The sequence below is a fragment of the Vicia villosa genome, linkage group LG6 (assembly GCF_029867415.1).
Source record: "Vicia villosa cultivar HV-30 ecotype Madison, WI linkage group LG6, Vvil1.0, whole genome shotgun sequence".
Taxonomy (NCBI): Eukaryota; Viridiplantae; Streptophyta; class Magnoliopsida; order Fabales; family Fabaceae; genus Vicia; species Vicia villosa.
The window spans coordinates 97,423,349-97,495,437 of NC_081185.1; the positions used below are offsets into that span (position 1 = coordinate 97,423,349).

Genomic DNA, 72,089 nt, shown 5'->3' on the forward strand with positions numbered 1-72,089 from the left:
CGAATCGTTGTTGTTTGTTATTTTTCTTCTGTCCAGACCTTATTTCGGAAGTACATTTCCGAATTCTTTCAAGGGGGGTGAATTCGGAGATGAACTTCCAAATACACCAATTTTCTGGAAAACAACTTTATTTCGGATGTACATTTCCGAAATCTTTGTTTTTCATTATAAAAAAACATGTTTTCGGAAGTACATTTCCGAAAACACCTTTTTTTTTCAATAAAAGCACGTTTTCGGAAATGCATTTCCGAAATAGGGGGTATTTTGGTAAATTCACCAGAGGTGACCAAGTAAGTTAGGAGGTGGGTAAAGAAACTCTCTAAATATATGCATTGTTATCATCAAAACTTAAAGATTGAATGCAGAACCAATTCTTGTTCTAACATATCAATGTATCATTATTTTTCTTTGTCGATTAATGAATGTGAGAACAGTCTCACGAATATCGCATTTCCTTCAGTTTTTAGAGCTCCGAGAACCCCAAAAAGTAGCATATAACAATAACTTTATTTGTTCTTATAATCCATTTTTGAAGATGTGTATCTGGGTGAGATCATCGAAATTGTGGTTGGGCATCTCCTTAACATGAATTTGTATCTCTCTCACGCTTCCATGGAGTATTAGTCGTTTATTGGGAGAATACAACAATTATTGTTTTTATCTTCCATGAACTTGTTATGAGGAAGGAACCTTTCTAAAAACTTTTCCTTCAGTGTGTTATTGTTTGTCATCATTTGCGTTGGTTGATCAATGTACCATTATTTTGCTTTGTCGATCAATTAATGTGAGAACAGTTTCATGAATATCGCATTTCCTTCAGTTCTTAGAGCTCTGAGAGTACTACACAACTAGTAAAATTTATGAGATGTGTATAGAAATCTTGATAATCTAATCCTGCTAAAGGATTAACATAAATATTTTGTAATAAACTTGTTTTGATCTCGGTTTGGTGGGTATTCTTTTGCGATATAACTATGTGAGCTAGTCGTCTGTGACAGCATGCCACCACCATTGTTGTTGTTTCCATTATTATTATAGTTATTGTTTTTTATGGCATTTTAATCGTTGTTGTTGTTGTTATTACCAATGTTTGCCATGATTTTTGGTTTTAAAACAAAAGACTCTTTTAGACCATGTTTCTTGGATAGCAATTTTTTTTTAGTCATGTTGTTATTTTTTCGTGCGACTCATTCTATTTTAGGGTCAAACAAAAGTTGCTTTTCAAGAACCTTACCTCGTATAAACAAATATCAACATACTAGCATATATTTGTTAGTAAGTTAATGACTATAAGCAAAATATTCTTAGATATAAATAAATATAACTTGTTATAAACAAAATACTAAAAATGATAAAACTATCGCAATGTCTTTAAAAAATAACACCAATCTCTGATAGGGATGTCAATTGTACCCATACCCAATGGGTACTCGCAAAAAATACCTACAACGAATATGATAAAAACTCACGAAAATGGGTATGAGCACAGACACACATAATTACTCATTAAAATAAGCGGATATGACTGCATGTATGAGTACCTTAATACCCACCCCGCCCCATATTTTCATAATGTATACTTATATATTTTAATTTAGGGTTAATAGGCATTTACACCCCTGTAATGTTAGCGAATTTTGCTTTTCCCCCCTCCGTTGCCAAAGGTAGGTTTTGGCAACGATTTTTTTGAAAAAACCGTTGCCAAAACCTGCCTTTGACAACGGAGGGGGGAAAAGCAAAATTCGCTAACATTACAGGGGTGTAAATGCCTATTAACCCTTTAATTTATATCATCATATAAAAAATGCATGTCTATCTCTTTAAAAAAATACATCACGATTTTAATTTATATTTAAACTATTACACATTTTAATATAAGTGTTAATTTATTTCATACTTAAATAGTGAAATCTTTGAAATATTTTTGTTAATTTTGTTATATATTTTAAAATGATATGATATTTTTTAATTAATAGACTTATTTTTACTAGAATTTCGAATAACAGGTACGAGTAAGGGTACTTAGGTACGCATATGGTATGAGTATATAGGTTGGTGCCTATGCGGGCATAGGCTCAGATACATGGATTTTTTCAAACTGCAGGTATGAGAACGAGTACTATAGTACCCTACCGAAACCCTACACATTGCCATCCATAGTCTCTGACAGCAATGCCATTTTGTTATAGGAACAAAAGTAAGTATATTGTGATCATCTCCATGGGGAATGGTTGTATTTTACCGATTGTTTTATAATTTATATGGTTTTAAGATTGATTTATCAACTACTTAATTAATTAAGAATATAAAAAATAAATTACGAGAAAGTAAAATGAACTTTGATGTTTAACAGTTGAAAAAACTCGTTGGGGCTAGATTTTATCGACCTATTCTCATGTAATATTCTTGATCAATAATATGCAATTCTCATAAGTTATTAATATTATTGTCTGATGCTCTCATTGCAACTTATGTATGAGTCAACGACATGAGATCAACCGTATTACCTAATAGACAATCTCTCAGCCTATTACCAAATATGATAACATTAAGCTTCAACAAATCATACAACTACTAAACCTAAATCTATGTCTAGACTTTAGCAATTCCAATAGATGAAAATATTATATATAATAATGACTAGTACCTTTCATATATCAAGTCATACCGTGAAAACATGTTTTAGGTAACTAATCCAAAACAAGCATTAAGAACAATAATTCATTAATATTAAAGCTTAGGAAGAGTTATATAGATCGCTATGATCAGGATCAATACAAGATCATTAATAAAACTAGATCTAACCCCAACAAAAGATAAATTAACTACCGATTTAAGTGCTCTTCAAGGACTCAATGTGTTCTAGTCAAATGGGCTGATGTCTCACTCTCATGATGCTAATTGAGTTTGAATATTTATAAACATTGGGTTGATGTCTCATGTTACTAACTATGTTCGAATCTTTATAAGTATACCGATTGATAATCTCTCAATCACAAGATTTATGAGTGAAGTGATTTAAGACTTATCGATTCAAAACAACTATGTACTTCTAGAAGCCTGGAGGCGACTTAAGAAAAAAGCGCTTCGCCTCTCCTCGCGCTTGGGGGGCTATGTACTTCTAGAAAAATAACCCGGACCGAGCCAAGAAGGATAACCCGCGTCAAGGTGAACCCGCCACGACCCTTGTTAAAACGGGGACCTCAACTAGGTCGCCTAGCCAAGACGCCTAAAAGGGTCTTTACGAGGCCGTCCCCATCTGAGTCGAATTCCAGTATGCCAATACTTTATTATAACATATAAACGCCCTTGAAGACCGTTATTCACTTATTTAACAGTCATAAATTGATTACATGAGCAAGATGAAACAAGATAATAAACTACAATCATGTCATTAAATGCATGAAGAAATTCCTTAATTAACGAGTAGTATATCATATAACACCTCCCTTTCTAGGAGGAAGACAAGCAATCCACAAACGAGAAACATCCAACTTCTCTGCAACCAGCATCGGAGTGGTTATCAATATTGTTTTGTAGGAACAAATTACGATTAGTTTTTTATGTTAAATATTTTAAAAAATAATGGTAAATAATATATATATATATATATATATATATATATATATATATAATTTTAATAAAAGTTATAATTATTTTATTTTTATATAGAAGAATAAAAAGGTATGTTAAGAATTTAAAAGATTCATGTTAAAAAAATAAAAAAGTTTGGAGTAGTGGAACAATTAAAATAAAACTAATATGATAAATTTGCTAGTGATTTATTTTCTTAAATTTAGGTTAGACTTTTTACATCGAAGTAGCAATTTTGTACAAATGACCCAATATACGAAGAAAGAAGCCTAAACTGTTTCCACTTTACACTGAGCTCACTCTTCCTTCTTCGGTAGGGTTTATCTCTTTCTCTCTTAATTTCACATTTTATTGAAAAATATAATATAATAAATCGGTATTAAAAGGTTGCACTCGTTTTCACTTTTTCACATTATTCCCAAAACAGAAAAAAATGGATACCTATGTTTTGCAACTAGCCATGGCGGCTCTCTTCGGAGCTTCCACCGTTGCCATCTCCGCTTATTTTTTGCACCGTAAGACACTCCTACAGCTTCTCGAGTTTGCTCGCGACGGTGATGATCGTGATGAAGATGCCGACCTTGTCGCCGCTGCCGATGATTTGCCTAACCGTATCCCTGGCGGCGGACGTGGAAGGAGGAAGCTGAATGGATATATCCGGCAAGGCTCTTCGTCGCTGCCGGATGTCAAGATGATGTCTGAAGGCGAGGAGAGGAGAAATGGACAGGTTTCGGTCCAAGGGATTCCGGCTGGATTGCCGCAGCTGCATGCGGTTCATCAAGGTATGGATGAGCTAATTTATGTATTATTGGAATTGAAGTTGATGTTGTGGACTGTTATTGATTGTTGTGCTGTTGTGTAATCTGCAATGTGTGTGATTTGTGTGATTGATCATTGATTAGAGATAATGTGAACTGGTAGAGTAGTTTGTGGAGCTGATTTTGATTGCTGCGGTGTTAGGTTTTTCTCTATTTCCTTGTTCATTTGGAAAATTGATGTTGATTTAGATTTAGAAGGATAGGAAAAATATGAATATTTTGCTTTTGTGATATAATTTGGCTTTGTATGTGTTGTTGATTTTGGTTCTTATTGAATGAAAGTTTGCATGATAGAGGGTGAAATCAGGTACATTGATGTGATCATATGAGTTATTGTGTTTGTTTGATATGTGCTATGAAACACTTAAACAAATATGAATACCAGACATGTCACTAGTTATAATTTAAGAAAATGAAAGTGTTTGAATGTTTGTGTTGGTACTGTGTAAGATACATGTAAATATGTAAGATACATGTAGATAAAGGCTTGCCTGGTTAAAAGAATTAGAGAATGTTTGCTACTTGTCGGTGATTCTTCACAATAATCAAATAACAAATTGAAAGAATCGAAATCTCTTTTCATCTTCATCTTTACTGCCAAGAAAATAAATTTATATTGCTAAGAGTTTCAGCGGGTGGGGTGAATGAATTGAAATGAGTGGTTGAGAAATATGTCCCGTGCATGGAACCTGAAGTAACTGCAGTAGTAGAAATTGTTACATTTATTTGGTACAGATGGAATTATTACTTCTTTGGTAGAACTAAACTAAATAAAATGGATTGAAATGATTTCAAGCATGTGAAAATTTAATTATATGGCAAAAGATGCTCTGCCATGTGTAAATAGTCAACATACATGTATTATTTAGAGTGATTTAATACCTTTTTGTTGGCAAAGCTTTATGCTAAGCGCATAAGCTTGAGGAGGTTAATTTCCTTGCATTGTTTTGAATTAACCTTCAAAAGGCTTAGCTAAGCCCTGTTCTAGCATCAATACATGCCACTGGAGGAAGGGGCAGTGAGCAACTTACATTTTCACTTTCCATCGTGCTTTATTTCTTTTTGTATAGCCTCCCATTGATACACTGCTCACATTAGTACGTGAACTGCCTTATTTGATCTCAGCTTGTTTTACTGATTAAGAAAAATATATACACTCATAGGTACCCCAAAGAGAAAAATCACTCCCAAGTCTCCTGTAGCAAGTGCTAGTGCCTTCGACAATGTTGAAGAATCAGACGATGATGATGTTGCTGACCATACTAAACTAGATACTACATATCTTCACACAAATGGAGATGTGGTAAGTTGTTGCTGGTATTAAGTTTAGCATTTATATGATATTCTGTAAATGAAAAATGTTTGCTCGTCAAATGATAAATTGCCATCTTATTCCTCCCTGAATCTTACACCTAAGATTGGAATCAACCTAGATTTTCCCGTTGCCTTTTGAGCTGCACTTTGATTATTTAGGATGATGTGTTCAGTACCCACTAAAGCAAAATGACAATGATTTCTGATAATGTTTGAAATTACCTATGTTCAGGGACCAGAAGTTAAAAACCAAAATCAGCCTTTACCTGATTCTGTAAATGCTAATGGAGAGCAGATGCCAGTTGCAGTTTCAAGTATGATCCATTCTCACAGTGTTTCTGGTGACCTGCATGGTGTGCAGCCTGACCCAATTGCAGCTGATATTCTAAGAAAAGAGCCAGAGCATGAAACTTTTGCTCGACTTATAATTACTCCTCTTGGTACTAAGTTTTGGTCTTTCTCTTGAATGCAATTATTTACTTTAAACGGGTTTTCTTGTAGCATGTGTAGAGCCCACTTCCTTAATCAACCTTTGCAGCTTATACTAGCACACTTGAAAGAATTTTATAATTTATATTTCATTTTTTTTATGGTTTAGAGGCTCCATTACCTGATGAAGTGGAAGCCTACATGGTGCTTCAAGAATGCCTTGAAATGAGAAAAAGATATGTCTTTACAGAAGCAGTTGCTCCATGGGAAAAAGAGGTTATATCTGATCCCGGCACTCCCAAACCTAACCCAGAGCCATTCTTTTACGCCCTTGAAGGAAAATCTGATGTGAGTATTTTACTTTCTTTTTCTAGCGAATACATGGTTATCTTAAAGTTATATACACTTTGTGAAGAAATGAATGTTGTTTCTGCTGTGATGCAGCACTACTTTGAAATGCAAGATGGGGTTGTTCACGTATATCCAAATATAGATTGTAAGTATATTGAGAATTTGTATTTGTTTTCTACAACTTTTATTTTATTGCACCATTCTAGCTGGGAGTCTTATGCAATTTTTCTTGTTATCTGCAGCAAAACAAGAACTTTATCCTGTTGCAGATGCAACAACCTTTTTCACTGACCTCCATCATATAAATCGAGTCGCAGCAGCGGGGAACATAAGAACTTTATGCTATCACCGGCTTAATCTTCTGGAACAAGTAATTGCAATTTTTCAGTTTCTGAGTATGACTAACAAAGTATAGGATATGCTTTTACTTTAATCACAGGCAAGGCAAGGTCAGCTGGTTTTTGACAATTTTTGTATGTACTCAGCAATTCATTCTTCATTTGATGCTAAATGCGGATAAGGAATTTCTTGCCCAAAAGAGTGCTCCTCATCGAGACTTCTACAATGTTAGGAAAGTTGATACTCATGTCCACCACTCAGCATGCATGAACCAGAAACATCTTTTAAGGTTTATAAAATCTAAGCTAAGGAAAGAACCTGATGAGGTAATAATTTGGATATGTTTATTGCGGTGTTATCACTTGCTTTGCTGTATATTTTTTGTGGAGTTAATATTCCAAATTCATTTTCAAGAAAAACAACTGTTTTGTCATTGTTTGCTCTACTGAGTAAATAAATACAATCAAACTGTAGGTTCGTGTATGCCATAAAATGGAAATTCAACATTAAATCACAGGTCATCCACTTGTATTGTTCATTACATCATACATGTTTTAATAATTATCAGATGAAATAATATAGTTCACTTTAATGTGCTTATGGAAATAGAATTATGTTAGTTTATTTGGTTTTGTATTATATAATGAGTCATATTTTGGGAAGATGATGTGCGGTGAATTTTATTGAAACATTGGAAAGTTCTTACTTCATTCAGGTCGTAATATTTCGAGATGGGACTTATCTGACCTTGAAAGAAGTTTTTGAGAGTCTGGATTTGACTGGGTTGGTAACAAACATTTCTATAAATTCTACTATAATTATAATTCATTATTAAGCTTGGTTGCTAATAAATTTCAACACTTTTTTCTCTCAAACAGATATGACCTCAATGTTGATCTTTTGGATGTTCATGCAGACAAGAGTACATTTCACCGCTTTGACAAATTCAATCTTAAGTACAATCCCTGTGGTCAAAGTAGGCTCAGGGAGATATTCCTGAAACAGGATAATCTCATACAAGGTATTCCCTCTGTTCATTATTACTTGTCACTTTTTTGGAAACTGTTTTTATTTGTCATTTCCAAATATCAAAGCAACATTAACTTTTGTTGTCAATAACACCCTTAAATAATTATTGCTGAGAGAAATATGTGAAATGAAATCATTAATAACTCATGGTATTATAGAAAAAAGACAAATAACTACTCCCTCAGTCTCATAAAAAGTGTCTCATTTGCATTTTTTCTCCGTCTCAAAATAATTGTCCTTTTTCAATACCAATGCAACATTTATTATTATTTTCCACTACTATCCATATTTATTAACTTTCACTTTATTCAACTATTCTATTAACTACAATTAATAGGGTATTCTATTAAAATCAACTAATCTAATCATTTTATTAAGAACCGCTCATTGCTCAAATAGGACATTTTTATGAGACAGATGGAGTATAAAGCAACAACTGAAAAAGAAAGGAAGGAGTAATATTTTAATGTATAATGGAATCTCTTTGCTTAGTTGTTTTTTCTTTGAAAGCTCAACTTCAAACAAGTTTATTTAAATCACATAAGTATTGTTGTTAACTTCACAAAAAAAATTCCAGATCCGAGACAAAGAGTCAAACACTTAAACATGATCATCTAGTCTAATAAATATCTACAATATATCTACAATGTAATGGATATAGTATTTCCAACCTTGTCTATATGTCATATTTGTTGTTAAAGACAGGGAGTTGGATAACTCGTACTTGTAGTGATTAATAATATTAGGTTCTGATGGAAAATAAAACTTTGTTTAAGGTGGATGTGCCTCAATTCAATATTCAGTGGGATTATGTCATAATGTCATTAATTTTTGAAAAAGAAGTACCATGAATTCATACAGTGGAAAATTTAAGGTTTGTAACTAATATACATGTATGGATTATTCTCTAAAGATGGTGAGAGTGGTTGAAAATTGTATTACATTATTGAATTATGAATGAACTAGCAAAATACCCGCGCGTCCGCACAGGTAAATTTATTTAATATGGTATAAATTTTATTTAGATATACATGTAAATTGGAAATTAGTTATTTAATTGTAAAATGAATTTTTAAAAGCAGTTTTAAGTTTACATTTTTCAAAAGCAACTATATTAATAAATTTGTGGAAGAAACAAAAAATAAAACATCCACAAATGAATATTAAAATTTCACATTAGTCATTTGTGAGTTCACTGTTACGATTTGTGTTAGTTATCTTCAATTTTTAGGCATCTTTTACCCACATATGTTCATACTATTGTGTTGTACCAATTAGGTCGTTTCCTTGCCGAGGTGACAAAGCAAGTATTTTCTGATCTTGAAGCCAGTAAATATCAGGTGATTGATACCTTGCTTTTTTTTTTTCTTATATTAAAATACTTGTAATGTAATACCTAATTTTTGTTTTGTCCTTATTACACTTCTTAGCCTAGAGATTAACAATCAACATGACTAGTTTGCTGCTATGCTATTTTATATAGGTTTATGTGTCAGTTTTGCTCTTTCCTTAAGCATGTCTTAAGGTTTTTTTAGGGCTCTATGTGATTTTATAAAAATCTTCTGTTCAACCTCTGTGCAACTGATTGAAAAAAATGTATAAAGAATAAGACGTTTTTCCTTTCTTTTTTTAAAAAATCTTAATAGAATGATATTTTTGTGATTTATTTGTAGTAATAAATGGTCCACCGAAACACTCTATTAGAAACCGTGTCCTTGTCTCTCATTCCATTTCATTGTTTGTTTTGAAACCTTGTTCATTCAATCGTCCTTTCTTGTTTAAAAACTCTCTTTCCCTCTCTCATTTCAATTGAATCGGTGCCTTTCTTTGTTAGAATGGCTAAAGCAAAGACTGCTTTTGTGTTTACGAATTGCTAAGAGAACTCTGACGGTCAAAGGTGTCTATTTGCCAGGCCGCAAATGGGTTTAAGTACCCTCCACAATCCAACTTTCCTAACTATATCTCGAGAGACACATTAAACTTAAATCGTTTTTGATTTTGATATTTGGTTATTGATTTTTGATATATTAGTTAGTTTATTGATTTTTTTGATTTTTTGATATATTAGTTAGTTAGTTTATTGATTAATTTATTTCTTTTGATGTTAGGTTATTAATTTTCTTAATTATTGATATATTAGTTAATTTACTAATAAACTAATATTAAAAAAAAAATTAAACTAATTAATATTTCAAAAATCAAGAAAATCAATAAATTAATATAAATTTTTTTAAAAATCAATAAACTAACTAATATATCAAAAATAAAAAAAATTAATAAACTAATATAAAAAAAAAATCAATACACTACTTTTGTTTCATGTGTCACCCGGAATATATTTTGGAAAGTGGAATTATGGATGGTTCGCGATTGCAACCAATTTTTGACATGTTTAACCCGTTATTTTTTATTAGTCGTAAACTCAAACGCAGCCTTTGTTTTAGCCATTTTAACAATGAAAAGGCGACGAATCAATTGAAATGAGAGAGCGTTTTTAAACAACAAATGACGATCGAATGAAAGACAGAGAACATGGTTCCTAAACAATACGATGGAATGAGAGAACGTTTTGATGGATCATCTATAGTTAAAAATAAATAGCAAAAATGAATATCAAATTCTATAAATTTCTATTAAAAAATAAAGTAAAGAATGTTTTGTTCTTTATACACTTTTTCCAATTACTTGTACCAAGGTTCAAATATGAAAGAAAGATTTTTATAAAAATTAAAAACATACTTAAGGAAAGAGCAAAATTGACACATAAACTTATACAAAATACGGTAAACTAGTTATTCACTTCTCATGTGGGCTCTAACTGTTTGCTAACTTTTCTGCCTGCCTATTTGATTCACAGATGGCTGAGTATAGAATATCAATATATGGTAGGAAACAAAGTGAGTGGGATCAACTTGCTAGTTGGATAGTGAATAATGAACTCTACAGCCAGAATGTGGTTTGGCTGATTCAGGTATTCTCCGGTTATTTGCTTGTCAGTGTCTCCTTAATATTCATATACATAAATCATTATTCTTCTGAAGCGATACTTTGAAAATGGTGAAGTATCGGTACCGGGTACGCACCGGTATTGAGTAGGTATTCCATTTTTTTTTCATTATTTAGTATCGAATGAAATTTGTGATTTCCTCAAACATCAATATAGTATATTTATGTATTTTGTCATCTCTGTTACTGTATTTTAACATTATTTTTGATTTTTAAAACTTTTATAGTGATGTTTTGTTGTGAACCTAACAACTTAGTTATCTACTCAAACATTTTATAGAAAACTCTTACTTTCATTAACGTACCCGTGCCTTATTTTAAAAAAAATGCTGTATCCCGTACCAGTACCTGCACCGGGTACCGTACCCGTGCCCATGATATTTCTTGTAGTACATTATTTTTACAATGTCGCAAATTTCAGCCTCGTAAGCTATTGTTTCGATGTTCCTGTTAGAAATGCTAAAGATCTAGTACTATTTGGGTACTTCCCATTTCTGGCTTAGTTTGTTTGTTGAGAATATTGTGCAAGTATAGGTTGTTGACGGTATTTCTTTTAAAATTTGTTTTGCAGCTTCCAAGGTTGTACAATGTGTACAAAGAAATGGGAATTGTGATGTCATTCCAGAACATCCTTGACAATATCTTTATTCCACTTTTTGAGGTTACCGTGGACCCAGATTCACATCCTCAGCTACATGTTTTCTTGAAACAGGTGTGACACATTTTCAACTACTTTTTATATTGTTGGAACTAGGAATCTTTTGCTACCTATAATGGACTGCTGATGGTAATATTGTATTCTATAACCTATACACTTATTAATCAAAGTAAAGCAGTTTAAATGACTGCAAATATGCACTGCACAAGTGGAATTTTCTGCTAATATTAAATTGGTTTCATACATAATTTTAGCAACCACATTTTATTTGTTTTGTATCTTCTTTCTGCAATATAATATCCATTATCTGGTATTAATGCTGTTTCTATATTTTCATTTTTAGGTGGTTGGGTTGGATTTGGTTGATGATGAAAGCAAGCCTGAAAGACGGCCAACCAAACACATGCCTACACCTGCTCAATGGACTAACAAATATAATCCAGCATTTTCATACTATGTCTACTACTGTTATGCCAATCTTTACACCTTAAACAAGGTGTGTAACTTTTTTCAAAGACAACTATATACTAGTAAGTTAATCACCAAAGAAACCAGCACTGGTTGCTGATAAGAGGAAATTCAAGATGGAATTCATGTTAGTATTAAGAGTGTCACTATATATTCTATTCATTGCTTGCTTCTTTCCTCAATAAACAATAGACTGCCTTAAATATGTATATCACAGTTTTTCTGCTTCTCACTCCATAACTAGAATCTGATTTTCATGACTTTATTTAATCCTAAAATATGACCTAATATAAATATTTCACAGCTTCGTGAGTCGAAGGGAATGACAACAATTAAGTTACGTCCACATTGTGGAGAGGTACTTACTGGTGTATACTATCTTTGTTTTGATATTTGTTAATTTGTTTTATGGGCAATTGATGTATCATACTCTATTCAGGCTGGCGATGTTGATCATCTTGCTGCAACCTTTCTTACTGCTCATAACATTGCACATGGAATTAATTTGAGAAAATCTCCCGTGCTTCAGTATTTGTATTATTTAGCTCAGGTATGGTCCATGTTTCAACAGATTGCAAAATACTGATATATGCATTGACTAATTGGTGGTGGGTATTTATTATCAGATTGGGCTGGCAATGTCTCCCCTTAGCAATAACTCCCTATTCTTAGATTACCATAAGAATCCTTTTCCGAAGTTCTTCTTGAGGGGTTTGAATGTATCACTTTCCACTGATGATCCGCTCCAAATTCACTTAACAAAGGAACCATTGGTTGAAGAATATAGCATAGCTGCTTCTGTAAGTACCAAGATCTCTCTCTCTCTGTAGCATAAAAACAGACAATATTGACAGCCGGGACATTTCTTCCTCTGTAGGTGTGGAAATTGAGCTCATGCGATTTATCAGAGATTGCTCGGAATTCAGTTTACCAGTCAGGTTTCTCACATGCCTTAAAGGTAAACTTATCTTGAAATATAAGCCTTCTGTATGAAAAATTTTCTACTCCTAAGGCGTAAATGTTTTTTACCACTGAAGATTCCCCCAAAAAGCCCCTGGGAAAGTGGGTTTGGTTATAGTGTTTATATTTTCAAGAATCTAATCTTTGGTGGAAGTAAGTTATCTACTGCTCATACAATGATCGTACTTCCGAGATTAAATGTGAAAATCTGTGTTATTCAGTATTTTCGAGATTTAGAAACATGCAACTTTAACACAAATTTTTTTCTCCACCCTGTTTATATTGAGAATCAAACGAGTTACCAAACACTAATAGCTTATAACTGTGAAGTACTTCCCACAATATAAAAAAATTTGTTATAATGATCAAACTAAAATTAGTAAGTCTGAATATGAACTGGGTAATTATTAGATCTAGGATCATGTTTATACTTCATTTAGAGTACGAAATAATCTGAACTAATATAATGCTATAAAAGCTGAACGTAATTTTTTTAATGTTGAAGTATTGTGGTCTGTCTTGCACTCAACTGATTAGTTTTTCTTGTGTTGTTGTTAGTCACACTGGATTGGCAGTGAGTATTACAAGAGAGGGCCAAATGGAAATGACATTCACAAAACAAATGTTCCTCACATCCGATTGGAATTCCGTGACACGGTATGGGATCAATGCATGGTTAAATTATCTTATGTAAATTGTATACTATTGCTAACATGAATTTGAATCCAATTATTTATACTATATTCTATTCATGTTGAGTTGAAATTTGCTATGTAAACAAATTGGAATTGTTGCTTGCTTCCAACTCACTTTTTAGCCTTTTAGTTATTTATTTATTTGTGATAGCTTCAAAGTTAACAATTGTTTCTGTTACTTAAAACATCAACAAGCACAATTAACCAGAATTACAAATTCACTGTAATTGTTTAGTTTACCCAAAAACCATATTTTCCTTACTTTGATTGCTATGCTTGCAGATTTGGAGAGGTGAAATGCGACTGGTTTATTTGGGCAGAGCCAACATTCCTGATGTAGTAGACAAATAATATAACATGACGGTGGCTTGTCCTCCATCCACACTCGAATAACCAAGCTGCTAACAGGTTATATCTCCTCGGCTTCTTTTCTTCCTTCACGAGTGTCTGCTTGTGTTTTGGTTTAGTGTTGCCATTTTTATTTTTCTTCCTTCCTTCGTAGATGATTGAATCTTTCCCCCTCGTAGATTGAAAATGAGTTTCCACACCCACTGAGCATTGACAATGGTGTCTGAGAACCCTATTCAATGGTTAGGTTTGGAACACATGTAATACTAAGGCTGTGGACGTTAAAAGATTTGTTCGAGGGTATTCATCATCACTGAGCTTCAGCAAGACTTGCAGAACTACAAATCATCACGGTCCACCCGGGAAAGTCCTTTCTCTTAGTATTAACGTGCTCGAGTGTTTTAAATTATTAGATTACCAATAACTGGATAGATGCATAAAGCAATGGATACTTGTTGCCCTTGAAACTATATAATTATAGTACTGCAATGAGAGAAATTAGCTTTCTCAAATTTTGATCCCTATGTTCTTAAGGGAGCTTTTTCATTGGAAGATGAAGAGTCTCCTCAGTTTTGCCATGCAATGTAATAATGATTGTGAGAGTTATGATGAAATTTTGCGATGATCTTACAATTGAATCGAGGAATGAGTGCAATTTATATTTTATTTTGATAAATTCTCAACCATCACTCCCAATGTTATAGGATAAACATTGGTATTAGTATATTTTGACATATTTGAGCAATAGGGAGGATTGATAAATTATCTTTTATTTTATTAGATACTCGATCTCATTTTGTGTCTCAACTGTGTTTTACACAATTCTCAAGAGAATGAGTAGTGTTTTCAAAAAAAATAAAATGAGTTCAATTTATTTAAGTAAATTATAAATGATAGTATGTGGAATAGTTTGATAAATTGGAATAAAATAAAAAGTTAAGCTTTTGGTTCTTCTAAATTGATGTGATAATGACAAAATTTAATTTCAATCAACATTTTTATATGTGGGGATAAAAAACAATAGTAATTAAAATAAATGATATTCAACAATAATGATCATTAAGCAGAAAATATATCAAAAGAAAATAAGGTAAGAAAAGACGAAAAATTTGTTTACTCAGTTTGATAAAAAGATTTACAACTAGGAAGAGTGCATATTACAAATGAGTTATAAGAAAATAACATGTCTTTAGAGTTCTCAATAACAAACTTTAAAGGCTCACAAGAACAAATCCTATTTTTTATTCAAGGTTTTAGAAGTGTTTTTCAATCCACTTAAATAACTCCAAAAGTTATAAAAAAATCATTGTCTTTCTAAAGTTTTCCTATTAATTTTCTAAACCCCTATTTATTCATTTTATTCTAAAGTTGTAATAATAGAGGAGATACATATTTATATATTTATAATTGTTAAAATCCAACAAATCCATATCAAAACCCAAAATAAAACCTATTAATTGTTAGAATAAAAATATTATAAATATCTTTAATATCTTTTATATTAATTTAGACTATTTCTAAATTAGTATAAAATATATATCTATATTCTAACATCAATGAACATATCTACAAATTTAACCGACCAAATTCGATATCCGCGAAGCGTCCGAACTAGATATTTTTTATACTCTCCGACTTCTTGATTTTTGACAATCTCAAAACATGTTTTCTTTCTCTTCATCAACAAAGATTTAAAGGCATACTTTAACAATTTCACCTTGACTTTAAATCGTGTTGATGTCAATTTAACATCAAACACCTTGCTGCTCTCTATCATGTTAAAACTCTAATCAATAATTTTGATCACATTGAAGGATAGAAAAACACTTAGAAAGGGGGGGTTTGAATAAGTGTAGTCTAAAAACTTGAACGATAAAAACAATATGCACAGTTATTTTTATCCTGGTTCGTTGTTAACTAAACTACTCCAGTCCACCCCCACGGAGTGATTTACCTCACCTGAGGATTTAATCCACTAATCGCAACAGATTACAATGGTTTTCCACTTAGTCCGCGACTAAGTCTTCTAGAGTATCCTGATCACAACCTGATCACTCCAGGAACAAATGCTTAGACACAAGCTAAGACTTTCTTAGAGTATCCTGACCACCACGTGATCACTCTAATTACAACTGCTTAGACACAAGCTAAGACTTCCTAGAGTATCCTGATCAACACTTGATCACTCTAGTTACTTACAAATTAATGTAATCAAATAAGAGTTTTACAATGCTTCTTAAAAGCTATAATCACAACAGTGATATTTCTCTTAACGTTTAAGCTTAATCTCACTAATATATTACAACAGCAATGTAGTAAGCTTTGATGAAGATGAAGTTTCTGAGCTTTGAATTGAACATCGTTTCAGCAAGTTAATATTCACAGAATTTGGTTCAGAGTCGTTAACATTGCTTCTCATCAGAACTTCATATTTATAGGCGTTTGAGAAGATGACCGTTGAACGCATTTAATGCTTTGCGTGTTCCGTACAGCTTTGCATTTAATGTTTCACGCTTTTGTCAACTACCTCGAGCCTTGTTCACGCTGTGTCTACTGACGTTGCCTTTAATAGCTTCCAACGTTCCTTTTGTCAGTCAGCGTAGCCTGCCACCTGTACTTTCTTCTGATCTGATGTTTGAATATAATATTTGAATATCATCAGAGTCAAACAGCTTGGTGCATAGCATCTTCTTGTCTTCTGACCTTGAAGTGCTTCTGAGCGTGATACCATGAGAACTTCAGTGCTTCTGCTTCTGACCTCAAGTTCTTCTGATGCTTTCATAGACCCATGTTCTGATTCTGCCTTGACCATCTTCTGATGTCTTGCCAGACCATGTTCTGATGTTGCATGCTGAACCTTCTGAGACAAAGCTTCTGAGCGCTGATTTGTGCATACTCTTTATATATTTCCTGAAATGGAAATTGCAATGTATTAGAGTACCACATTATCTCACACAAAATTCATATCCTTGTTATCATCAAAACTAAGAATATTGATCAGAATAAATCTTGTTCTAACAATCTCCCCCTTTTTGATGATGACAAAAACATATATAAATGATATGAATTTGCGATCAGAAAGAGCAGACGGCTAAAGACAAATTACACAGCTATAGCATAAGCATGTGAATATGTCTCCCCCTGAGATTAACAATCTCCTCCTGAGATGAATAATCTCCCCCTGAAATAAATACTCGAAGAACTTTAATAATAAAAGACTTCCCTGATTATTTCGGTAGAGACGATCACATAAGCTTCTTGCTTCTGATAATTCATAGCTTCTGACTTCTGCTTCCATTGGACAGCTTCAGAACTTGAATTTCTTTAGATCCCTAGAACACTCACAGCTTCTGATTCCTGCTTCCATTTAGGACAGCTTCAGAACTTGAATTTCTTTGATCTTCAGAACATTCACAGCTTCTGATTCATGCTTCCATTTAGGACAGCTTCAGAACTTGAGTTTTCTGGATCTTTAGAACATTCACAGCTTCTGATTTCTGCTTCCCTCGGATAGCTTCAGAGCTTTGAATTTCTTCTTACATCACTTCATGCTAGATTGTATCAGAACATTGTTGAATGTACCAGAGCATCATCAGAGCATCTCTACATCCTGAAATGTTACAGAACAAAACTAAACGACAAAAGTCAGCATGAATGAGTTAGAACATAAGATGTGTATCAGAACACAAAATATGTATCAGAGCCATATAAGCCATATAGAATAAATCAGATCCAATAGACAATGTATCAGAGCAAATAGACAATGATTTGGATCATATTCTATTATCAGAATTTCTGATCATTCTTGCTTCTGATTCTGAAGTTTCCTAGCACTCAGCTTGCTTCAAGAATCCAAGAGATATTTCTGATCATTCTTCCTTCTTGCTTCTGATTCTGAAGCTTCATAGCACTCAGCTTGCTTCAAGAATCCATGAGCTTGATTCTCTAATCCATGAGCTTGATTCTCTAAAGAGTTGCTTCATCATCTCATTGCTCATCTCGTTGCTTCTTATGTTGATCTTGAATCTTCGATTCCTGCAACAACACAACTTAGAAACATATGAAGCTTGCAGCTTCTGTTAGTAAAGCAACTGATTAAATCAAATCATTTATCACATATTTCTCCCCCTTTTTGTCATATCATCAAAAACATAAAAGATTCAGATAAAAACAAAAAGAGACACTCGGAGGAAAAAGGATGATTTCATTGAAGTTCAAATAGCAGGTACAGAAGTACACGCAGAGAAGGAAGACAAGATGCACAAAAAAAAAAAAACAGATGCAGCAAAAAACAAAAAAACAACATAGACTCAATCTAAGACGGCCCTAGCCTTGACAAGATCTTGACCAACATCTCTTGAACCCCATTGTTGTATCCTTCTTGCCTTTCCATGAAAGCTCTAAATTCATCCTGTTTCTTCTGAATATCTTCCAGAGTTCTTGCAAGACGAGAAGATTCATCAGAAGAAGCTTCACTGCTTCTAACCACAGGAATAGCATTGTGATCTGTAGCTTCCATAGATAGATCAGTTGCAGGGATTTCCTCAACAGGAACTGATTCAGCAACATGATCTTCTACATCTGCTTCTTGCATAGAAGCATCTCCATATTCTGCAGCAGGAATTTCCGAATCTCCATTCTCAAGTGCCTGAAGAATGGCAGCAAGATTCCTGGGAGCAGAAGGACCTTCAACTTCTGGTGGGTCAACAACTTCTGGAATGACCAAGCTTGGGTCTTTCTTAGAAGGGTTTTCCCTTAGAAAGTCAAAGAGGGTCTTGAAATCCCCGAGCAGAACTGGATAATCAGGAATCCAGATAACAATATCCCTGCAAGGATTAGCTTCCATTTCAGCAGCAAGCCTTGCTTGTTCCAATTCATCCAGAAATGGCTTCTCTTCCAAAAGATGTCTTCCTCTGAGACGAATAAATCAGAAGTCTTCATAGCTTCTCAGAATTCCACGAGGCCGTGGGGCAGCTTCTATACAGGCTTCCTGAAGTTCTAAAAACATAGCATCTGATTCTCTGCGTAAGATCCTCCAGAAGTTCCTCATAGCAACATCATTCAAGCCAGTACTTTCAGCAATTCTGAGAGTATCAAAGATACTTCTGAGATTCCTCTTTACTTTTTCAAAAATTTCACCAATAGGGTAGATGGGTTGGGATTTTAATTGGGTTTTTGAAAAGGCAGGGTTGGGAATGAAGTACGGTTGAGGTTCTCTATTCAACCTATAAGAAGATTCTGCTTCAGTATCAGAATCTAACACTACCACTTCAGCTTCAGGACGAGGCTTGGGAGTGTAGTTGCAATCACGGAGCAGCTGTTCATGTGATGCAGAGGTTGGAAAAATAGAGTCACTATGGTTATTTAGAGAGGTAGAAGGAATAGGTTCAAATGTGGCATGGGGAGGAGGTTGAGAGATGGAGATATTTGTGTGTGGTGGAAATAGAGTTTGAAGGGGTGGTATATCCAGAACAGGATTGATGGTGGGTGGAGACGAAGGAATGGTTACCGGAGAAGATGGAGGTGTAAGAACATGGACAGTTATAGGTGATTCTGATGTGGCTTTTTCTGGTTCAGGGGTAGGGGCAACTGCTATTGGTGTAACTTCTGAAAAATCAGCAGGAGCAAAATCAGGTTCAGAAATACATATACCTTTGGATGCTTTCTGAAGAGCTTTGACCACAGCCTCAGTCTTCTTCTGCTTCTTACTCTTCGGCTCTTCAACAATTTTTGTTTTGCCACTAGAGATCTCTTTCCTTCTGGCGCTCGCCAGATCTTCCTGTTGATTCACAGCCTCTTGAACAACATTTTCTTCATCAGACTCTTGAAGAATCATCTTTCTTTTTCTGGTTTTCTTCTTCTCAACAATTTCAACAATCTCAACATTGTTATTTGACTTCTTCTTCTTTTTCTCAGCTTCCTTCTTTTTCTTCTCAAAATCAACAGAAACAGCCTTGACAACCTTTGCAATGACTTCTTCTGGGACCACTTCTTTCTTGGTGGTAGCAGCAGGATGATCAAACTTTCTTTTGGTCCTTTCTTCCTTCTTGCGATTCACTGTAATTGGAGCACCTTTCTCTTGATCTTTAAGACTTTTATCCTCTTTTTGTGACTTCAGATACCTAGTTCTGACTTCTGGTACCTCACTATTGAAGAAGGTTTTAAATTCAGCGAGAACTGGTTCTCTTCTGATTCTTGTTCCAGCAAGAGGTTGAGGAGTCTTAATGATAGCCTTAATCACTTTCATCTTCTTTAAAGTGAAGGCATTCAGACAGGCCCCAGTTGTGACAGCAAGGTCTTTGATAATACCTTCAGACTCCAGATTTTCAACAATCTTGGAATGAACCAGAAGATTTGAGATAATTCTACCAAACAGAATGATGGTACAACTTTTCTCTCTGAAGGCATTTCTGGACTCCTTCACAGCCTTCCACATATGGTTGAAGATAATGTAGATAGCATCAACCTTCTTCTTAGTGGCAATGCAGTACAGAATGTATTTTTGTTCATTGTTGATGAAGTCAGAAGCATATGTTCCTTTCCTGTGATAGAAGCACCCAAGAAGAATTTTGGTCCAGATTTTGTAGAGATCTCTCAAATCCTTGACATTCTTTGTTTCATTTATGTCTGGGTAGAGAGTAGATAAAACATCTTCCCAATTTTCCCTTTTATCGATTTCAAACGCTCCTTCAGCGTTTTTCAGATCAAACATCACCCTTAAGATGTTCTCAGTCACTACCACAAACTTTCCATGGACGAAAGACAATATGGATTTTGGAGCGACAACTGCATGTACCCAGAATTCCTTGACAAGATCTGGGTAGACTGGTCCACAGAACTCAGCAAACAAAGAAGTCCATCCTTGAAAAATTATATCATCTTTGAGATGAAAATCGTGTTCTTCAATGTTATCAAAATCAACCATAAGTTCACATAGAACTTCTAATCTATCCTTAGGAATGGAGCATGCAACAACTGGAGTGAGTTCCTGATTCACTTCATCTTGAATATGGAGAAGAGTAGATGAATCAACGTTTTGAGATGAAGAAGCAGCCATTGAAACAGAATGAACAGCTAGGAAGAACAAAATTCTGGGTTTTCGGTTAGGGTTTTAGAAGCGACTAAGAAGATTTCAAAAGAAAGTATGCAAGAAGAAAGAGAGACTCGGAGCGAAAAAGATATATGAGATGATTTGAAAAAAATATATAGAGACAAATTTAAAAAAAATTCAATAAGATTAGAAAATGAACAGTTACAGAATCAAGAGAAATCAATTTTCATTTATTGATAAGTGACGTTAGGTGAGAGAACGTGGTAAATGAAATGATTTAACACAGTTACCTAGGTCGGCGTCTTTTCAACTGCACGCTTTGTATTAACCGTACAGACATGTGTTCACCATCAGATAATGGATGACAGCTGTAAAATTTTCAATAGACTTTACGCCTTTTGATTCTGATTACTGCTTCTGATTGTCATTCTTAAGAAATGATCTGGTTCTGATAGGATCATCTTTCTTGCCAAGAATCACATCTTCTGAATGAGCTGAGGCAAGTCTAGGTGATCTTCTGACTGTAGGTTCCTCAGAAATCCTAAGATTCTCTAAAGATGCAGCAACTTGATCTTCTGATCCATTGCTTCTGAGACTGCCAGCTTCTGCAGCTTTGCTTCTTGGTTCTTCAACTTCTGATATATCAATATCAAAATCTGCAAAATTCTCAAACTGCTTTGGTTTTTCAAGACCAAGCTTATCATCAAACCTGATATTGATTGATTCTTCAACAATCAATGTTTCAGTATTGTATACTTTGTAGCCTTTAGAGCGTTCAGAATATCCAAGAAGGAAACACTTTTGTGCTTTAGAATCAAACTTACCAAGATGATCTTTAGTATTCAGAATAAAACATACACATCCAAAAGGATGGAAATATGAAATGTTGGGCTTTCTGTTCTTCCACAATTCATAAGGAGTCTTATTTAGAATAGGTCTGATAGAGATTCTATTCTGAATATAACATGCAGTGTTAATTGCTTCTGCCCAGAAATGCTTAGCCATATTGGTTTCATTGATCATGGTTCTGGCCATTTCTTGTAGAGTCCTATTCTTTCGCTCTACAACTCCATTTTGCTGTGGAATTCTAGGACAAGAGAAATCATGGGCAATACCATTTTCTTTGAAGAACTCCTCAAAGAATCTGTTCTCAAATTCGCCACCATGATCACTTCTGACCTTTATGATTTTACACTCTTTCTCAGATTGAATCTGAGTGCAGAATTCAAGGAACACTGAATGAGACTCATCCTTGTGTTTCAAGAACTTTACCCAAGTCCAGCGGCTATAATCATCAACGATGACTAATCCATATTTCTTCCCTCTGACAGATGCTGTTTTGACTGGGCCAAACAGATCAATGTGCAAGAGTTCTAACAGCCTTGAGGTAGAAACAACATTCTTAAACTTGAATGCAGATCTGGAGAACTTGCCCTTCTGACATGCTTCACAAAGAGCATCTGATTTGTATTTCAGATTTGGGAGTCCTCTGACCAGATTTAGTTTGTTAATCTGAGAAATCTTTCTCAAACTAGCATGTCCTAATCTTCTGTGCCAGACCCATTGCTCTTCAGAAACAGACATAAGACAAGTCACCTTCTGCTTCTCAAGATCAGAAAGATCAATCTTATAAATGTTGTTCTTCCTCTTGCCTGTAAATAGGATTGAGCCATCCTTCTGACTTACAGCCTTGCAAGACTTTTGATTGAAGATTATATCATAACCATTGTCACTTAATTGACTTATGGACAGTAAGTTATGTGTTAATCCTTCTACAAGAAGTACATTAGTTATGGAAGGAGAGTTACCAAGACTTATGGTTCCAGAGCCAATGATTTTGCCCTTCTGATCTCCTCCAAACTTGACTTCTCCACCTGGTTTAAGCACCAGGTCTTGGAATGTAGACCTTCTTCCCGTCATGTGTCGCGAGCACCCAGAGTCCAGGTACCATGACATTTTGCTTTTTGTCCTCTTTTCCGCCAAGGATATCTGCAATAGGAATAATCTTTTCCTTAGGTACCCACAACTTCTTGGGTCCTTTCTTGTTAGTTCTCCTCAAGTTCTGATTGAACATGGGTTTAGCAAAATATTTAAAAGGAGGAACAACATGATATTTCTTATTCTGAGTTCCATGATATTTCTTAGGTTGTGTCACATGCTTCTTGGTGTGTGTTATGTGAAAACTTTGTGCATGTGATGTGTGCTTAATATCATGGGAGTGGCCAAATTTAAATTGGTTATACAGAGGCTTGTATGATATTTTCATATCATCCACAGATTCAAGCTTGTATGGGATTTCACCCTCATAACCAATGCCAACTCTTTTGTTTCCAGACACAACATATATCATAGAAGCTAGCTGACTTCTGCCAATACTTCTAGATAAGAACTTCCTGAAACTTAAATCATATTCTTTCAGAATCTGATTCAGACTAGGAGTGGATTTTTCTGAATCAGAAGGAGATCCAACATTATTGGATAATTTTAAAACTTTTTCTTTTAATTCAGAATTTTCCAACTCAAGCTTCTTAGTTTCAAATTCAAATTGCTTTTTCAGCTTTTTGTATTTGATACTAAGATGAGCTTTTAATTCAAGAAGCTCTGTTAGACTGGAAACTAACTCTTCTCTAGATAGTTCAGAAAATACCTCTTCAGAGTCTGATTCTGATGTAGATTCTGATCCATCATCTTCTATCGCCATCAGCGCAAAGTTTGCCTGCTCTCCTTCAGAGTCTGATCCTAATTCTGATTCAGAATCATCCTATGTTGCCATAAGACCTTTCTTCTTATGAAACTTCTTCTTGGGATTCTCCTTCTGAAGTTTTGGACACTCATTCTTGTAATGTCCAGGCTCATTGCACTCATAGCAGACAACCTTCTTCTTGTCAGATCTTCTGTCACCAGAAGATTCTCCACGTTCAAATCTCTTTGAACTTCTGAAGCTTCTGAACTTCCTTTGTTTGCTCTTCCAGAGTTGGTTTACCCTTCTGTAGATCATGGACAGTTCATCTTCTTCTTCAGATTCTGATTCTTCAGGATCTTCTTCTCTAGCCTGAAAAGCGTTAGTGCATTTTTTAACATTAGATTTTAATGCAATAGACTTACCTTTCTTCTGAGGCTCGTTTGCGTCCAGCTCAATTTCATGGCTTCTCAAGGCACTGATCAGCTCTTCCAAAGAAACTTCATTCAGATTCTTCGCAATCTTGAATGCAGTCACCATTGGGCCCCATCTTCTGGGCAAGCTTCTGATGATCTTCTTTACATGATCAGCCTTGGTGTAGCCTTTATCCAGAACTCTCAATCCAGCAGTCAGAGTTTGAAATCTTGAAAACATCTTCTCAATGTCTTCATCATCCTCCATCTTGAAGGCTTCATACTTCTGGATTAGTGCGAGAGCTTTGGTCTCCTTGACTTGAGCATTTCCTTCATGAGTCATCTTCAAGGACTCATATATGTCATGGGCCGTTTCCCTGTTAGATATCTTCTCGTACTCAGCATGAGAGATAGCATTCAGCAAAACAGTCCTGCATTTGTAATGATTCTTGAAATCTTTCTTTTGATCATCATTCATTTCGCTTCTCGTGAGCCTTACACCAGTAGCTTTAACAGGATGTTTGTAACCATCCAGCAGAAGATCCCATAGATCAGCATCTAGACCAAGAAAGTAACTTTCCAGTTTATCTTTCCAGTATTCAAAGTTTTCACCATCAAATACTGGTGGTCTAGTATAACCATTGTTACCATTGTATTGCTCAGCAGAGCCAGATGTAGATGCAGCTGGATTTGTTGGAATTTCACCAGCCATCTTTTACTGAAGCGTTTTTCTCTTCCTGAATCTTTTCTAAACACGGTTAAGTGCTTGCACCTTAGAACCGGCGCTCTGATACCAATTGAAGGATAGAAAAATACTTAGAAAGGGGGGGTTTGAATAAGTGTAGTCTAAAAACTTGAACGATAAAAACAATATGCACAGTTATTTTTATCCTGGTTCGTTGTTAACTAAACTACTCCAGTCCACCCCCACGGAGTGATTTACCTCACCTGAGGATTTAATCCACTAATCGCAACAGATTACAATGGTTTTCCACTTAGTCCGCGACTAAGTCTTCTAGAGTATCCTGATCACAACCTGATCACTCCAGGAACAAATGCTTAGACACAAGCTAAGACTTTCTTAGAGTATCCTGACCACCACGTGATCACTCTAATTACAACTGCTTAGACACAAGCTAAGACTTCCTAGAGTATCCTGATCAACACTTGATCACTCTAGTTACTTACAAATTAATGTAATCAAATAAGAGTTTTACAATGCTTCTTAAAAGCTATAATCACAACAGTGATATTTCTCTTAACGTTTAAGCTTAATCTCACTAATATATTACAACAGCAATGTAGTGAGCTTTGATGAAGATGAAGTTTCTGAGCTTTGAATTGAACAGCGTTTCAGCAAGTTAATATTCACAGAATTTGGTTCAGAGTCGTTAACATTGCTTCTCATCAGAACTTCATATTTATAGGCGTTTGAGAAGATGACCGTTGAACGCATTTAATGCTTTGCGTGTTCCGTACAGCTTTGCATTTAATGTTTCACGCTTTTGTCAACTACCTCGAGCCTTGTTCACGCTGTGTCTACTGACGTTGCCTTTAATAGCTTCCAACGTTCCTTTTGTTAGTCAGCGTAGCCTGCCACCTGTACTTTCTTCTGATCTGATGTTTGAATATAATATTTGAATATCATCAGAGTCAAACAGCTTGGTGCATAGCATCTTCTTGTCTTCTGACCTTGAAGTGCTTCTGAGCGTGATACCATGAGAACTTCAGTGCTTCTGCTTCTGACCTCAAGTTCTTCTGATGCTTTCATAGACCCATGTTCTGATTCTGCCTTGACCATCTTCTGATGTCTTGCCAGACCATGTTCTGATGTTGCATGCTGAACCTTCTGAGACAAAGCTTCTGAGCGCTGATTTGTGCATACTCTTTATATATTCCCTGAAATGGAAATTGCAATGTATTAGAGTACCACATTATCTCACACAAAATTCATATCCTTGTTATCATCAAAACTAAGAATATTGATCAGAACAAATCTTGTTCTAACACACATTCAAGGCACCATTAAATCTTGTTCTCGCGACTTGCATCGATTTGTTTCCAATTACCCTTTTCTGTCTGGGAAATGCAACAGGCTCACAAGTATGATTCTTCAACCATCGTCGACTCCACATGCCTTCGAACGCATCCCTAAAGGTCCCTGTTTTTGTATTTTACAACCTTTCAGCCACATTCAAAACACAACATCCAATGCTAGCATAAGCGTGCTTTTGATATGGTACAATCCATCTCCTTACCTTATCATGAGTCAAATGATAATCAGGGATCTCTGTAATTTTCTCACTACTAGTATTCATAGTAGGAAATTCCACCTCAAATTGAATTTTCTCTGTTATAGTTTCTAACAGGTTTATCTCTTGGATTTTACTGTTATTCCTCTAAAGAAATTCTCTACCAACCAAGTAAGTTGTTTTGACATCAGCCATTTCCCCAAAAAGTCAGTAACAACTCAGCGGTCAGATGCAATTTTATCCCTTATTTTCTGCAAAATTTCTTATACACTTTTGAAACAGCCTCAAGACTTTCATAATGCCTTGACCTCAAATCCCATAGCTCTTTCTTGTCATGAAAACCTCCACCAAATAATGATGAATGAATAACAAAATTAGAACATTCTAAAATATATAGACCATATATTTAGATCCTTTAGCAATAATTACTTCATCATATGAAATCTTCAACACCCCACATTCCATTCTAGTGCTATAGACTAGATAATAAAACATGCTTACGGACAACAAATTTCGCTTGAGTTCTGAAACATACCACACGTTGTGAATAAGAAACTCACGATCATCAAGCATTTTAAGTCTAACCGTACCAATACCATGAACCTTACAAGCTTTATTATCACCAAGGCGGACTACTTCACCTTCAAAGTCTCAAAGTATTATATTCTTGCACACATGTGATAAGAGAAACATGAGTTTATGAGTCAACAATATTCATTCTCCAAACTCAATACCACTAGTGCTTCAACATTCTCATGATGATCCTCATCTGAGCTAACCGCAACTCCACATGCCTTCGAACACATCCCTAAAGGTCCCTATTTTTGTATTTTACAAACTTTCAGCCACATTCAAAACACAACATCCAATGCTAGCATAAGCGTGCTTTTGATATGCTACAATCCCTCTCCTTACCTTATCATGAGTCAAATGATAATCAGAGATCTCTGTAATCGTTTTCTCACTACTAGTATTCATAGTAGGAAACTCCACCTCAAACTGAATTTTCTCTATTATAGTTTCTAACAGGTTTATCCCTTGGATTTTACTGTTCTTCCTCTAAAGAAATTCTCTACCAACCAAGTAAGCTGTTTTGACATCAGCCCTTCCCCAAAAAGTCAGTAACAACTCAGCGGTCAGATGCAATTTTATCCCTTATTTTCTGCAAAATTTCTTATACACTTTTGAAATAACCTCAAGACTTTCATAATGCCTTGACCTCAAATCCCATAGCTCTTTCTTGTCATGAAAACCTCCACCAAATAATGATGAATGAATAACAAAATTAGAACATTCTAAAATATATAGACCACATATTTAGATCCTTTAGCAATAATCGCTTCATCATATGAAATCTTCAACACCCCACATTCCATTCTAGTGCTATAGACTAGATAATAAAACATGCTTATGGACAATAAATTTCGCTTGAGTTCTGAAACATACCACACGTTGTGAATAAGAAACTCACGATCATCAAACATTTTAAGTCTAACCGTACCAATACCACGAACCTTACAAGCTTTATTATCACCAAGGAGGACTACTTCACCTTCAAAGTCTCAAAGTATTATATTCTTGGACATATGTGATAAGAGAAACATGAGTTTATGAGTCAACTATATTCATTCTCCAAACTCAATACCACTAGTGCTTTAGCATTCTCACGATGATCCTCATCTGAGCTAACCGCAACTCCACATGCCTTCGAATGCATCCCTAAAGGTCCCTATTTTTGTATTTTACAACCTTTCAGCCACATTCAAAACACAACATCCAATGCTAGCATAAGCGTGCTTTTGATATGCTACAATCCCTCTCCTTACCTTATCATGAGTCAAATGATAATCAGGGATCTCTGTAATTTTCTCACTACTAGTATTCATAGTAGGAAATTCCACCTCAAACTGAATTTTCTCTGTTATAGTTTCTAACAGGTTTATCTCTTGGATTTTACTGTTCTTCCTCTAAAGAAATTCTCTACCAACCAAGTAAGTTGTTTTGACATCAGCCCTTCCCCAAAAAGTCAGTAACAACTCAGCGGTCAGATGCAATTTTATCCCTTATTTTCTGCAAAATTTCTTATACACTTTTGAAACAGCCTCAAGACTTTCATAATGCCTTGACCTCAAATCCCATAGCTCTTTCTTGTCATGAAAACCTCCACCAAATAATGATGAACGAATAACAACATTAGAACATTCTAAAATATATAGACCACATATTTAGATCCTTTAGCAATAATCACTTTATCATATGAAATCTTCAACACCCCACATTCCATTCTAGTGCTATAGACTAGATAATAAAACATGCTTATGGACAACAAATTTCGCTTGAGTTCTGAAACATACCACACGTTGTGAATAAGAAACTCACGATCATCAAACATTTTAAGTCTAACCGTACCAATACCATGAACCTTACAAGCTTTATTATCACCAAGGCGGACTACTCCACCTTCAAAGTCTCAAAGTATTATATTCTTGGACACATGTGATAACAGAAACATGAGTTTATGACTCAACTATATTCATTCTCCAAACTCAATACCACTAGTGCTTCAACATTCTCATGATGATCCTCATCTGAGCTAACCGTAATTTGAACAAAATCATCATTTACCTTTCTCCTAGGACAATCTTTCTTGAAGTGACTGGTTTTTTGACAATTAAAACATTTTACCTTTAACTTGTTAAACTTCTTTGATTTGGACATCCCTCTACGCTCAGTTCCTACTCTTGAGACACTGAAACCTTCACGACTATCTCCAATCTTCAAAGCTTCCACTTTTGATTTTTTTTTGAATTTTACCGCCGTCTGGACTTCATCCAAAAGTTATAGTACCTTCATTACCATAAAGAAATGTATCTTTAAAGTGATCAAAAGATCTGTGTAATGAACTAAACATGAGTCAAGCATTGTCCTCATCATCAATATTCTCAAGATCATTAATAATCTTGTGAAATTCTGTAAGTTTCTCCACTATAAATTTGTTCTCCACCATTCAGAATAAATAGAGTTGTTGTTTTAGACATAACCTATGAGTCAAAGACTTAGTCATATATAATTATTCAAGTTTTGTCCATATCGAAGCAACAAACTGCTCTCTAGTGACTTCTTTTAGAACTTATCCCCGAGGCACAAGATAATGGCACTCTTGACCTTATCCACCATCTCAGTTTTCTCTATTTTACTATGGCGTGCAGACATCAATGCCTCGCCCTTCAAAGCTTCAATACAATTCTCTTGAGTTAACATTGCTTGCATATTCACTTTCCACAACCCAAAATCTTTGTCACCATAAAATTCTGCGATCTCCCATTTAGCCATGGTGCTCACTTGTAACAATATCCCCTTTCCCCGTGATGGGTGCCACTTGTTGTGATAATGACAAGGTTCAATTTCAATCAACATTTTTATATGTGGGGACAAAGAACATTAGCAACCAAATTAAATGGCCTTGAGCCATACTAACCAATAAGCAGATGCGTCGCTGCAGAGGAAACATTTGGTATACTCTGAGCGTTCGAAGGTATGGTCACCGAGATTGTCGTTGAAGGAATTTCCGTCGAGATTTTCGTCGAGGGAATGAACGTTATACCATGAGTAGATGGTATGGGTTCGGTTGTAATCGCAACACCCGTGCTTCCTCCTATCAGAGGAGGGGTTTGTTATGCATTGTTACTAGGAGAGTTAACCATTTTCCTATTGTATTTTCTTTTTGGCATTTGTTCGTTGTTGGCTAATTTTCCGCACCTTAATCTCATATAACAATGTTAAGCAAATTGATAGTAACGTAAAAGAAAAGAAAACACAAATAAATTTGTGACTTGAAAACTTAGACACGGTCCCACTGGGTGTGCCAATTTGTTTACCCTGGAATTTGGTAAACAAGCGTTAGTCCTCCAAAAACAACTAAGTTCTGGTTACACGCAGGATCGATTAGATTGATCCTAGGACATGGTCTGATTTCGAGATTTTGAAGTTTGTTCGATACATATTCTTTCGATTGTTGTGGTTAATTTGTAATTAAAAGGGATGTTTTAAAGGATAAAGTAAATGCAGGAAAGTAAATACAAGTAAAGACTTTGACTTGAAAGGTAAAAGGAATTTAAAAGGATTTTGATAAAGTAAAGGTAAAAAACTGATAAAACTAGTAATTAAATTAAATGGTGGTGAATCATACATACATTTCTCAGCACTCGTTTCTCGATATATGTTGGTACTTTGAGTATTATTGAGTATTTCTACAGATTTGAACACACTAAAATCTAATGCTAAGATCTTAATTTATACTAATTCGACCCTAACGGCCTTTTCCTAACGGAGTGCCACGTTCGCCGCTTTCATGCTTCTCGATCTCTAAGGTCTCCACGCGTCCTTTTCGGAAAAGAATTATCATTTGAATTTGAATCTTCTTTCTTTCGAGGCGCCAAACTTAACCAACGAGACCGTCGAAGCTATTCTTCTTGAAAGCTCCAAAATATTCCAAGTCTTTATCTTTGTTTCGATGATATTTACTTTGATAACACTTAACAAGATAAAAAAACCTTTCAAACACTTGATATTTCGAATGATCTTTGTAAGCTTGAATTTTCATCTTTCTTCAAAGTAACTTTTTTTCTTCAATAATCTTTCTTCGAATTTGCATCTTTCTTGAATTTGCATCTCTCTTCGTAAGCTGAAGATCAAAGGGATCATGATGGCCAGGTGGTTGAGCTAAAGGAGAGAGTCAGGGACTCCCTTAAGAAAACTTTGAATAATGTGTACATGACGTTCGATCAGGCAGTTGACCAAGCAAAAAAGCTCCGCTTGGACATCTCCATTCCCCACAAGGATTTGGATATGTTCAAAGTTATTCGGGACGAGACTTTGCAAAGATTAAAGTATTTATATCATTGTTGGAATTTAATGTTGTTGTATTTACAAATGATCTCACTTCGTTGAGTCAGAGATAAAATACGATGAGAAACAAACGATAATATTTGTAGCTGAGTAGAAGAGTATATTGTTGACGAATGGTTACTCATGAGAATAAACAAAGATGAAATCTACCCCTAAAAAGTTTTCTCGTTAACACCAAAATCTCAAGTTATTTTCTGTCATTTATTTTTCTGCAACCATACAACTATAAACCCTTGCTTAGAATCATAAAAACTGTTAAATCTGTATTTAAGCGCAACGAATCTCTGTAGATACAATTATATTGCAATGCAACAATACCTTAATCAAATAGAACTATATCAAAGTTTACTATGTGTTAAATTCTATCTTATTTCTAATGGCTTTAAGTTTCATCTCAAAACGATGCATGTAGAGGAAATTATGGGCAAATTCATTTTTCCATTTTATCAATCTTGAACATTCACAAATCAAAATTTTCTCAAATGATTATGTTCATTCCAATCACCTATTTTACAGCCAAGAACTCATAATAAACATATAATAATTCCAACCATCACATTAGCTACTAACCTAGGATTTTAAACATGCTAACTTGATAATACAATTCATTATAGTTCTTAATTCTATAACATACAAGTCTAATATTAATGCCTAGACTAACTAGCATCAAAATTTAACTTAGAGTAGAAGTCTAGAAAATAAAACCCACCTCAATGTGATAAAAGGTTAAATCTTTTAAGATTGGGATGATTGCTCCTTAACTTTTATGATGGTGATAGTTTTGCAAGGATGATATGAAGATAAGGAATAATCTTCGATTGCTTCTTGAATTGGTCTCAATGATGAGTATTTCTCTCGCATGCAGCTCAAGGAGACATTTCCTCCATTCTCCCCTCGTGTAATTGCCTTCTACAAAGAGAAATAAATTGCCTTTCTTCCACATGAGTTGGAAAAATAGGGGAGTTTGCCCATATGACCTTGTTCATACTACTCAAAACAAATCCCAATTAATTGAATAAAAATCATCTGCTGCCATCATTCCAATTAACTAAAAAGTAAAAAATAAATGGGGATGTCAATTTGCATTTGTTAATAGAAATTTATGTAGAAATTATCTATTTGAAATTTCAAAGTCGGAGATTTGTTCTCTCGTAAGGATAGGGATGGAAGGAAAAGTTCTTCCGATGACATTTTGGAGCGGGGATCGGGAAAACACCCTCTGTCCCACAGAGGTAGTACTCAAATATTCAATCATAAAAAGTGCATCAATACATACATTGTACACACCGTTTTCTCTTACTCTCTTCTCAGTTTTTTTTGTCTCCTCTATTCCTCATGTCCTCTATTCTCATCATCATCATAACAACAACCATTCTCATTTGTTAATTGTGATTATGGTAATTACTCTTCTATTTCAATCAATAACTTATTTTTCATTTAATTAGTAAATTAGTGGCTATGTTTTTGTAACCGGAAGTACTTTTGCATTTTTTTTTTGTTATTGACATAAGATGTGTTTTTATTTTAAAAAAGTAAAGATGCAATTTTTTTTAAAAGAAAAAAAATAATGAAATACTAGTTTCATATTTTTGATCGAAAAGTTTAAAAAAATTTAAAATTCGATCTCCGTGGATCTCCAATTCTCTGTGAAGGTCTATGGGGATGGAGAAAAATATTCCCCCATAGCGGAGACCGGGGACGGAGATGAAAAAAATATCCCCATGCACACATTTCCTTGCCCTGTTGACATCTCTAAAAATGAATGGTTATCTACCGACCGTATATAAATAATTAAACAACAGTGTAAAATCGGTATATATCAATTAAATTCTTATATTCATAATAAGTTAGGTCTAAAACATAATTATTTTGAAAAAAGATTTCTTGACACCAAAAAGTTACACCTACACCAAATACACTGTTCACAAATACGTGACAGTGCTTTTATTATTTATTTTAACTTTTTAATATATTTTTCTATTTTTCTTTAAAATTATTTTAGTTAATAAAATATTAAAACTTGGTTAATACAACTCTAAGATTTGTTAACATATATTCTGACATAAATTTTTTAATATGTATACCGTTAAGATTTTGGTTAATAGTTTATATAAAGTTTGTTACTATAGTTTATAACTTGGTTAATGAGTTCTTAAATATTAAAAAAAAAAATTAAATAGTAAAATAAAGTTGGTTAATAGAGTATAAAAATTAGTTAATATATTTATAATTTAGTGTCAGAACATGGTTAATACTATGTATGTTATTTGTTAATAAATTAGTGAAAGTGATTAATGAATTATATGTAAAACAATTGATTAATGTGTATATTTGTGGTTAATATAATTGTGAAGTTGGTTAATGACACAACCATATATTTGTGTTATAAAATAAGTTTTAAAATTTTATTCTTATTAATTTTTTTAAATAATATTATTTTAATAACCATTCACCGTATAAATACGATGAACAGTGCATACGGTGTCAAATTTAAGTGTCAAAATAGCACACTTGAATTATTTTATTTTTCTTAATAGACAATAAACTCCTAAATTTAAGATATACCTTAATATATTATAAGATATTTTAATCAATGATTTAAAAATCGGACTGGAGGTTGAATCGGTGAAATCTCAATTTAAAATTCAATTGGTTTAACCGATTAAACCTACGATCGAACCGTTTATTAAATAAATTAATAATATGAAACTAAATTTCATAAATATCTCATACACAATCTAACATTCATTTATTAATAAAATAAAATTTTCAAAAATCTATTACAAACTTAATATAACAAGATTGATGACACACATAATAACACAACTTAATTTTACTTTTAATTTTAATTATTTAAGAACAATTTGAATAAATTAAAAAATCACCATAAAAAATAAATTAATCCAATTCAAACCAAAATTAAAATAATTGAATTTAGAAACTTGTATGATTGTAGAAAATATAAAGAATTATTTTTTAATGAATATGGAATGGTTTAAGTTTTGATATTCACATATTAAATTTTTCAAAAAAAAAATAAAAAAAGTTCAATTTGATGCATCTTGTTAAACAAGATGTTTTTATAAAACCACCTCCGATTCTTTTGTTCGAACGTTTTGAACGGTTCAATTCATTTTTTTTCTCCGATTTTGACCCACTAACAATTTTAAAAGGTTGTCTGGATCGAATTCAGCTCCAATTTTCGGTCCAACCGATTAAACCGGACTTTTCGATCCGATTTTTAAAACATTGATTTTAATTAATTTAAGAGAGAATAACTTAGAGTGCTCTATACTTCCCAATTTTATATATTACATTTAATGTAAAAGTGAATATACCAATACATAATAAAAATTATTATTATTTTTCTCTTTTATTTATAAATTTTTGTAGGGTGCAAAAATTAATCAACTATGTCAACTAATTTGGGAGAGTATTTTACACAAAAATTGCCACCTCCACCATGAATTTGTTGCTAAGCAAAAAGACCATTAGATTGTCTTAAATTAGTAACTAGGCCAACCAAATTACAGATATTTATATAGATGACCAATGTCCAATGAATCAATAACAAGTTTAACATTCATTTCATATACCAGTTAAGGTTAAGTAAAATATTTAAAGAACATTGTAGTTGAAGTATTGTTGCATCTAAAGATTTCCATAATATTTTTTCAAGTACAATAACCATTGAAACAATGACATCAATTAAGTTGTGCTCTTTTAAAACTGTCAAAAACTCCAACATCACCTAAAAAGGAATTAGCCTTCAAATTATATTTAGACTTGTGTAGTTTTCTAGCATAAGTCTAAACTCAATGACAAATTTTTCAAACAATGAAGAAAAATTGCTAGCAATAGTAAAGTGGTGCATGTTACTTCTTCTTATACTGCTTTATCTCCTTAATAACTCCATCAGTAAGTGAGTCAACATCATTGTTCTTGCCGAAAAACTTCACGAATCCCATGTCAGGTGCCATCAAGTATCTGGAAAGAATTAACATGTTATCAGAAAAAAGCGTTCATTGTTCAACAAGAATCATCCTATGTAATCAATAAGAAACAAAATCAATGGATGTAGTTCCTCAAAAATGAGAAAATCAATGGCTGAAATTCAAAAGTTTTTGTAGTTTGTTATTCAAGTGCATGCATAAAACTATAAAAAGTGAGAGATTTGCTTTATAGGAGCGAAATAGTATATACTATCGTATATGAAGTAGAGAGAAAATGGCATACATGACTATGGAGTGATCAACAAGATAATCTGAGTCTTCCTCTGCTGTTTTCATGTAATAAACACGATATGCACGAGCAACACTTTTTATCTCATCTGTGCTACCAGTTAGTCCAATTAACTTTGGATGAAATTCTGAAAAATAAAAAATATTCCAATTATAATTCAGCAACAAATGCCCAACATGAGATATAATAAGTTTAATTCAAGAAGTATGACATAATCACCTTTGACGTATTCAGCCACTTGTTCAACAGTATCCCTCTCAGGATCAACAGAGATAAAAACCGGCACAGTTTGAATTCCAGATTTCTCCTCTGTAACGAACCAAAAGAAACATGGACATGATTACCATTGATCGACGTAATGAGAATTAATGCTAATATTTCAATGTGAAACTCGGTTTGTGATACAGCAACATGTCACCAACAAACACTTACTTATTTTATCAACTGCAGCTGCTAACTTCTGTAGTTCCTCAGGACAGATATCTGGGCAGTGAGTAAATCCAAAATACATCAATGTCCATCTACCCAAGAAGTCTTTTTCAGTTACACGTTTTCCGTGATGGTTGGTGAGCTCAAATGGACCCCCAATCGCAGCTTTTCCCGCTGAAGGTCCCTGCTTAACTTCCTGTGAAGCATTATGTATTTCTACAGCAATAAAAGTTGAATCAAATATATGAAGAAATGTATAAGAAACTTCAGAACGGTAATCAAATTGATACACCTAATGGCATTGATCTAGTCCAATCCCAACAACGATTCAGCCATTAACGAGAATACAACAGTGTTAAGAGTCTCACACTGGACAATATATGGCCTGGACATGTGCTAAGTGGGGAAAACCCTCATCCTACAAACCGGTTTTGTAGGGATGAGTTAGGCCCAACTACCTTTCTTAACAAACAAACATACAATTAAGACACACGAGACACCATTCTCAGATGACCCCCACGTGCATATACACAAAATACTCGACTAACTCACCATAGTAATCTACCTTCTATATGTCGTTTCTTTTCATTATCATAGTAATATACCAATCCAGCTCCAGTTAAAACCAGAAAAACTAAGCTCAACCAAGAAACCGGCTGCAACACATAATGCCAACAAACAAAAACTCATAAGTGTAATTTGAACCCCTATCTCATAAAGAAGAACACTACATTAGTACATTGCTACAATAATTTTAGATACACACCGATCCACGAATGGATTTTCCGGCATCACTTTTCTGTTGTTGTTCTCCAGCAGACTCCTTTCCTTTACCAGAATCATCTTTTGATGAACTGTTATTATCAGCTGGTGGTTTATCTTGATTAGCAGTACCAGATAAAAATCTATGATACAGCATAAATGACCCATTACCATAACCTTGATTCCCAACCTAAAATTTGAACAGAAAGTTACATGTTATGAAAATTGAAACAAACCCAATTGAAATCAAAGAAAACAAATAAATTATAACCAAAAGAGGGATTTTTATGATCAGATTGCAGGTAAAAAGAGAAGTGAACCTGGCGAGGTTGCGTTGAGAGATGATGAGAGAGTGATGATGGTGAAAGAAGGGAGGAAGTGGGTGTGAGATTGCGAAGAAGGTGAGAGAAGAGAGAGCGAGAAGCGTAACGAAAGTGGTTGGATTTGGTGGATATGAGGGACGCCATGTGTTTGATGAAACTCTTGTATGAATGTTTTGCAAAATCTTAATAATCTCAAATCAAATACGAGGGTTTTGTGATTGTAATGTGAAGACGTCAAGGTTTAAGGTCGATCACGGTTTCAACTTAAAGCTCCCAACCCAACAATTCATACTCAAATATATGTTTTTTCAAAAAATAATTATCATATTACTATATGATGACTAAAATTAAATTGATGAAAAAAAAAGATATTTTGAGATATTTCTTTAATAAAAGGATTCAGGATAAATTTTCCTCTAAATAAAATAATTTATATTAGTTACTTATATATTAATAACACTCCTTTTTCAATGCTTTACATATTTAATACTTTTTTTCACTTTTTATACTCAACATCATCTTCTATCTTTTTCACCTAATAATTTAACACTCATTCAAATTTTTATTCACTACAATGATTTTTGTTTAATAAAATTCAATACCCTACCTTACCACTTTTATTCTATATATTTATTTTCTTTTATGTTTTTGTAATTATATATTAATAACAATTGTCAATTGAAATTAAATTAAAATAATTAAGACTTAAATATTTTATTTTAATTTTTTTTAATTTAATAATTTATTTTAATTTTATATTCTTAATTAATTTTTTTATTTACAAGTAATAAAGACAAGATATATGGTAGTCATTATTAAAAAAAAATAAAATTATAAAAAACTTAAAATACAATACAATACACTAAACACACAACACACCTAAAATGTAACACATAACTTAATTAGTATAAAAGACTCAACTCACAAACAATAATTTATTGGAGGATAAATAGAAAAATTAGAGAGAGAAAATAGATTTTTTTTCCTTTGTCCAAATCAAATGAACCAAGACTCTATTTATAGAAGAAAAAAAAGATGAATTTTGGTGCAAATAAAAATAAATAAAAAATTGATTTTCTATAAAGGGAAAAGCTAACATGTGCCCCAAGGGCACAAGATAATGAGATATTTATAGAATTATTTTCTTGGAACGCGTGCATTCAATGTATCGAAACTTTAAATATGGCTTTATTACATTTAATTATATTTAACTTTTTCTAATTATAGTATCCTTAACATGTGCTCTTAGGGCACATGTTAGCATGACCCTTCTATAAAATAATTGACTCCCAAATAATTAAGGTGGGATAAAAATATAAACAATCACAACAATCAATAAGATTTTTCAAAGTATTATAAGTGGCTCCACTCATTTCTCATTCAACATGTTAAATGTTTTCAACACAAATTAATTCATGTCACTTTCAACACCTCATTCAACCATCCATTGCAAGCATTCAACTTTTGAAAAATATATTAAACACCCTATTGCAAGTGGTCTAAGAAGTAGAAGAAAGATTGATATAATATGAGTGAGATTGATATAATGTTTAATATTGGTGTGTTTGATGCTTATAGAGCATGAATGGTTAAAATTGTTCATGTTGAACCTGACGCATTGTGTGGATCATCGTCCGATCACATATGACGATGAAAGATAAGTTAGTGATTGAAATCAAACGTTTCGTATCTTGTGAGGCGTCACATATTCCCTTTTTGTTTTTCGCATATTTTATAGTGGGTTTCATGACCGGGCCTCTCTCGTAAAAACCATTCTTCGGGTCCTTGTCTCCTTGAGCTAGTCTCGGAGTCTCCATGTTAACTTTACAACAATTAGCCCACTAGGATAAATGTGACCCCGTATCTTATGGTTTTGGCCGAAGGTTTTCTGCACTATAAACATGAGTTTATTCTTTTTAAATATTTGACCTTACCGATGGAAGCCAATATTTATTCTGAATCCACTTTGGAGCCTTTGACCAATCATATTTTCTAATGGTTTATTTTGTGGAGTCATAAGTTTGTTAGAACGGTTGGGAGAGTGGTCCTAATTAACTTAGTCCTTCATTTAATCCATATCTTCTGCACGCCGTTTAAGAAAATGTTGATCAATGTTTGGAAGAAAATAGTAAGGAGGTTTCTTTGGTGTGAAATTAAAGATCCCCAAATGTATTGAGTATGTGGTCCGATGTCTGCAAACCTAAAAGTAGAGAAAGGTTACGTGTTTGTAATATCCACCTAGTAAATTTCACTTTGCTAAGACCATTTACAATGGAGGTGTTGAAAAAATTATTCAATAGTTGAATAGGTGCAATGAGGTGTTGAATAAAGAGTTGAAAGTGATGTGGATTAATATGTGTTGAAAACATTCAACATGTTGAATGAGAAAGTGTGGGCCCACATATATTACTTTGTAAAATTTTATTGGTTGTTGTGATTGTTTAAAATGGTGGGATTGGGTTTTGAATTTTATTAAACAAAACCATTGTATAGTGGGTAAAAATTAAATGAGTGTTGAATTATTATGTGGAAGAAAGAGAAGATGATGTGGAGAATAAAAAGTGAAAAAAAAGAGTGTTGAATATGCAAATCATTGTACATAGCCTATAGCCTAAGTAAATGTTAGAGGAGATTGATCTTGGCTGCCACTAGTTTATGGAGAAATGTCATTTCCCCTAGATATAGGTCTCAGGTTATCACCTCTGTTATAGAGGAAAGGTCTAAAGGTTTTAGATATACTTATATTCTATGGAAAGAAATTCCCTCTTAGGCTCATCATATCTTGATACCACTATCAACTAGTATGTGAAAGGTATGTATAAGAATGTGGATAATGACTTTCTCACATCTATTCGAGATAACCCTTGGACGAGGCTAACCTCTTCTTGAGGTTTTTTCAAAATCTTCCTGATCTTTGTTCAGAGGGAGTAAGGGGTCTGAGTTTAAGATTTCAAATGGAGAAGGTGACTCTTTGTTTAGAAACATGAGTTAACGAGTAATCTTCATAAGATTATTCAAACTACTCTGTGTGTGTTTAGAATTTATTGGTGATGGTATCATGGTAAAAATGATGTTACTAAGTGAAATCGTCATAGGTATCTCTTATTCTAAACTTCAAGCTAAAATCCAAACAAATGAAGTTGGCCTTATTATGCCTCTAATTTTGAATAGTTGGGATTTCGTCTAAAGTGATAATATTCTCTTAGAAGTTTCTTTTTGTGTTAGTGGGCCCGTGTGTAATCTCTTTTGCGTTTTTTCATGATTTTCTAAAGTCTACTTTCCATCTTTTTGTTGTCTATGAGGTGACAACTACTTGTGGTATAAGATCTTTAGGTGGATAGGGTGAAAATTGATAATTCTCATTTTTTTTTTTTTTTTTATTGTTTGAGATGCTTAAATGATTAAGGGATGGGTTTAAGATTAAGGTTGACTCCACTTAATTTGTCACTTTATGGTGTGGTCTACTTAGAAATTCACTAATTCATAAAAAATATTACTAGATTCTATTTTTGCAAGTGGTATCTTGGTAAGATTTCTTGTTACTCTTACACTTTTTATGAGCAATTAGCAAAATTTATTCTCTGCCTTGACTAATATAGGCTTCAAGGTTTTCTTTTTCAAACTCGAAGAGGTTTTATGGTGGCTTGGAGAATTTGTCTTGTTTTTTCAACTGATGTGAACCGCCAGTATCCAGTTTTGTTAAGGGATTGGGGTCGATGTTTTTTTGTGTGGCTGTGTTGTTTTCTTTTCTTGAAACGCAGAACACCTTTGGGTGTCTTATATCCAATCAAACAACCAACTCCAACATTCTTGTATATTTCAGGACCACTAGACCAAACAACCTCACCATAAAATTAGTTACACCATACTTGTGAATTTTACACAAACATTCAATCACGGTTCACCGTCTTATCACATCATATTATTTCTTCAACCGTGTTCTACAATGATAAGATGGTGAAATATAAATAAACCTCCAGAAAAGCTTAACTTTACATTGCTAATCTATAGTTATTAAACTTCAAAAAATGTCACTGTTTAAATTTCTATATCGATGTGCAAACAACCTTCAATAGTTTCAAATAGAATCGGAATGATATGCTGTAACACAGCATCATAAACTTTAATTAGTATTCTAATTTTGTTTTTGGTTCAGCAAACAAGCTGGAAGAAGCCATTACATACCATGTGAAACAAACCAAAAATCAAACTGCCAAAACAAATTTACATACTTTCCACCAGCAACTTTGATATATAGAATCTCCAGGCATTATTACCCTTCACCAACGCAGCAAGAATGATAGAATCACCGGTTCTTGAAAGAATCCATTTTTTGGGGAAGGTCCTTAAGCTGCTCAGCAAGTTCTTGTCGCTTCTGAATAGCTGCCACAATAACAAGACGGTCAAACTGACTTGTTCACATGATCAATATATAAGGAAATCATTTGCTACTACTACCTTTCTTTGAAATATCTTCGATATTCTTTGATGTCCTCACAGCAAACCTCTGAAATGCAGGACTGCAAAACCACAGTGAAATGTTAACATGAGAAACATGGTGGAAAGCAAACAAGAACTATGCAGTAACTACATAAAATGAATTTCTCTTAACTACTTGGATGATTAAAAAAGCAAGAAAACCTGGCCTATGAACACCTTAAATGCCATTAGTATAAACAATAAGTCTCACCGGTCAAACGGAATTCTAATCCAATCCAGTTTTGCATGATTCTGTGTATGTTTGGATAAATATTTGTCAAATATGATTCTAAATTAACTTGATTTCGTTAAAGAGTAAAAGTTGAATTTGAAGCAAAATGACTTTCGTCTAAATGTATTTGCTCTAAAATCAAACTTGATGTAAAACTTGGTTTAATTTTTTAATCATGTGAAATCATTTGTAAAGTTACCATTTTTAGGAAAAAGAGAAGGTTGAAGACAAACTTAATTTAGGCATATTAACACATAACATGTCTTCTTTAACAAAAACATGTTTCTCCCATGTAAAAGAAAGTTGAGGAAACTGAGACAATCCCTCCACGGGTTAGGAAAGCTGGAAAAGATCCCTCATCACACCAGAAAAAACAGTCTGCTGGAAAGTGGTTGATATACAGTGATTTCAGATAAAGCTTTCGGAATATTAAATTGTATTTCAATTAATATAATAAGCAATATGAACAATAATTACTTCCAACTTAAATTACACAACTATATATTGTTTTATGCTTAATATATCGTTAGTTCAACTATTATAACATAGAATTCAAGAGCACTTTAAATATGAAATGCAACAGTGTCAAGTGTTGAGTATACTAATCAGAGTCCGGAGCTTATTTATAACTTTCAGAAGAGTAGCAAGAAGAGAAGCCGGAGAATTGGAGACAAAGATACTTAAATCCTAACTCGGAGATGAAAATTGGAGAACATGTATCTCATGTTTTTGGTACCTTTGGCATGCATTTCAATCATTAATACAAGCTAAAATTTTGATGCAATTTTGAAAAGCTATATATCTTAGCTTCACTCTAAATGTACGGCTACATACTTTTTAATATGGAAACAAACGGAGACTTAGATTTGCAAAGTTGGTTATGCAAAGAGGGAGTGCGGAAAATCACCAGCCTCGGCTAGAAGCAAGACCTACGAGAAGTGGTTGGGGGTTGATTCAACACGCGATCAAAAGAACGAACATGTTTATTTTCTTTATGTGAAAAGTGTGAGGAAGAAGGGTATGGCAACAAACCCTATACAACAACAACCACCACCAAGCCTTATCCACTACGTGGGATTGGCTACATGAATCAAATCACGCCATAATGTTCTATCCAACTAATTAATCTCGAGATCTTTTTTAATAGTTTCTCTGATAGTTTTTTTAATGAAAGAGGTTCCCAAATATCGGCACAGGCAAAACAGAAAATCTCAAATCCACAAAAATATAAGAAATTTTCCTCTCTCTACATGTCTCTCTAATGATCAGAAGAACCCTACAACCTCAAAAATCATATGCATAAATCAAAAACTAAAATTTAAATAAAAAAAAAAACAAATATCACCTGTTGGCAAGACCATTGACAACCACTTCATTCACGAAATAAGAGATAACTCTATGCATAAAATTGCCGCCAGCCATGTTTTTCCTCAACTTCAAAACTGCATAACATTCAAAAATAAAATAAACAGTAAAAACCCTTAAATTTTCATGTCAAAAATTTCACTGATTCGTCCAAAACCCTAGAATTATCCACCTCTAATTATCTCGTCCTACGTTCTTTCAGGGCAAAAATATTGAACAGGACGATAAAAAATCAGGGGTTTTTCGGTAACGAAAATCAGAGCTGATGATAAATGAGAAGAAAATTTGGAAATGATGTAAATTGCAAACCTTGATGGAATAAAGGGATTGATCGGAGGATTGTGATGTTAGGGAAGATTGGAGATGTTCCTCGAAATCGCATTCAATTGCGAGACTCTAGCGTCGAGTTTCGTTTATATACTTGAAAAACGAAGACACGTGCAGGGTTTTTTTAGCGGGATAAAACTGTAATTTCACAATTGTTTAGGTTGTGTTTGATTGAGATTATAAATTTTTTTATGACTCCACCATTTTATTCATCTTAATCTCAATGTATGTTACTCAATAAGTACCCGCCCGAATAGTGTTGGAGGAAGGAGAAGCCAAAATGTGTCTCGAGTAACGAAAATATTGGTGAAAATTTAATGGCCCAAAAACTTAAGGATTCCTACGTAAGGTTCGTCTATGTAGAGTAAGTCAGAACCTAAGATCAAGTCGAAAGGTGTAGTCAATGGACAACAAGTTAATATTCCTGTACTGTCAATTGTTGGTACGGAGGGACGAAGGAGGCTAGGTTACCCGATCAACACTTCGCTTCAACGGCGTGAAACAGTGTAAAATCAAATCGCCCAAAAAGCCTTTGACCTCTCCCTGAATATAAGCACTCCCTGAATAGGGTAATAAGCTAGCTCCTGGACTTGGTGTAACTTCACCGTCGAGAAACGAATAATAACTGCGTGCAATACTACCTATTTGACGAGATGTAATTTGCTTTTTTCCTTTACTTTATTGGGGTGTGAAGCCGCGTAAAACCTAATACCTATGTAGTGTGTATAAAGACATTTAAAGCAATCTGTGTGTATTGAATGTATCTGGAGATGCATTTATGAGTAAATTTTTCAGCAAAAGGGGTGGATCTCAGAATAACGCATTCTAGTGTAATTTTAAATATGTTCAGAGATGCATCTCTGAACATATGAAGGATATTTTTGGATTTTCAAGAGTGTGGAATGCACATATAAGGGTGGAAAGAGCAACCCTAAATATTTTAGTCCAAATGAAAAATAAAAAGTGTCTTGCTTTGAAGACTCCATCCAGTATTAAAAGTATTAAAGGAGATATATTAATGATTTTGTGTTTTTTAAAAAAATGGTTGAGACCTATTTATGTCTAGAATTCTAACTATTTAAGTGTAATATTGATGTCTTATTGAATCAATGAAAATTTTAAAATTCTATTTTATTTTTTTCCTTTGCAACCTTGATCATTATCTTAGCCCTAATAATAAACTATCATTGGTGCTCTCATTCTTTGATTCAATTCCTCCCAAACCTACAAATTCAACCTTGCTGATATACACATTGATGATGCAATCAACCACACTTATCATAAGATTGATGAGAGATTTCAAGTTCCTAATCAAAATTTGGAACAAAAATAGAGGAATATCCATACTAGAATGAATAATCAACAACAAACTCTGGATTCTCGACATGAACTTGTTACGACTCTCCTCACAAAACTGATGGCTCAAAGTGGAATACAACAATCCACTATTACTCACATAGTAACAACATCTTCTTCGAGTATATCTCCCACCTCTCCATTTCCCCTAGTTATGGACCTGTTATTACACTTATTGTTCACCCACTACCTCTATATTTACTCATGTTAGCCACCCTTACCCACACAACTACACACTCTAATAATCCTACTTACCCTAATTTTACTGCTACGTTGGAAAACACAAAAACACAACCACCACCACCACTCTCATTCCTTCCCAAATCTTTATGGGATTCACCTACATCAATCTTCCAAATGTCTAAGCACGTCAATTTATATTATTCTCACTTCCCATCAATATCCTTCACCATAAATTCCTCAACATACTCAACAACCCCCATGTACGACTCTAAAATTGGAACTTGTTGTGTTTAATGGTTGAGACCCTTTAGAATGGTTATTTTAAGCATAATTTTTTTCTTCAATTTTTTTATCAATTGCTCTTGAAAATTACATATCATTGGTTATTTTTTATATGAAGGGTGAAGCTTTATGTTGGTTTAAATGGATGCACTATGATCATTTGCTGTTAGATTGTTTTTCCATTACAAAAGCTTTAGAATTATAATTTGACCCATCAATTTATGCTAATCATAGAGCATAATTAATTAAGTTGAAACAAAAGAGTTACGTTGCTAAATTTGAAAAGTTGGGAAATCAAGTTGTAGAATGTCTCAAGAAGCCTGTTTTAATTGTTTTATTTATGCTCTAGCACCTAAAATTATAAATTAAATGGACATTCCCAGACCTTTCTCAATTCCTCAAGCAATTAACTTTGCAAAACTCATTGAAGCCAAAATTAAAGATGTCAAGCTCAAATTTCAAAAACTCTTCTCTACCTCTTTCAACCACACAAACCCTAGCTTCAAAATCCCACTTATTGCAAAATCCCAAAACATATCTTTGCCACAACATATTCCTAACAATAAACCACATCCACATCCCAACCACCTAAACTCTACGACTCAAAAGTATCATACACATTTACGATAATTGGAGCAGAACGACTAGTAACTGAAAGGTTTAAGTATGAACTAGTGGATGTTTCTATTCTAACAAAGAGAGAGGAACCACTGCTCCTAAAATCACTAGATAAGCTTATAGGGTGATAATTTATATGAGTCATAGAGATAATAAAGTCTGGAAATGAGAAAATGAGCTTAATAAAGTCTGGAAATGGAAATGAGAAAATGGTGCCCGTAGAGGATGAGAGCAAGTGAAAAAAATAAATGTTAAATGCAAAGTGAAAAACGCTTCTTTTCAAAAGAAAGAAAACGCTAAGGCAAAGGATTATGGAAATGAAGAAAATCTTCTCTCATAAAAGAGGAAGTTGTCTTTTAGGAGTGCCAAATATTCACCCAAAGAAATAAGAAACCCTTATATATAAAGAAAATGAAAAGCAGATAAATCAAAGAGAATGTAAAGTTAAAAATTAATGGCCAGATTTCACCTCGAAAATATAAACGAATTGAAGTGCACTCGAATGCCTTAGAGAAGATCACCAAACCTTAACCTACGAGCCTAATGCTACATGCTTGAAAATCGACGAAACGTCTCAATGATGAGAAATGTATATAACGCGCATGTTCCCCATTACTGTTGCAACTGCCTCATGACCTTATCGCTTTTCCTCGTGGACGAATTTGAAGATATAAGACCTACCTTGAATTCAAAAGACTTCATGGCTGATGAAACATTTGACAAGCCTTGAAGGCAACTATTTTGGGCCGTCAAAGGGCCAATACGGGCGACACCTAAGTGTTAAGTCTAACAGTGCAAAGTTCATTAAAATTATCCATCGTATATAATTGACACACGTGAGACGCAAGATACACTTTGTGGTACCATACTTTAATTTCTCTCATTTTGGACTATATGTACCTAACTTGGGGTTTAAGTGCTAACCTTGAAAGTCCACCTCGCACTGTCGTATGAGAGAGCCATACCACCGTTTCAAGAGTCCGTCATCACCAATCAATCACAATTTTGGTTCCAGTATGGAACCGAAGATATAGTTGAGAAATGGAAGATCCATACCACCGCTGTCGTTGCTGCCGCCGTTGATCATCCGACTTGGCTCGATTAGTCGGATCGGGCTTGGCTAATCCATCGGTACCCGAAATGGAAAATTTTAATTAATTAAAATAAATTTTTTAAATGTGTTGTTTTAAATGTTGCATTATTTGTGTTTGACCGAACCTTCCCACGTCTTCCTTATTGACCAAGGCCAGTTCCACTCCTCCCCCCCATTTTTCTCTCTCTATCTGGGTTCAGAGTTCCTCTATAAATAAAGGCCTTTGCACCTTATTTTCTCCACTCCATATTTCTGCATTAACCGAAATCTTTCTCCTCTCTCGTCTCGGCTTCATCTATAATTCTTTTTTTGTTTTTATTTTCGAGTGGCTGCTTCATGCTATATACAACTGGTAATCATATGAGATACTACGACTGAATTCATACCATATACGTCTAGTCTTTGTACCTTTAGATGGTGCCTTTAGATCGATTACCTAATGTGTAGTAGTAATTGTACGGTTAAGAACCGAGTTGATTCATTCTGTAGGCATTGTAGTTTATGTCCGTCTTGCACAATTTTAGATAGTGCCACGAAACTTCTTAAAGAAAAGGACTTAGTCCGCGATTCAATTTGGTAATTTTTTTCGGTGGCATATTTTCAAAAATGGTAAAACAAAAGAAGCATCCGTTGCACTGTGTTTGGTTTCATGATTTCAAGAAGACAGAGTAAGGATTTTCAATTTAAGCCTAAAATGAAGTGTGTAGAGATGAATAAGATGAAGTTATACACGTTGCAGAACTAAAACAAAATGTTCCATGCCATGCATCTAATGGACACATAAATTTTTTGGTGATGCAGTATGGTAATCAACGTACACATTTGCCAACTTAGAAGACAAACTTAGTAAAAAAACATGTAGGACTAATTCATTACAAACCTCTACCTTAAACATCGCAAGATGTGTTCAATCTTTTTAATCAAGTAACATAAAAACATAATTAACCTTCTATTTGCAAATAAAATTTTGTTATATATGTCACACAAATGATATAGAATTAAAAGATTAATGTACACAATCAAATCATTGGACATCTTCATGTCACAAAGGAAAAACAAAACAAAAAACAAAGTAAAAAATATCGTATGATTTTTGTGCAACATATATATTGTGTTACAACATTGCCAAAAGTATTTGATTCCATGTATCAGGAACTCCCGGCAAACACCAATGTATACAATCCGCATTTTGCGGATTAGTCCTTTCTTCTTCGGTTAACAATTTTCCTCCGGTTTCGGTATACACATTAGAATGTCCATCAATTCTGTATTCTGATATCTGTGTTATGTTGATGAATGTCACAGGAACCTTCATTTTCTTCACGACTTTCGCAACCACACTCATTATCCGTTTATCGGAGCCAGTTCCCCAATGCTTCTTCTTTTTCACTGGTTTTGTCTCGTTGAAGCATTTTTCGTCTTTCATGTTTCCCCAATCTTGGCTTCTGATAAATGAAATATAAGAGTTGTCAGTACTCAATAAAAAATGATGATATTTTTAAGGACTAAAACCGAAATAAGTGTATATTATAGGGACTAAAAACTAAAAAGTTCATGACCTTGTGTGTGTAGGTGACATTGTTGTGAAGAAGATTTTGGTTTTGTTTGGATTGATAGTTGAATCAACCCAATTAGCCCATGTCTTCAAAGCTAACTTGTAAGCAACTGGTGTGTCGAATTCTTCATATCCTTCGTATCCATTGCCGAATGAACCCCATCTAAAATTGATAACCTTTATGTTAGAAATCATTTGTTTAAGTTACGGTTGAATGTCAGATCATGGTTTTAAATTGCAATCTGCAGACGGTTTTAGAGGTATCTGCAACTGCAACTGTAATTTAAAACCATGTGAGCAACGAAAGATGAATGATATAAGATTATGTTGCTTACAATGACTTAATGGTAGCACCACTCATCCACCATACATAGGTATTGAAAACAAGGATATCCACTCCTGTCCAATTTTTTGCTCTCTCTTTGATAGCATCCACTTTTATTATCCTTTTCTTTGTATCTCCAATGATGTTTATGTCAGTGTTGGACTCAACCAGATATGGAGCCCAATAGAATTCTATAGTAGCATTGTATTCCTGTGAAAACACATCCAACTATAAGCATCAGTGTTTTAAAAAATCAGACCGGAGATCAAACTAGTGAGATCCTGTATCACAGTTTAATCGGTTCAGCCACGAAACGGTTAGATTATTGAATACTAGTAAGCATCAATACCTTGGCTTTGAAGACTGAATGAACAATCCCTCTTCTCATAGATTTCATCTTTTCCGGTATGATCCATTCTACCAAACATACAAAAGACTCCCATTGGTTTCTTTGCAAGGAATCCCCTACAAATAGTAGTCTTTTCCCTTGAAGCTTTTTAAGGGCCAACGCTGCATTGAAACTGAAAAAAAAAAGTAGGAGTTACATAAAACATGTTTTGAAAAAATGACAATTTAAACATGTTTGGACTTTGGATTTAAGAATTTACCTTGGCAAAGTACAATCTTCTGGCTGCCACTCCCAATGTTGGTAATCAAAATCTGTTCTACCATTTTTAACACAAGAAAACTGTCTATCTATATATGGACAAGTTATGTCAGTGTAGAGAGGCTTTATTGATTGGTTAAAAACCCATTTTCCATTAGCAATGTTGCACTCTTCTGAGTCAAATTCAAATCTGTCATCAATCCATGTTTCATTTACAATCTCTTCTTCAACTTTCTTTTCACCTGCTAGAACAATCAAAATATCAGACACATCATTACCAGGGCCGTCTCTGAAAGCGTGCAAGAAGAACTACTGTACAGGGTCCAAAATTTATCACAGTTAAACCGTGGCTAAATAAGACCTCTATTTATTTTTCCACGGTTGAACTGTGAATAATCTACACAGGCCTCCAGAAACTTAAGACGGTTCTGATGATTACAAATTTATCATAGAAATTTAAGATAGTTGTGGCATATGTGAATTTATACTTACTTGGTTTTGGTTTGGTGTTCTTTCTAGGACAAGGTTTGTTGAACTTGAAGATGGAATTAGAAGAAAGAAAACTGAGTCTCTCAGCATACAAAACAGCAAAGAAAACAAGAACACCAATTGTGATGATAATGATAGGAAAAGGCACTTTTCCTCTATGAATCTTCATTATGCCTGAATGGATCATGAAGACAAGAGTGAGAAGAAATCAGAATGAATTATTGGACAGAATTATGCAACAGAATGATGAAGACATTGTAGGAAAAAAAGGTTTAGAGAGGGAAGGTTTTATGCAATTTTTGAGTAGAAGTGAAGTTAAAGCATAGTATGACTAAAAAAATGTTAAAAAAGATACTAGAGGGTAAGGAATGAGTTGAAAGGGTTACATCATGCTTTCTATATTTATCATGTGGCTAATATATATACTTTTAGAAGAATTGTTAGGTTCTCATCTCTCTCTCTCTCTCTCTCTCTCTCTCTCTCTCTCTCTCTCTCTCTCTCTCTCTCTCTCTCTCTCTCTCTCTCTCTCTCTCTCTCTCTCTCTCTCTCTCTCTCTCTCTCTCTCTCTCTCTCTCTCTCTCTCTCTCTCTCTCTCTCTCTCTCTCTCTCTCTCTCTCTCTCTTCTATCACATGTTGAATATTCCATACATCTTTTTGAATCCTTTTGTAGTATTTGTAGTGGATATGTTATGATTCTTATGTGTGAATATTTGAGTTAGAGTATGAAACAATTTGTTTTGAAAATTTTGAATTTGCTTAAGTATTAAGAATGTAATCTTTTTGAAGTGTAATTATGTGGATTTTTGTTGTTGAAAAGATTCTAAGTTTGGAAATTTATTTATACAATTGGTGACATTATGTCCATTCATTAAGGTGTTTGTGTAAATTATACTCCTAAGCTTGAATTTTATATTGTTCTTTTAAAGGTGGAATCATGTAGATATATTGAATGTTGCTCTATACAAAGATCTACCAAACTAGAATATCTATAGATGAATAATCATGTTTGGATGTCAAGCCTTTTTACTATATATTGAATTTAAATACAAGCAATTGAGTCTTACATCGATTAAAAATAGTTGAAATATTAAATATATAAGAGAAAAAACGCATACTCTCATTATCTTAAGATTTTGAATGAATACAATATCAATGTCTTTTGAATCTTAAACATTTAGTCTATTAACACGCCACAAATTTCCTAACAAGCGATTCATCTAATTTAATCATATTTTTTTCCACGAATTAACCAAATGTTACCGAAGTGAAAAAAAAATACATATTTATTTTGAAGAAAAATTATTATTTTTTCAAAACAAATATCCAAACAATAATTTTTTTTTGAAAAGACTACTAGAAAAATTCCTCACTAATTTTAATTAAAAGATCAAAATGCCTTTCTTAATGACAAAATTGAGAGTAAAACAAAATTTTCTTCCTCATTACACAATCTATAATCTACCTTTGTAATTTTTGCAAGTTGTTCCAATTTTGAGCAAGACATGATAGCTTCCAATATGTTGTTTTTTCAACTTTCCACTTTTCCTTTCCTTTTTGATAGTAACTATTGGTTGCATGGACAACTTTCTCTCTTCAATCTTCCTCTTGAATTTTTCATGTATTCTCATTTGTCCATTTGTGTTTTTTGAGTAATCTTCAAATTATGTACCTAGTTTCTATTTTTGTCATTCAATTTCTTCCAAATCTATGATAGCTAGATTTAGATGTCAATATAATTTAGAAAATTTAAGTAGAAATTCCAACTTTTATTAGTTTTCTATTTGGTAGAAATTGCTAATTATGCTTTGGTGATACATGATTTCTTAAGAATTTGTCTTTATGCAAACAAGGAAGAGGCTGTTTAAAAGGTTACTTCAATTGAGTTACTAGAGGTTAAGATTTATTAAATATAAATATATGATTAAGGTTGAATTAAGTGAAGTTTCTTAATTAGTTAAAGTTGAATAACGTATGAGACTGAAAGTAGGTGAGATATACGGTTTTATAATGTACTTGAAACTTAGCATGAGAGAAAAAAACAGTTGAATTTAGTTATATTGGAATAGGATAGTATTATTTAGTTGATTTATCGAATAACTTTTTTTAGACAGTTTTTTCCGTTAATAAGTTTTAAGACAAGATGACATAAATAATGTACTTATTATTAAGATGTACAAAACACTCCAAGCATGACCCATATCATACCTATTTGTTTTCTTGTGCCTAACTCTAATTTCTACATGGTAAAGTCGAATAAAAATATTAAATTGATTGTATAGAATATAGTATGTGGTTTGTTAAACATACTCACATAGTTTATAATTTGATCTATGAATTTAATTGGTATGTTACACTCTCAGTTAATCGTGACTATTACATTTTTTTTTATTGAAATTTGATTTTGATTTTAATTATTTATAAAATAATATTAATGAATAGTTCTAGTTTACAGACATTGAATTTTTTTTTACAAATAGCAATTAATCTAGGCATGAAAATAAAATTCATGTTCCCGGGTATCAACTCGAATTCGCTCTGAAATTGACGGAGAAGACCGCTTTGACTGGATTTAAGTTCGGGTTTGAATTTTCTCCAATTATAAAATATGATGATGGGTCGGGTAATATGGACACTAGTACCCACCCCCAAACCTGTCCCGTTTATTTTATTATATACATAATTATTTATATTTGATAATTTATATTATTAAATTTGTGGCTAATATTTTGATAATTTGATTTGTATTTATTATTTAAAATATTTGAAATATATGTATGGAATTTTTGAGATTGTTTAATTTTATTATTTATAATGTAATTTAATTTTGGAAAAAAAATATTTTTATTAAAAAAATTAATTTTATTAAATAAATGGTGGCGGGGTGGGGATACCAGAACCAAACCTAAATTCGTTTTGGACGAATTTTAATTTTAATTCTTCCATCCCCATTTGAGTTTGGATGGAAAATAAAAATTGTTTGAGAATTCAAATTTGAATTTGCTTTCCCCCCGGAAGAGCTGATGCTACTTACTAAGAGACTTCCGTTAGTGAGGAGAGAACTATAAGCCTCAATTGGAATCATAGGGTGGGCGGTCTGCGCGTATCGGGATATGGTATGGATTCTCATTCCTTTCTGGAAGCCTAGGCATAGACTAGGAGGGGTCCGGCTCACTTTGTTACATACGTTCTTTCTCAACGCCTATAGTAATCTCTTGTTCTATTTAAACATACTGACGGTTGTTTTTTTTGCAAGAATGGATTGAATGATTTTACTATTTAATTATTTTAATAGTTTTAGTGTGAATAAAAGATACATAATATGATTTAAATAAATTATTTTCATGAGAGATAACATTTAGTTTATTTGGTTTAGAAGGAGATATAGACAAATTTACCAAAATCATCAAATGACAAGTAACTCAAACTTTATGTTTTTGCAGTGTCTTTTGTTTTTCTGCTTTTGTTGCAGACTTTTTTTGGTCTTAGAAGTTTTTGTTCAACTTCTTTGTAGTCATTTGGCACTGTATGCAGAATTGTTTTAGCAATGTACCATTCTTTCTCAATTTTATTCCTAAATTACTATTATTTCCCCATAATTCGTATAGTACATATTGAGGAATCAAAATTGTTCGGTAAAGAGTGAAATAGAATCTTGATAGAGTGGAGTAAGTTTTTGCTACAACGAAGATAAGACCGACATGTAAGGTTAACATTCAAACACCAAAGTCAGCAAGAGAACAAAAAGTGACATGAGAGTCCGAATTAATTTGAATATTTGAGAATGACACGCTTTATCTCTTTTAGGGTGGGAACGGTTTAAACCAAAAAGCGGGAAGTGCAACACGGATATCAACTGTTTGATTGATCTGGACAGTTAGTAATGCTTCCGAGGTGGAGTTGTCTGCTTCGGGTGGGAATATAGGGACACTTGTTTCTCACATTTGCTTCCTTACTTTGCTTTTGGACTTTTCGTACCGGGCCTTGTGGATGGCCTAGAACATTTTCCCCAAGCCTTTGTCCTTTCTTCGCAAGATGAGGGTTTGCTATACACATCCTAGACTGGCTGGTTTACTTGAGGAGATGAAGAGCCTTGATGGGACATCATTATCCTTAGGAATATGTGCATTAAATTCTTTTCATGGTAATGTTTCATTAGGACATCATTATCACGATCAACTGTCTGATTGATCTGAACGGTTGGTAATGTTTTTGAGGTGGAATTGCCTGCTTCAGGCGGGAATATAGGAACATTTTTTTCTCACATTTGCTTCATTGCTTTGCTTATGGGCTTTTTGTCCCCGGTCTTACGGACGACCTCAAACATTTGCCCCAAGCCCTTGTGCTTTCTTCGCAGGATGAGGTTTTCCATACACGTGAGGGAAGATCCTTTCATGTAATAGAAAACGTTTCATTAGGACATTATTAAGTCCCTGTAACGCGGGCGCGAGACAACACCCGAAACATGTCTGTAATAGGAAACATTATCAACTCTGAATCTAGATGGCTCCCAACAAGAATGATTATGTGTAATTGTTGTGTGTATGCATATATGAGAGATTGAAGATGAAGAAAATACTCTTTGTATGTTTATAATTTCATCAAGTTGGAAAAGATGCATATATATATATATTGAACATATCAAGTGAGAGCATTTTATAATGAGAAATGAGAGGAATAAATATCAACCATTAGATTCATCAAGAGAGAGAATGTTAATACATTAATGTGGCTATTAATTTCTCTCTCTTGATGAATTCAATGGTTGATATTTGTTCCTCTCATCTCTCATTATAAAATGCTCTCACTTGATATGCTTTCTCTCTCTCTCTCTCTCTCTCTATATATATATATATATATATACACACACACACACACACACACATATACATATATGTGTGTGTGCGAGCGCAAGTTGGAGACAAAAAGAAAACTAGATGTTTAGAAAAGAATGTAGAATTTCAAATTTTTTGACACATGTGTCAACACATGTAAGTCATGAATCGCCTTATAGTAGGAAATTTTCTACTATGTGTCAACCTGAAGAGCCTTATGAGTCGACTCATGCAAACATAATCCACAAGCTTTAAAAATCATCAGCATGTGTCGAATCATACGACTTATGTGTCGAGTCATAGAAGAAAAATGTATTCTATGTATCAACCTGAAAAGCTTTCTGTGTCTACTCATGCAAACAGAAGCTACATGCTTTAAAATGCATCCACATGTGTCGACTCATACGCCATATGTGTCGACTCATAGAAAAAAGTTTCTTCTGTGTCGGCCTGAAAAGCTTTATGTGTCGACTCATGTAAACAGAAGCTACAGACTTTTAAAAGCATCCACATGTGTCGACTCATAGCACGTATGTGTTGACACATAGACCCGTTTTTCACATACAATCTTGTTTTTAATGCATAAAAACTTTTTTAAACACATTCTAAGCTTCCTAATACTAAGACGCATATCAAGACTTAGAGAATATCGTCCAATATACAGAAATACTAAAGTTGTCCTAGTTTTGACATCATGCAAAACATCTCTAATGGAAAAGTGCACTCACAAGAGGAGAATAAGAGAATTAGGATAAGTAAATAAGATAAGTGAGGTAGAGTTTTGTCAGATCATGAAATTGAGAATAGTTGGGAAAGGATGCAAAGAGGCAGAAAGCTAGAGCGATCATAGGAAGGAAGAGAGTGGTAGATCCCAAAGACCAATAATTCTTTGATCTGCAAATTCGAGGTAGGGGAAACTATTCACATATGGGTGTTTAGGAAGTTGGATAGTGAGAGATCCTTCTTCTTCTTCTTCTTCTTCTTCTTATTTTGTGTTTGTGTTGTATGTTTGTGGCCAAAGGGTTTGCCTCAAATCCTTTGAATTGATTTTTGAGTACTATTCTATTATTATTACTTCAGTCCTTGTTGACGCATTGTTGTTGTATGATAATCTGCGGTTGTGCCGCCTTGTGGCAAAATTATAATAATTGGATCATGGTATATAATTGTTTGTGGTTGTGAATCTAATTTTTTAATTGGTTAGAGTACTTCAATAGGTTGAAGGTTGGATATTGAGGTATTTTTATTCTTTAGAGTTGTTTTGAGCAATATTATTACTTGAGTAAGGCCGCCAAGCTTAAAGAGTTGAATTTTGAGTTGGGAATTTTAGAGTAAGACTTTTGAATTGTTAGAATTAAAATTGATAAACTTTGACACGTCTAGAGTTGTGTTGATATGCTTGTGAGTAATTATTTTATTACCCTGTTGATGGGCTTACATGAGTAATAATAATATTTTACCCTATCATTGAGTAGTTGTGATTATTTATATAATTATTGAGCTATAACTATATAATTCGTTGTGTTGAGTAGTTCAAAGAGAAACTACAGTGTTGGCCTTACATTGACAAAAAATTGTGGGTTCAGAGAGGAACCTTGTTGAGTATGAGATGTGAATGTTATTTGTTGTTGAATATGAGCTATGAATGTTATTATTGTGATTCATGAATTCATGTATATCAGATATAGGTAGGACTTTAGTCTAACGAGGTCACGATTCAGAGAGGAACCGATGACGGTCTTTGGTTCATAGTAGAACTGGAGACATGGATAATTTAGTAACATAACTATTACATCCAAAATCTTGGTACCACATGCATTTTGAGGAGAGATTACATAGCATTTCATATTTGCATTGTAATTGTTTGTGGGTGTGAATTTTTTTTGGTTTGTGGGTGTGAATTAATATGTGTGATTGATGTTAATGTTATTGGAAACTATCCTTATTATTTTATACACCGATAACATCTGTGAATTTATTCTCACCCCCTTTGGTTTTATTGAGTTGCTCATTGTGATGATGATGCAAATACTCAGGTAGAGGAGCCTTAGATGTCGCTTGTTCGAAGGATCGACATAGATGCCTACATATTTATGTTTATCGTTTTTGAGTTTTAGCTTCTGCAGTGTCGCTCTGATATGTAACAAGGGGACATGATAACTTTGTTTGGCTTGTATTCATATTTTCTTACAACTACAAAAAGAACTTCTAATGTTGGATGCGAAATGCATCTTACCTCGGAAAAAGAATTGAGGTAACGAAGGGCGTCAAGAAAAGTAATGACTTAACACCTCAATTTTTAGAACACCGAGGTAAAGGGTTGATTATGGCATGGGTTCTAACCACAACTTCTGCACTTTTATCATTTACAAAAACTAGCTCTTTTTTATTCATGGTTTATTATAAAAACCGAGGGGTCATTAGCTTTTTTTAAAAATAAATCTGGTTACAGTGTTTACACAGAACATTAATAAAATAATTTGTTGACAAACTACACTATTTACCCAGAATATTACATTTTTTACACCGAAAAAAAATTAATTATCCATGAAGATCATTTGTTGGATCTTCAATCATTTGATATTCTCGAAACCAAAAAAAGAGTATTTTCTATGGATTTTGCTTGCATTTGTTTCTGATATAAAAAAAGGGGTTAAAAAAAGGGTTAGACAAATAAATAATTTTGTGCTCAAATAAATACTTAAGAACACAAATCTTAATCCAAAATAATCTTCTGCTCAAGCAATTCATCGTAGAAAATATTCATGACAAACACTCTTGCAAACTTTAAACTCTTCATGATGTTGTATCTTCAAATTCTTGATATTCCCGGGAATATAAAATGATGGGTGCATAATATTCTGGGGAACAAAAAAAGATTTAGATAAATAAATAAAATGATGTTGCAAATCTTAAAGTGGATGATAGTTCCAAGGGTTTTATGACGATTTTGAATGCTTTTATAATGTAAGCTATTTTTGTTTCACGCAGATCACTAAGGTAATGTCTTGAGTGTTGATAGTCATGAAAATGGAAGGAAAGAATTTGATTACAGACAGATTAAAACATTTATTATAATTTAAAAATACAATTAAAATAGAGGTTCCAATGTTCCCTCGGGTTTTTGGAAAATCGACGGGTTAAAACATTTATTTATAAATAAAAATACAATTAAAAAAGTGGTTCCAATGTTCTCTCTATTTTTTTGTAAAACCAACGGGTTTGAACATTTATTTACAAATAAAAAATACAATTAAAAGAGAGGTTAGAACACCGACATGGCACACATGGACTGGAATCATATCACTAGAATAGCAATGATCATCTATATTCTAGTTGTAACATCTCTTCTGGATTATCAAGGAGGCTTTTGAGCTTTTTAAACTAGAATAGCAATGATTATCTATATTGTTTCAAAATCTTTTCCTATTTTTAACGTCTCATTACCAAATCTCTATTTCTTGTTTCCTTGTTTCAAAAATGGATGCAAGTCTGTTGTTCGTTATCAAAGAGAAGTATGTATTTTTAAATGATTTCGATCGTTTTGAACTAAGAAAAGCTGTTAACTAACAGAGGTTGAATGGTTACTTTCAAATTCTTCATGGCCTTATATATACACTAATCTCGTCAAATAGTTCTGGATGAATGCCTCAGTTGTGCCAGCTGGTAATGATGAAGTTATCCAGTCATATATCAATGGCTCTTATTTCTTCATTACTCCATCACTAATTGCTATGTCAATCAACTGTCAAGAGACAGGTATATGTGTTGAACACTATGAAAATAATAATGTCTATTCAATCCAACTTCACCGAATTTATGCCAAACAAAATAACCTCTCTAGTCCTACTTCTCTATTCCCTATTACAAAATTTTAGTTTCAACTTATAGTGACAAATCTCCGCCCAAGAGAGAAAGACATGGAAATGCTTACTTGATATTACAAGCATATTTTGTTATTCCTCACATACAACAGCAGAGTTATTCTTCCTCAGACTATTTTCAACTTCTTGAAGGAAATGATAAAGACTTCTCGGGAGGAAACGACTTTCCTCATACCTTATGGAAGAGTTCTTGCTGAACTTTTCCATAAGTTATGGATAGTTAAAGGTAACGTTGAAGTTCAATGGACTAAGAAGTTTGAATTTGTTGAGTAGTTTTCTTTGTTGTGTTATTTTTTAATTATTATCAATGAAATATTTATTTTTTTCGTTATTGCATATTCTTGTTTATTGATATCAAAGTTTTAAATGCAGAAACAGTGATTCAAAGCGAGCTTCTTATAGATATATTACCTCGGTTCTCAAAAAAATGAGATAACAGGTTTATTAATTTTTTTATGGATAAATAAAGGTGCTAGCTTATAGATGTGTTACCTCGGTTTTATATAACACTGACGTAACATGTTGTTTATATATCTTATTAAAAAAATAAAATATTACGCTCCTAAGACATATCCTCTCGGTTTTTAGCATGTTGGAGATGAAAGCTTCATCATAAAAAGTGTTATTCGTTGTAGTGTCTTGAGAGTTGTTGAATTTACTTTCAATATTGGAGTTCGAGTTTCGATTATTATGAGATGTTCAGTTGAATATGTTTTGAATTTTCTGCTGCTTTATTTTAAAAAGTTTCGAGAAAGAGGTTTCATGAGAGAGATGTGTGACACCCTTGCTGATTGAATATCTGTTTTATATGAATTTATTTAAATTAGAGTTCAACGGAGTTAGGATGTTACAAGTTGCTGAGATTGAATTTTTTTGATAGAAAATATAGTTTGTTATTGAGAACTTGGGTGGTTATTCTATTGTAATTAATTTGCAATTTTTTGTAACAAATTTTGAAAATATATTGAATTGAAGAGATGTTCTCTCCTCCAGAATAAATCATTTGATTAAACTAAGTAAACAATTTTTTGTGTCACTTTTCTTTTATCATATTCTTCTGAATTAAATAGCATTTTAAAGAGAGTTATTTTTTCTTAACACCATTTATTTTGATTTCCATTGTTTTTTGTCTTTCACACATCAATAATTTATTAATATCGTAAAATAACTTATAATTTAATATATATTTTTTTCAAAATAAATTATAATAATAAAAAAAAGAATGCATATATCGATGAATACGTAATTCAAACACCTATACTATTGCACTTAATATTTTAAATATTTTAAGGATTAAATATGTTTTTAGTCCTTATAAAATTATCAAAAATGACTTTTAGTTCGTACAAAAAAAAAAACCGACTTTTAGTCCTTATAAAGTTACTTTTGCACGCAGTTTTAGTCATTTTACAGAGACTAAAACTGCAAGCAAAAGTAATTTTATAAGAAATAAAAGTCGACTTTTTTTATAAGGACTAAAAATACAAATTGAGATATTTTTAGAGACCACCACCATATTTAACCCATATTTTAATTATATAACTTCATCAAAAACATTTCACAGCTTAAAACTTAAAAAAATGAAATAAATATTTTTTTATTATAAATAAAATGAATTAAAAAAATATAAGGTACACTCAATCCATATTACAAAAGAACTCAACCTTAAAATAATCAAATTGCCATCAAAATACACAAATGAAATCAACTAACCCATTTGCAGCTAAGTTTTTAGAACAATAATAGTAAAGGCGGCAAACATACATGTGCGTCTTAGTTTCCACCTTGTAAGAATTCACAAAAGAATCAGTTAGAGCGGACATAATTGATGGCGGGATTGGATGAGCCCGTAAGAATTACATTTTTTAAACTTAAAAATTGAAAATTTTATGTTAATGTCCACACCCGCAAAAATTCACAAAAAATCAAAAAAAATATAAACATATTAAAAAATACGGACTTAAATCTTAACTTATTCCGCGTTAAAGTGTGGAAAAAATAGACATGTCTAATGAGACAGATCCGTTTTATCACCCTAATTGTAATAATGTTTTTGAAATATTTAAGTGATAATGATTTTAATCTTTAAAACAAAACACCCTACAATATTCAATGAAGAGCGCGGTGATTTAGAAAAACATGAGTCATTTTATCAAATACCATCCCAATTATGAGCAACAATATGCATATTATCCAATTAAATAGGTCTAATCAGGTATACACAAACACTTTCACATACAAATTATAATTCATTTTCAAGAGATAGTAATCAATCATGAAGAACATTTTTAACAAAATGTTGTGTGATAGGTGAGCTGTTTTAGTAGGAGAGATGGGGAGCATGGCGTGATATTAATATAATATAATTTGAAAGAAGTATTAATTCAGCAATGAACACACCTTGTGCACCTAATGCTACCTCTAACACTATGCAAATTTGAAAGAAAAAAAAAAATCCACTTTTGGATATAGACACTACAACCATACATAGTGGTTACATTAAATCATATTGTACGGCTGCCTACAAATCTTTAAATTATAATTATTAAAAACATAAACAAATCACCTCAATTAATCATTTAGGAATTAATAGAATCAACCACTGTGTATTATGCATCAATATCAATTTTGAGGGAATTTTTAGTTAGTTGTTACTTGAAAATTGGATTTGACCTAATGCCACCACATCAATTTTCCAATTTTAGATAACACAATTTTCTCTCTAGCTTTAATTGCATCCAATCTTAAAGAGAATGTTGAAATATGTAAAGATCGTTTTCTTGCTTGCACAAACCAACATCTATGGCCGAAGAAAATTGGCTCGGTTATATATAAGAGAAAAACTGTATCAATTATGTACAAATATATGGTCAATTTATTTTATCTTCGATAAATGAATTTTCCATTTATATATTTTTTTTAAAAGTTATATAAAATTATTTTAAAATAATAAAATTATTTTTTATTTTATTCATTATAAATTAAAAAACTATTTTCATACAGTAATTTAAATATGTATTATCACAAATTAAAACATAGTGAAAATTTAAACCAATCACACTCAAATGACACAATGATTGCATTTGTAATAAGTTTTTTAAAAATAGAAATTTCTCACTCTAATAAATGAGATGTTTTCTTATCCTTTCTCTCTAAATTAAATTAATATTTTAAAAATCGGACCGATGAATGAACCGACAAAACGTGTGGATCAAGATTCAATCGGTTCCATTGGTTAAACTGTGTTGAACCACATATTAAATTTAAAGTAAAAAATTAGTAAAATATATATTAAACATTCTAATAATTTATATCATAATTTATAAAATAAAATTCTCAAACAAATATAATATTAATAAACAAGCTTACAAAAGAAAAAGAATACAATGGCTCAATAATAAATCAAAAAAATGATTAATGACTAATATTTATATATTTATCCTAATTCCTTATCTCACCGCGGCAGGTTCTTCATCACTTGATGGCAGAATTAACCCTCGAATCGGACTAAACCGGTGGTGAAAAGCCAAAAAAAGAAATATAAAAAAACACTTTGATTTTTTGAACCGTCTGGTAAGCGAAATTGGTCCCAATTCTACAGTTATTTCGATTTTTCACGGTTGAAACATTTTATCTCAATTTTATTGACCTAGCAGCTCGTTGTTCCAAACTGAATCGAATTAGACTACAGTTTAAGATTGACCTGGTTCAACCGGGCTATTTAATCTGATTTTTATAACATTGCTTTAAATAAAACATACAAAGTTTAGGGTTGGAGATATGACGTTTAAGAAAATATTCGAATTGAATCAAATTTAAATTTAAAAAAAAAAAGAAATTTAGTTAGTGAACCAAACATATGTTGAATTAAAAGTCATAGAACTAAATCAAATGAAAAACAAATTGAACAAAATTGAAAAAGAAAAATTAAAAATTTTTATAATTTTTTTATGAAAAATTATTGACGGTTGAATTCTTTACAAATAATTCGGTTTTAAAAAAATACAGTATAATTTTTAACAGTTTGGTAGGGTGTTAGTGTAACGTCGAAAATTTTGATTCAAAATATTACTAAAAGAAATACTTCTTTATAGTATGTGACAATTTTTTTTGTCATATTTAAAAAAAAAAACATCATTCATGATAAATTCTAAAAATCTTAATTAAAAAGATTATTATAATAAACTATTAAAGATGATACAAATCCTTATCTTTAAATTTTGTTAATAAAATAATCTTTTTTACAAATAAAATGACAAAGTTTAAAAGCCTTTACTAAATCTTACAATTACTCGCAATATTTTATCCTTGTAACTACACGTATTGAACTCATTAGTATCTAATCTATTATTTGTAAGAGATTAATCTTCCATCATGCATATTAAATCAAATAAAATATATTGTACGGTATTATAAAACAAATCATACAAAATATAAAAATTAAAGAAAATCAAATAAAAAGACATTATTTTACAAATATCTCCACATGTGAATATGCATGCTCCTAAAAATAAATGATCCAAATATAAAACTGCCACACAACAACTTCGACACAAAATTCTCTCATACTAATGAAAAAAATATTTCCTCACAGGCAACCAATCACACATGTAAAAATACACATATAATAAAATGCATGATATACCTTTCAAAAAACTCTCATTAAAGTACATCATTTTAAAATTTATTTCATAAAATCCTTCATCTCTTCAAACGCAATCGATTTCAATCTTTTTAATATATAAACTTTTAACTAGAATAATTCATTTGATTCACATCGTGAACCATATATAATAATAACAATCACAAACAACGTAAAGTTCCATCCACATCACATCATCATACTAAAAATATAATATATAAAACTAGTATTCATAATTTTAATAAGAATTGAAATTTATCGAATAAAACTATACTTTAATTCTCTTTTTTTTTTTATAGAGCAGTTATGTGTTATATCTTTTTATTCTAAAATACATAATTATTAGTCTCGTTATAATTACTATGGGAAAATGCTCTTACTTTATACGCTTTTTTTTTTCAACCACATTTAAAGATTACCATAAATAAGATCCTATCTTTCTCAGGTATACACAAATTAATTCGAGTCAAAATGCAAATTTTTCTCTCCTTTAACTCATCATGCGTATCTTTGATAGAAATCAGGTGCAAATTGATAACAGTAAATCTACTATGAAATATAACTTTTTTTAAGTTATAATATCAAATGACAAAATAAATTTTATATCTTTTTTTTTTTGACAAAATTAAATTTTATATCTTAAATAAGTAATATATGTAATCTCAAAAAAAAAAATTTAAAATAAAATCTAAAATTAACATCGTAACATTGATTGACTGTTGAAAATTAAATCAAATTCCAAAGAATCTTTAATCAATCTTTAAAAAATCAAATCTAAGCTAATTTTAATTTGAATCTATACCTATTATATATGGAAGCTTATAATATGTCCTGGTTTAATGTTGAACCTAACCTTTTTATAATTAAGAAAACATTTTTTATTTTAAATATTTTATTATTATAAAATCCTCGTCTTTTATTAAAAGTAGTAAGGTTTAAATTTAGACTATATTTAAAGCTTTATATTAGTTGATCTTTCATTTTAAATCCGTGTTTCTAAAAGACTTTTTTTACATAATCAAATATTATCTAGCTAGCTCAAATTTAAATTTTTAGTCAAATTAAATTATATCTAATTCTTAAATAAATAATAACAAATAAGTTAAAAATAACTCATATTCAAATAAAAATAAAAATACAGTAAATAAAATATAAATCATTATAATAAATAAATGATAGGATTTCGTTCAAAACTTCAAAATTAATTTATATTATAATAATGGCTGGCAATAATAATTATTTGAGAAAAAAATAAGATAGAGAAACTCGTCATGTGCACATACCTAAATATAATTTCAATACTATGTTCAGAAACTAGAAAATTCAAAGCCAACTTCACGGCGTAATGATATTTATACCAACAACACGAAGAGCCAATGTTTTAAATCCTGCAAAATTCAATGCTTTGTGACTCATCTTTTTAGCCCCTAGTGTGCGAAGATCAACAAAGCTTAGACCCCGCAAGGAAAAGTCTCTAAGAAGCTTGTCCACGTCGTCATTGATTTCAACACCGACACATTTGTAGTTTTTGTTGCCAAAAAAATCAATAAGTGATTATGGAATAAAAAATGCATGTAAAATTTGAAAAATAAGACATTCTCCACCGATGCAAAGTTGAAGGACGACAGCTGTGTTTGGCATACCGCGTCGTTTGGTGAGGAGACATTCAACATCCAAGCCGACGATGACATTGTTGTTGTCGTTGAGGTAAAGCTTGATGCTTAAAAGTCATTTGTCGATCATAGAAGTAACATTTGTGATTATTGTGTGAATAACGAAAGAGTTGAAAAAAACATAGTACTTGTTATGAGTTTTTGCAAGGGAGAGTATAATCAAAATTGGTGATGGACATTTTGAATTTGCAAGGCATATGGAGCCCCAGAAAGCTAACAAATACTCGTTGTATAAGGTGTTTTACTATTCTGAATTTTTTCTTTTTTAAATTGACATAAATATTTTAACAATTTAATTGGTTACTATCCATTAATTGTTGAGGCAAAAAGTATCCATTAATTATTTTTCTAATTTTTTAGTCAAACGTATCATTCGGTTGTTTTTTAAAAATCTTTATTTTTTTAAATTGACATAAATAATTTAATAAACTATCGTATTACTTTAATACTACCCATTAACTGTTTTCCTAAATTTTTTATACAAATTTAAAAAAATTGTGTATGTAACTTAAATTTCTCAACAAACTATGTATACTATTTAGATTATATCAAATGTAAGATCTTATCCATTAAATCTTTCATTTAGATTTTTTTTGAATTGTTTTTCATCAAAAATATTTCTACAAATTACAAAACACTTAAATAGTAATTTAAATAATAAGAATTTTTTATTGTAATTAAATAGCAATTTAGTATTGATATTTTGAAATTACAAATCAAAGTGTAATCAAATATTGATGTTTTTAAAAATAGAAATCAATTAAATAGGAATTAAAATTAAATAGAAATCAATTTAATAGTAATTCAAATTACAATTTTTTAATATTAATTAAATAATAGTAAGTCATGATGGAAAATGAGACAAGGTTAAATATCAAATGGTGAATGTATAGATAAGTAATTCAAGAAATTAAGTTATGAGTATGGATTCAGAATGTAGAAAACAATATTTGGAACCGCTTAACACAATGGTGTATCTAAACAAATGAGTAGAACAACGATTGAGAGAGATAAAAGCTTATGTGTGCAGGCATGCTTATTAAATAAGTCTTAGGTTTAAGTAATCAACACATCAACTTATTTAAATAACTAAGGTTCATCAGTTTCATTAGAGTACAAAATACCATAAAAGTTATGGAGCAAAAAATAGATAAACCCTCCACGTATTAGAGTTTTTGATTGCATTGTATATATGCATATTAGTGATCAAGTAAGAAATTAACTTATTCTAAATTAAAAAAGTGAACGTTCCTCAATTATGGCGAGAATGAGCTTGACTACCGAATTTGGTATGGTGAAAATAAAAAATATAATTTGCAAGATGTGAAGTCAAGACTCTTCATCCAATGTGTTTTGATGAAGACAAAGAACAAGTCAAATAATCATGTCAAAAAGTATGGAAAAAGCTTTAAGAATAATGTATCAATCCAAGTGTCTAAGTCTTATCATGAGCAAAAGCTAGCAACAAATTATTCAAGACATTTACTTTGAAGACTAGCATGGATCTTGATTAATAAAGGGGGAGCTATATATATTAGGGGGGCAATTCTTTCCGGAAATTTCAAAACATCAAGAGGATTATTTGTCATCATCAGAAAAAGGGGAGAATGTGAAGTCAAGACTCAATGAAGAACTTTAATTTTGATGGAGACAAATATCTTAATGACAAGAAGGCAACGATGAGTTTTAAAGTTAAAGTATCAAGGATCAAGGCTTTGGATTCAAGCTTGCATTTCAAGAAGATATAATGACTATACTTACTTTCTATAAAGTCTTAGATGCTCAAGAAATCAACCAACCATTGCATAAACTATCCATGATCTTAGCAAACCTTTGAAAAATCTTTTATTCAAGTTTTACACTGTGTAAATCGATTTCCCCAAGCATGAAATCGATTTACCACTGAACCAAAACATTTCCTGAAGCAAAAAATCTCATTTTTAACTAGGTAAATTGATTTACACACTAAGGAAATCGATTTCCTACTATTTGTTTTTGAATTTTTATGATCGTTACAACATGAAATCGATTTCATGCTAAGGGAAATCGATTTTCCTCTGTATGTTTTTGAAAAACCAGTAGCATACCTTACACCTCTTCATGCATCACTTCATGGAACCATTTCATTTCAACTTGACAATTGTTCATGATATTTATGCATGTATTTACAATGGTTCATAGAGGTATTATGTTCATATAAATACATGGTTTTTAATAATTCAAAAACTACCTCTTCCAATCAATTTTTGTATTTTCAAAAATTCATATTTCAAACACTGAACCTTATTTCAAAGAATTTTCTGCATAACTTTCATATCACTCATAACAGAAATTTCTTGAGCATTCTATACTTTTGTAAGTGTGAATCATTGTAATTGGAAGAGAAGATCAATCTTATTGATTGATACATGTTCATCAACTTTATCTTACTCAAATAAACTTCCAGATTTTGGTTATTATTGACTTGTTATCTAGGATTGTTGGAAGCAAGGGTTTTTTATTAGTGAGAGGATTGCTCTCATAATTAAGTTAGTAAATCCAAGAGGATTATTCTTGGTGGTTGAAATCTTGCTGTCCAGGATTGTTGGAAACAAATGAGTCATTAAGGGAGGATTGATCTTTTAGTGTACTTAGTGAAAATCCAAGAGGATTGTTCTTGGTGTTTGTATAGATCTTGTACAAGTCACAAACTATATTAAAATCTCTTTCATGTTGAAACGGGATTGAAGTACTCTCAGATTTTGAGGGGAACTAGTATACATTCTTGTGCCCTTTATTTTTCTGCACTATATTGCTTTCATAATCTCACCATAAACTAGAAAAATAATATCCTTCATCACTAAAACAAGATAATTTTTCAAAGTCCTAATTCACCCCCTCTTAGGTGCACTCTTAAACTTACACAAGAGGCATTATCTTCAACAAAAGAGTGATGCACAAAGGTAAGCATAACACAACCACCAATGACTCAGAATTTAGTGAACATGTGTGTAATACGGTGGGAGATCTGACTTTTTATTTTGTTATTTCGCAAAACATGTTGTAGTTAGCAAGAGTCGCCACCGACTTTTATTTTATCCAATTAGGAAAGGAAAAAAGAATAGGAAAGACCTTTTTAAAGATTTTGAGTTCGGGGGTAGGTTATACAAAGGGAAGGTATTAGCACCCTCTGTATCCATGGTTATCCATGGGCTCTTAATTGCTTAGCTCACTTGTTTTGAATTGTCTGACTTGTGTGTGTGTGCGTGTGTTTAAAAATATTTTGTAAAAGAATTAACTTTGTAATGTTTCCTCATTCAAATATATACAAAGTATTTATCTTGAAAGATGTTTTGAAAAACGAGGTTTGAAGAAACCTATGACTTTGTAGTGATTCTTGTACGAATGTTTACAAAGCGTTGTCTTGAAATATGTTTTGAAAAACGAGGTGTGAAAAGCATTCTTTTATTTGAATTGTTGTGAGCAAGCACTTAAGAGTTACTTACCCCTAATTTGTAAGTCTTTCCTATACTTAAGGCTTTCCTTGAGAGAGAGTACTAGACACACCATTTGTGGGTAGGTAGTCCTATCTATTGGATGTGAAGGGTTGTCGAAGGGTCATCGAATGGTCATAGAAGGAAACATGTGAGGATACCTTAGTATTTCGGAGGGACTATCATCATTTTACTGTAGCGTTATCGAGGGACAAGATCATTTTCTCGTAGGCAACTCGAAGGGGCTATGATCTTTATATCGGAGGGACCATGATAATTTGAATCGTAGGCAACATTTCCTAAAGGTATCCTCGCGTTCGAGAGACTTGACCATATAATTGAAAGGCAACAAGAGAGGGTACCCTAAAGGTTAGTGTGTGAACAGGAGTGTGTTAATTTTAGATATTTATCTTAAAGTTAGTGTGTCACGTTCAATTAATTATCTTTCCATACAATCCTATTTACTAACAGTTAATATTTACTGAAATTTAAAATGCAGAAAAGTAAAGTTCCTACGCTATTACATGGCTTCGGGATGGGGGATTACAAGCTACCGAATGAGGATAAAAATTATTACAAACCCAAAATGAAATTAAAGCGGGAGTAGAACGATTAAATGTACAAAATTAAAATGTAACTTGCAAATGTCCACCAGAATATCCAAAGCCTCAAATTGGTACCTCAACATAAACAAAAAGATGTTAGTATGAATATATATATAAAATGATGCATGAAAAATGATAAAGAAATATTAACAAATATTAGTTACAATTAACAAAGAAAGATATAGACATAAGCCTATTAAACTCTAAAAAAGAATTTAAAATAGTGACATATTTTTGATGTTTTTTAATATGGGAGATAAAGTCTAATTATCATATTTTTTGTATTTTTTTGCTATGAAACTTAAAAAATTAAAACAATTATTAAAGATAATAAAAACAAAAAAAGAAGACAAAAGATTAGTGGGCTAAAAAAACAAGTAAATCGAAGTTGCAACTTAGGGAAATTCGTTGGGCTTAAGATGCAAGCCCAAAGACAATTTGCTCATCAGCCAGGGTGGTAAGTGGATCATGGTAGGGAGTGTCAAAGAAATTCTGATGGGCCTTTGAGGGTAAGCCCATAATCAAACTAAAAAACACAAAAAAAAAAAACCTAATACTATGTGAATGAACCGCCCCTCTTTCTTTAATTTCTTTTCACGTTTTCTCAGCTCTCTCTTTTCATCTTTCAACTCTGCTTCTGCATTTTACCCATTTCAACAACTCAATCAAAACAACAACCAACAAATTCAAATCAATTCTCTCATCTCCTTTCCTCTTTCAATCGAAACTAACAACAACCATGTTAAACCACATCTCTCTGTTTTGATCTCTCTTAAATTCGATGAACCCTAAACTTCTTACACAAGATTAAATGGAGGACGCGTGATGTATTGTCTTGAAAATTATGAATAATGGAAATTGGTACAGTACCATAAAAAATGTTAGGACGAAAATTTGAAAGATGTGTTAGAGCAGTTACAGAAATTGGACTAAACACAAAAGGTTATCTAAAAGATGAAAATACGTGTGGAGATTATTTACAAAATTTGAAAAAAAATATTAGCAGAAAGAAAACACCATCATTTCATCATATGGTTTAAACCATAAAAAAATAAAAATAAGGAAATGATAAAACCCAACGACAAAGTGCGTCTTACTTCCTTATCAATTGTATTATGTTATTTATTTAAAATAAAAAGTCAATTGAAAATACATAAGCATATGCAAACATTTTTTTATTTATTAAGATATAAATAATTTAAAAGTAAACTATTATATTTTAAAATAGACTTTAAATCGAGTATTTATAAAATTCAGGATGTCAATATAAATGAACCCAAGATTTTATAAAAATTCAATTTTAAAAATAGTTTGAATTTTTGAAAAGTGTAGGCAAATTTGGAATACAACAATGTGTATTTAGAGTTAAAAGATGTGTATAAAAGTCCCATTGTTTAAAATCCCTAGCTAGAGGAATCAATTGAATCAAGTAACAAAAAACGATTAAACACACTAGAGCATCATACTCCCACTCCTATATTGAGAATGTATTCTCAATCTCTAGAGGAATCAATTGAATCAAGTAACAAAAAACGATTAAACACACCAGAGCGTCATACTCCCACTCCTATATTGAGAATGTATTCTCAATCTCATGTTTCCAATAGGAGTCACCCAAACTACATGTTGTTTACTAATGGAAGAGAACCTGAAGATTATGCAGAAGCATCTTATACCACAAATGCTATGAAGTGGGAGCTTTCCATGAAACACAAGATGAAGTCTTTAATTTATAAACGGTTGTTGAACCGCATATTAAATTTAAATAAAAAAATTAATAAAATATACTATTAAACATTCTAATAAAATTAATTATAGCATAATTTATAAAATAAAAATCTCAAACAAATATAATACTAATAAACAAACTTACAAAATAATAAAAATACAATATAAGGCTCAATAATATATCAAAAAATTGATTAACGACCAATATTTATATATTTGTCTTAATTCTCTATCTCATTGCGGCAAGTTCCTCGTCACCATAATTTTTTTTATCTCTTTCAAGACAACATCAAGTTACCCAATGTCCACAAACACACTACATTATTTATTCTATTTCTATTTGCATTTATATTGTCTCATGTCTTTCAATTTTATTCTATATCTTCCATCTATACAATTTTAAATGTTTGCTATAGCTCATTTTTTTAGATCTAAACAAAGAAAACAAGGGAAATAAAACATAAAAAAATACTTTGATTTTTTGAATTGTCTAGTTAAGCGAAACTGATTCCAGTTCTACATTTATTTTGATTTTTCACTGTTGAAACATTTTATCTCAATTTTATTGACCTAGTAGTTTGTTGATCCAAACCGAATCGAATTAGACTACAGTTCAAGATTGACCCGATTCAACCGAACTGTTTGATCCGATTCTTAAAACATTACTTTAAATAACACATACAAAGTTCAGGGTTGGAAACGGTTAAGAAAATGGTCGAATTGAATCAAATTAAAATTAAAAAAAAAATTGAGATTTGGTTAGTGAACCAAGCCTATGTTGTATAAGTAGTCATAGAACTAAATCAAATGAAAAACCAATTGAACAAAATTGAAAATTTTACTTTTAATTTTTTTGAAAAAGTAATTGATGGTTGAATTCTTTACCAATAATTTGGTTTTAAAAAAAATATTTTTTAACGGTTTAGTACCGTTTGTGTAACGTCAAAAATTTTGATCCAAAATATTACTAAAAAATATACATCGTTATAGTATGTTGTAATTTTTTTTATTCATGATAAATTCTAAAAATCTTAATTTAAAAAAATTATTATAATAAACTATTAAAGATGTTACAAATCCTCATCTTTAAATTTAATCTTCCTTACAAATAAAATTACAAAAGTTTAAAAGCCTTTACTAAATCTCACAATTGCACACAATATTTTATCCTCGTAGCTTCATGTATTGAACTCATTAGTATCTGATGCATTATTTATTATTTATAAGGAATCAATCTTTCATTATTCATATTAAATCAAATAAAATATGTTG

The 72,089-nt window shown here is 32.4% G+C and overlaps 4 protein-coding genes across 6 annotated transcripts; 1 reads left to right on the forward strand and 3 right to left on the reverse strand.

The window, feature by feature from the left end:
* The first annotated feature begins 3,936 nt into the window (after positions 1–3,936).
* Positions 3,937–14,685, forward strand: LOC131609377 (AMP deaminase-like). The gene is made up of 20 exons (XM_058881065.1): positions 3,937–4,376; positions 5,576–5,715; positions 5,959–6,166; positions 6,325–6,503; positions 6,600–6,651; positions 6,749–6,876; positions 6,992–7,171; positions 7,561–7,628; positions 7,724–7,866; positions 9,153–9,214; positions 10,732–10,845; positions 11,452–11,592; positions 11,882–12,034; positions 12,311–12,364; positions 12,446–12,556; positions 12,633–12,806; positions 12,884–12,964; positions 13,525–13,623; positions 13,944–14,069; positions 14,189–14,685. The coding sequence occupies exons 1-19, from the start codon at positions 4,028–4,030 to the stop codon at positions 14,010–14,012; spliced, it is 2,505 nt and encodes an 834-aa protein (XP_058737048.1). The 5' UTR covers positions 3,937–4,027; the 3' UTR covers positions 14,013–14,069; positions 14,189–14,685.
* A 20,256-nt stretch (positions 14,686–34,941) lies between these two features.
* On the reverse strand, positions 34,942–37,351 carry LOC131611929 (protein SCO1 homolog 1, mitochondrial-like). The gene is made up of 7 exons (XM_058883756.1): positions 37,067–37,351; positions 36,751–36,936; positions 36,550–36,640; positions 35,988–36,200; positions 35,775–35,864; positions 35,550–35,682; positions 34,942–35,300 (listed from the first exon to the last, which is right to left on the reverse strand). The coding sequence occupies exons 1-7, from the start codon at positions 37,211–37,213 to the stop codon at positions 35,189–35,191; spliced, it is 972 nt and encodes a 323-aa protein (XP_058739739.1). The 5' UTR covers positions 37,214–37,351; the 3' UTR covers positions 34,942–35,188.
* Positions 37,352–41,126: 3,775 nt separating this feature from the next.
* On the reverse strand, positions 41,127–43,601 carry LOC131611930 (uncharacterized). The gene is made up of 4 exons (XM_058883757.1): positions 43,455–43,601; positions 43,126–43,222; positions 41,528–41,589; positions 41,127–41,452 (listed from the first exon to the last, which is right to left on the reverse strand). The coding sequence occupies exons 1-4, from the start codon at positions 43,525–43,527 to the stop codon at positions 41,376–41,378; spliced, it is 309 nt and encodes a 102-aa protein (XP_058739740.1). The 5' UTR covers positions 43,528–43,601; the 3' UTR covers positions 41,127–41,375.
* Positions 43,602–47,934: 4,333 nt separating this feature from the next.
* Positions 47,935–50,446, reverse strand: LOC131611931 (protein trichome birefringence-like 3). 3 transcript variants are annotated; one of them, XM_058883760.1, is made up of 7 exons: positions 50,367–50,446; positions 49,984–50,154; positions 49,493–49,736; positions 49,234–49,405; positions 48,895–49,094; positions 48,564–48,722; positions 47,935–48,449 (listed from the first exon to the last, which is right to left on the reverse strand). In XM_058883760.1, the coding sequence occupies exons 2-7, from the start codon at positions 50,147–50,149 to the stop codon at positions 48,119–48,121; spliced, it is 1,272 nt and encodes a 423-aa protein (XP_058739743.1). In that variant the 5' UTR covers positions 50,150–50,154; positions 50,367–50,446; the 3' UTR covers positions 47,935–48,118. The 3 variants fall into 3 exon arrangements, with proteins under 3 accessions (XP_058739743.1, XP_058739742.1, XP_058739741.1); XM_058883759.1 differs by lacking the exon at positions 50,367–50,446 and having other exon boundaries at positions 49,493–49,733; positions 49,984–50,360; XM_058883758.1 differs by lacking the exon at positions 50,367–50,446 and having other exon boundaries at positions 49,984–50,360.
* Positions 50,447–72,089: the final 21,643 nt, after the last annotated feature.

Coding starts and splice junctions, on each gene's coding strand:
- LOC131609377 (XM_058881065.1), top strand. CDS start 4,028: ATGGATACCTATGTTTTGCAACTAGCCATGGCGGCTCTCTTCGGAGCT. Junction 7,867..9,152: donor ACAGGATAATCTCATACAAG/GTATTCCCTCTG, acceptor TGTACCAATTAG/GTCGTTTCCTTGCCGAGGTG. Junction 9,215..10,731: donor TTGAAGCCAGTAAATATCAG/GTGATTGATACC, acceptor TTTGATTCACAG/ATGGCTGAGTATAGAATATC.
- LOC131611929 (XM_058883756.1), bottom strand. CDS start 37,213: ATGGCGTCCCTCATATCCACCAAATCCAACCACTTTCGTTACGCTTCT. Junction 36,937..37,066: donor TCTCAACGCAACCTCGCCAG/GTTCACTTCTCT, acceptor TTCAAATTTTAG/GTTGGGAATCAAGGTTATGG. Junction 36,641..36,750: donor GAAAATCCATTCGTGGATCG/GTGTGTATCTAA, acceptor TATGTGTTGCAG/CCGGTTTCTTGGTTGAGCTT.
- LOC131611930 (XM_058883757.1), bottom strand. CDS start 43,527: ATGCGATTTCGAGGAACATCTCCAATCTTCCCTAACATCACAATCCTC. Junction 41,590..43,125: donor GTCAATGGTCTTGCCAACAG/GTGATATTTGTT, acceptor GTGGTTTTGCAG/TCCTGCATTTCAGAGGTTTG. Junction 41,453..41,527: donor CGAAGATATTTCAAAGAAAG/GTAGTAGTAGCA, acceptor TTATTGTGGCAG/CTATTCAGAAGCGACAAGAA.
- LOC131611931 (XM_058883758.1), bottom strand. CDS start 50,167: ATGATCCATTCAGGCATAATGAAGATTCATAGAGGAAAAGTGCCTTTT. Junction 49,095..49,233: donor ATTCAGTCTTCAAAGCCAAG/GTATTGATGCTT, acceptor GTGTTTTCACAG/GAATACAATGCTACTATAGA. Junction 48,723..48,894: donor GGTGCTACCATTAAGTCATT/GTAAGCAACATA, acceptor TATCAATTTTAG/ATGGGGTTCATTCGGCAATG.